Source organism: Diadema antillarum, unplaced genomic scaffold (genome assembly GCF_040938485.1).
Source record: "Diadema antillarum isolate AM-2024a unplaced genomic scaffold, OU_Dant_1.0 scf00000227, whole genome shotgun sequence".
Taxonomy (NCBI): domain Eukaryota; kingdom Metazoa; phylum Echinodermata; class Echinoidea; order Diadematoida; family Diadematidae; genus Diadema; species Diadema antillarum.
In genome coordinates this window covers 246,239-312,084 of record NW_027271116.1, presented here as the reverse complement: position 1 = coordinate 312,084, position 65,846 = coordinate 246,239, and the positions used below count along the sequence as shown (strand labels likewise).

General features: G+C 37.2%; 3 protein-coding genes across 3 annotated transcripts; 1 reads left to right on the top strand and 2 right to left on the bottom strand.

Moving 5' to 3' along the window:
• Positions 1 to 1,774: 1,774 nt before the first annotated feature.
• On the bottom strand, positions 1,775 to 9,429 carry LOC139724769 (uncharacterized). The gene is made up of 5 exons (XM_071635887.1): positions 9,285 to 9,429; positions 5,909 to 6,048; positions 4,418 to 4,912; positions 2,599 to 2,783; positions 1,775 to 1,837 (listed from the first exon to the last, which is right to left on the bottom strand). Exons 2-5 carry the CDS (start codon positions 6,018 to 6,020, stop codon positions 1,775 to 1,777), a joined length of 855 nt encoding a protein of 284 aa, XP_071491988.1. The 5' UTR covers positions 6,021 to 6,048; positions 9,285 to 9,429.
• A 20,061-nt stretch (positions 9,430 to 29,490) lies between these two features.
• LOC139724768 (52 kDa repressor of the inhibitor of the protein kinase-like) lies at positions 29,491 to 33,109 on the top strand. The gene is made up of 5 exons (XM_071635885.1): positions 29,491 to 29,547; positions 30,499 to 30,766; positions 30,895 to 31,267; positions 32,310 to 32,511; positions 32,744 to 33,109. The coding sequence occupies exons 1-5, from the start codon at positions 29,491 to 29,493 to the stop codon at positions 33,107 to 33,109; spliced, it is 1,266 nt and encodes a 421-aa protein (XP_071491986.1).
• A 5,757-nt stretch (positions 33,110 to 38,866) lies between these two features.
• Positions 38,867 to 56,290, bottom strand: LOC139724767 (uncharacterized). The gene is made up of 4 exons (XM_071635884.1): positions 56,156 to 56,290; positions 48,648 to 48,923; positions 45,267 to 45,607; positions 38,867 to 39,246 (listed from the first exon to the last, which is right to left on the bottom strand). The coding sequence occupies exons 1-4, from the start codon at positions 56,288 to 56,290 to the stop codon at positions 39,240 to 39,242; spliced, it is 759 nt and encodes a 252-aa protein (XP_071491985.1). The 3' UTR covers positions 38,867 to 39,239.
• Positions 56,291 to 65,846: the final 9,556 nt, after the last annotated feature.

Genomic DNA, 65,846 nt, shown 5'->3' with positions numbered 1-65,846 from the left:
AATTCATTAAACAGAAGATATTTTATAAAATGCAGTTCAAAATCTAAGGAAATATATCATAATCGGAATTTGTACCATACTACTAGCATTTATGCAACTCCCATAGACAATGCACGCACGCATGTGACTGTTGAATAAAAATGAAGATCAATTGTTTGAAATCATCTTAATGTTTTCTGAAATGCTTAATCTTACGATAGCTAATGAGGTATCAAAGAGGAGCATTTTCTAGATAGATTCAAATTTTCTGAAATTATGTGTTCTAGTTTGTTAAAGTTTTGTCATGAAAACTGAAACTTTTTACGTGTCCGGAAAATAGCCCCCCCCCCCCCCCCCCAATCCTACATAGACATGGGACTAGGTCTACGACTTGGTCTGCAAGTGTAACAATGTGCAATTAAACTTTAAGTAACGCCGTCATTTGAACTCTTTCAACTATCAAAAATAGATGCTGGTTTCTTGTTTACATTTTAACTACTAAACAAGAATCACATTAACACGTACCTTTCACTTCCCAGTCAGATCAGATTCTGGCTAACTGTCCCGATTGGCCAGCTCCAATTCAAGCTCATGCTCACATGTGGATTGCATACTGTATGTACGTATCGTAAATGCAGCGCGATATGCAGCACCCATGCATGCACCAGTGCCGCAACTCTGGCCACTGCTTGCTGCAAATAGCATCCACACACGTGTTTGCTATGTGACTGCATAAAAGGGAGACAGATTTACTATCAAGTACGCACACTCCGGAGCAGCAGAGGCCCGTTGCCAGCTTTTTCTGAGGCATGGATATGTATATTTTTCTGCGCATGCGTGAAGTATGTGGGCAGAAGCACTACAAAAAATAGAGTGGTATTTTTCTCATTTTGGATATTAATTTGATAAATAAATTTGATGGATAAATGGACAGTGTTCGACTGTAAGAAACATATTAATTTATCTAAGGTAGGAACATTTGAAAAATACACTGCTTGGATAGTGAGTAATATGCAATAAACATAGTGTCTCCAAGACACACTAAAATTATGGCACATGTATAAAGTAAAGATCCATGAATTTCACATGAGCCTTATTTCAAGTTGATGTATCCCTGTTTTGAATGGATGGTTCCAACATACAGCTGAAAAGACATCATGAATATTCATAAGTATTTAATAGCATGGTCTATTAACTGCATAAAACAGTATTCAGAGGGGACGAAATTTAAAGGGGACATGAAAAATGTCGACCCTTACATAGGTGTTGCCTTAAAGTACATGTCTACAAACCCCTGAATGTCTCCCATTAACAGAATTCAGTTACATACGTATCAATAAAATTGTGTATCATGTACACCAGAAAACCTGCTAAAAAATTTCCTTTCATTTTATGATCCCAATCTTCAGAATTATGTAGAAGAATGGCTCTTTCTAAAAATATAGAAAACTCAAGATTGACAAAAAATCAGTGCAATGCCATGCTGCTTTTTGTTGGTTTTGTGATGCACGGCCACATTTAGATGACCAAAATGGTTCTTAACCTGCGCAATGCTTCTGCAACGAGAGAAGGCCTCATCACAAGGCTTCTTAGCTTTTTTTTTATTCCAGTCTTGCGCAACTTTTAAGACCACATTTGCAACATCAACGTCATATACCGTTACAAAGTGACACCCATTTTTGTACCTGTATGTCATGCCCAAATGGTCACAAATTTTGTAATTTTGTGCACATTTCCTGTGGAAAACAGTGCTCAGTCATTGAATTCCTAAAAGCATGTGTAGCTGTATAATCTATCACCTATTGATTTTGAATGACTTGATGCTGATTATGGTAGAAAATTGGCCAGTGACAATTTCCTATGGAAAAAAAAGACAAAAAAGTATTTAAAAAAAAAGATTTTAAAAAAAGAGAAAAAGATAATTCCCAAAACAATGATACACATGTATACATCAGAACTGAAATGACTTTTGGGAGTGTTAATGATGTACAACTGTATAATGTACAATTGTTGAATATCTTAAAACGGATGTACACAAATCAATCATTGTATATTACAATGTGAGTGTCAGGCGTGCCAAATTTGACATGATCATGCCGCTGATGGGCGAGATCTTTTGGGAAGGGGGAATCCACCCCCCCCCCCCTTCGGTTTTATGATAGCCGAAAAAGCCCGGCCTGAGAAAGATTGTTAAGCTGTCCACAAACTTAATGAGGGACAGATGGAGGAACGGACAACCCGAAAACATTATGCCTACGGTGACACTGCATGGTGGAGGTATAAAAATCACCAAGCATATCTGAAAGAGGCTTTACCCCTGAACCCCCCCCCCAAAAAAAAAAAAAAAGAGTAGTGACATCCAAAATTTGGTCTCCTCTTAACAATAATTATTGCCAAATTTTATTACAATCTAGACATGAATATTCAATAAATGGTAAAATATGAATAGTTTACTACAAGAAGGCCCCTACCCCCACACTAGTACAGTTGTAGCCCCTCCAGGGGACAAACGGCATGACTCTGAAGCCCCCATGAATAGGTCTAAATTTGTTATCCAAACTATCATCTTCACTGTATGCATTTTCATAAAAGCAAACAATTTCAACAATTTCTCATTACCTGTCTTGCCAAATCAGACAACACCTCCTCGGACTGCTGCTGCTGCTGATGATGATGGTCTGGAGGGGGTTGTGGCTGGAACTGCGTAAAAGGGGCATCTCCGACGTATGCCTGGTGTTGTGGACCTTCTTCATGGGATGTGGATGTGGCTTGTTGTGCCTGTTGGGCTATGCCGAGTATTGGTCCTGATGGTAAAAATAGGGAAAATACACTATGATAGTCTGATGATTGTAAAATATTGATTTTTTTTCCCCAAAAGATTGTAACAATACTGAAAATCCACTTTGTGTCTGATGAAGAAGATAGTCTGATAATTGTAAAACATTGATTTTTTTCCAAGAAGATTGAGTAAATATATAAGAGCTCAAATCAACTCAAAGCAAGAATCTGTCCAGTCACTAATTTATTGTCAGTGGTCAAAATACCAGGTGAGTTACCCCAATTCAGTATAACCCATATAATTTGAATAGCTATCTATATGCCAAATACTTTTCAATGTCAATTTAACAGGGATCAAAATGTACATGTACATATTGTATACTACATTTGTACATGTACATGGTGTGATCATGCGTATTAAAACACAAAACAAAACACAATGGGAGCATTTCATATCATCTCGCCTCCTTTCACAACTTTCCTGTATGTCTAAGTTACAGAAATTCTGTAGTCATAGGCATGGTGTAGCTTCAGAATGCATAATGCTGGTATATGCTTTGAACAGATAAAATCCAGTGAGCTTTAATACTCCCAGTGAAAGACATCAGGAAATCTTAGTTGGATTGGAAAGTTGTCGTATCTCAGTGAATACTACAATGTAGGACTGCATGTAAACTACTGTATATGTGGTTATTTTCACGAATTTTGCGAGCTTCGGACTGATTGCAAAATTAAAAACACGCGAAAATATTACCCCGTCATACCTTATGTACAAATCCATGACAAAATGCATCCAACGCTGGCCAGACCAACGCAGCTGTTACACCGGCCAGTACTAGTACGTACGCATACGCTACGGTGGAAGTACAGTACAATGCTGAACATGTGCAATCTCGTGTTATACGTACATTGTATACTAGTAACTGCGACCAGCACAGCAGCCCCATACACATAGCGTAATGGGGCTGCGGACTGTAGCATTTGGGATCATGACAGGGTAGTATCGCGGACAAATATCAAATTGAAATCAAAAAATTTCTTCAATTTGGAGACTTACCAGTAAAGGTGAAGTATTGACAACAGGGTTCGTCCAGCATTTGATTCTGCCAATAGTCTCTTTCTGTTCGAAATGATGACTTAATGTGACTCGGTTCAGAGGAACCTGGGAGAGTTTGATGAGAGCCACACTGAATTGACAGCCAGCGCATGTGCACACATCACATGCGCACAAATTTACAGACGTCTGTGTGAGCATGCGCTGGCCGTCAATTCAGTGTAGCTCTCCCAGGTTCCTCTGAACTGAGTCACATTAAGTCATCAATTCGAACAGAAAGAGACTATTGGCAGGACCAAACGTTTCACGAACCCTGTTGTCAATACTTCACCTTTACTGGTAAGTCTTTGAGACATTGACATAAGCATTAAAAAAAAAAGTTGTATCAAGGGGTTCCATGTGACAATGCGTCTCAAATCTGACAAAAGTCAAAAAGGTTATTTTTAAAGTACCAAGGTATTAAGCATGAATAATGGCATGCTGGGTCAACTTCAGGCCTGTTAGTTTCCTTCTACATTCATTGTATCAAAATTCTTCCTAGTAAAACTTGGAAGCTTTCACCTACTCATAAGGGGCATATCTTTGCTCTCTCTGTTACCAACTTACCAACACAGTTGTTGCAGTTGTTGTAGAGGTTGACTGCTTCTTGTGTGTGCAGGTCTCCTGGAGGCAGAGGTTCAACCTTGACAGTTACCTCAGTGGGGAACTCTACAGGTTCAGATGGAGGTTCCACTTTGAACTCTACCAGTTGATACTCTACCAGTCCAGTGGAAATGGCTTCACCGTCAGCTTGGTTACTATGAAGTTGCTCTCTTTGTGTGACAACAAATGTTCTGTCATCAGACACTGTGCTTGTAGTAGACTGATGTATGTTGGCTACATTCTGATCATCACCATCACATGGTGGGGTGGGGCTCTCTTGGGTGTCACTGGATCCATGTCTTGTCATCAGGTGCTGTCTCAAATCTTCACAGCTTTCAAACACTTCCCCACAATCTTCACACAAAGGTAGCTTGGAAGTCCTGACACAGACTTCTCTTCCCATCTTGAGTCTTGGAATGGAGGAAGGTGGAAACAGGTGGGTATCACATTCTTCTGCAACTGGGTGTTGAGAGACAAACATGGAATGTATGGAATGAAAAGTTACTGGCACGATTCATGAAGATGTACAACGCACATCATAAAACCAATTCATTCTATTGGAATTACATGTATTTCTGGGAAACGGATAAATGACCTGTCCTCATCAACATGCTTTAACTAGATCAGTAATGTAACTTAAAAAAACTATTTACATGTACCACTGCCATGCCCATGAATGTAATTCATTGTAAGACTTTTACTGAATATCTGATCTGCTACAACGAAAGCATCCAATAGTTGAGGGAAGTCAATTTTCTGAAAATGAATAGATATCATTCCCTCTTTCTTCCATTTTCATTTCATATAAAACATGACTCATAAAAGTACTCAGTTGCGGAGATATTGATGATTTTATGAGACCACGTTGAGTGGTCAGGGAAACCAGCATTTTGAGAAAACCACCTTCAAAGAATTCTCTCTGAGGCAATTGTGATCAAGGGGAGGTAAGACAGTTTTCACCTCTTGACAATACAAGGTCTGCTCATAGCAACCTTCGCAATGTTCATTCAAGCTTAGCTCCAGCAGTGTATGCTCAACCAATCAGTTAAGAGGATGCCACGCATTGACCAATAAAATCACTCCCTTGTTGCCAGGGGCAGAGTCTATCTGCAGCACTAAATCCAGATTTTCGGATATGTTTCTGTTCCATTGAGGGCAGAAAATAATGGCCCAGAAAAATGCTAATTTCTTGCTTTTCCTCTGCACATTTGGCTTTGAAACTGTGGCACATGGTAGACAAAACATAAGGCCATAACATTATGCCAAAACAGATATGTGATTATTTGACCAATTTTTATGATTTGACTTCCATCTCAGTTTTTCCTGCTCAGCCGTCAGCTAGCCTACTTTTGGATCCTTTGTCACGGCGGGGTCACATTATCATACCAGCATGGCAAAGCCAATCAAAGTTTGACAGAAACTGCTTCAGTATGTCAGAAAAGAAAAAAATACTACCTGCTTCATTGTTGATGTCTTCCACACAGTCCTTCTTCCACTGTGATGCATATTCTGCTTCAGTTTTGTCCTCATCTTCTTCGACCTCCATCTTAATCCATGAGACATCCATGCTGATCTGTTGTGTGATGGCAAAGAAGCTGCAGGTGAAAGGAAGGGATAAACTATTGAATCAAGTATCAAAGACTTAATTATTACATCCTTATAGGTTGCAGGATGCAGGTGGGCAGTAGTGTTGATCCACTTCTAAGTTATGACTACACTCTGACCTCTCTTATTCGGACATGCTCATCTGGATAAGGGTTTGGCTGGGTATGGGAGACTCACTGTATACTATGTACATGCAGACCTGCCTACCCAATGTTAGCCACATACATGTCCACTGTACATGTACACTGTATGGTACGTAACCTATTGCAGGTTGCATACTGAACTCTCTTTGAGATCAGAGCAAAATTATAAACAGATTTTGTCGGGGGGGGGGGGGGGGTTTCACACCAAAATGAAACAATGTGTTGTCAAATTCACCTAGTAATATGAGGAATGTATCCAGCAGGTCTAGGAAAGAAACAGAATACAGAATAAATGGACAAAAACAAAGCATCCATTCTCACTGATCCATGAAATAGGCCTGTGCATCATTTGTGTTATAAAATGGGCCCATAAATTAATGAAATACAACCATTTTCCCCATCATACATCCGATACACCTAATGTTACAACACTGTACAAGACTTGAGCCATGCATTCGGATTTTACCAGATGCATGGCCATGCATTCGGATTTTACCGGACGCATTGCTCAGTGTAGATCAGTAAAAATCAATGCATGGCAATTGACCAATCAGATCACACAGATTCTAAAGCCCATATCATAATACAGCATGAAAGTTAGAAAACCAAGATCCAGATGTATGTGTTGCTTCATAAGCTCTTCTCTGTTCGCAGTTGAACAACTGGAACTCATCGCCAGACACATTGGTTAGATCCTCAAGTATCAACAAGTTCAAAACTCTCCTTGAGAAACACTGGTGATACAGCCATCCCACTAAGTACAGTCCATATCAGAGGGATAGTGAAACTGGAGGGTCAGTAAGCAACACTTCACATCTAGACATCCAAGTAAACTCCAAGTACAGTAAGATGACTTATGATGTACATGTACCCTGCTGCAATGACTACAAGATTCAATCATCGTGCTATTTAGTATTAGTACAGTATCATGGCAGGGCTGCCAACATTTGAAACTAGTTGAGAGTGAGACTCCCATAGGCCAATGCTATGATTTAGGAGGCAAAATGAGTGAGATCAATAGAAATGCATGCAAATGAAATAAAGTTTTAGAGTGAGAAAGGACCAAAATGAGTGAGTCTCACTCTCGATGAGTGAGAGTTGGCAGCCCTGTCATGGTGTTGTTTTGCAAACGAAGATTTAAGGAAGTCTGCGTCTGCTGCAGGCTTGAAAGGAACTGTGTGATCATGCTATTCTACTTTTAGTACCCGTACTGATATAAATCTCATTTGTATCTAATAGTACAAACTGTATACAAGTAAATTGTGTATAGTACTTCTCTATAGTACAATATTTATTCAACAGATAAAATATATTTGCCCAGATGCTGTGCATCAAACATGATAAAGAATGACATTGATCTAGATCTAGTTTAGAAGTGTAGAATGTGTAGAAGACATTTATCATCACCTGACTAAAAAGCTCTGTGATCGGAAATTACGAATGGTATCTGAGGAGTACTTTGTTGAAAGACTTAAAAGGTTTTATGACATACAAATGCATGTTGATTTGTGTTAATTCATGATAGTGTCTACCCTCAATATCACTTTTGCGGTGAAACGAATATTTGGAAACATTCCATGTATTTCTAAATTATTTTTCTCCTATTTTTCTTCAGATTACTTGGATACGCCCACAAAAAAAAACAAAAAAAAAACCTTCCAAATCAAGATTCTGGTTGTGACCTCATCTGTCAATCATTATTGCTACATCAAAACACTGAAATACAAATGTATGTTCAACAAAAAACATTGCACCTTCCCCATGACTTAGCATAGCTTGCATGTTTCTGTGACATTAATGTGATTAACAATTTAAGACATGGCAAGGGGAATGCAAGTTATGCGCAATCTCGGGGGGTGCATTCCGGTATGTCTTTGGTTAATCATATTACATTGTACTTACATGTAAGCAATGACCGACAGATGAGGTCACAACCAGAATCTTGGTTTATTTTGGAAGACCTGTGTTTTTGTGGGGGTTTTTTTTGTGTGTGTGTGTGTGTGCATGTGTGTGTCTGTTTGTTTGTTTTTATGGCCATATCCAAGTAATTTGAAGAAAAATAGAAGAAAAATTATTAAAAAATTTTTGGATTGTTTTTGGATTCGTTTCACCTCAAAAATAATGTCGATATATACATGTAGTTGAGGATATCATAAATCAACACAAATCAACATGCGTTTGTATGTCACAAAACATTTAAGAGTGAAAAAAAGGTATAAAATGTTTACAGCTTTTAAAAAAATACCATTTGAAAAACAATATCTTGAACAGTGGACTACTTGTCGTCTTGTGCTTTGGGGCAAGTAGACCTCCTTACGCGTACGTCCATACATAGTCTAGATTCTATACAGCAATCACTACGGGTACGGTGTGGGAATGCATGCATCCATCCAGGCATCCTTGCGCATTCAAATTTTAATAACAACTACAATTGTAGGCAACAGTAAGGCCTTGCGCCGCAGGGTAGCCAGTCTACTCTGGCTATAACCCCGTCGCGGGGCGCTGTAACACAGTAACAGTACGTATTTGTCCGTATGGGGTCGCTGCTGCGGTTACTCTGGCTACTACTCCAACTAGTTCTACGTGTACTCGTATACTGTACTAGGTCAACTCAGTGTGGAGTGGTACATGTATTAAAAAATTTAGTGGGGCCACTGTAGGCACTGATATTGTTTTAATTATGGGGGACCAAAAAAAAGTGTCTTTCCAACTGGTGACAGATGTAGGATGCAGCTTTGCCCTGCGGCTACAGTTAACATGGCTTCACACAGGCATTCATGAAGTCGATAGAAAACAAACCTACTTTACACGGCTAAGTGCTACAATCGAGGCGTAAAAGTTAATTCATTTGGTGCGCAAAACCAAACACCAATGTTCGTTCAATACGCTCAAAATGCGTGCACGGGACTAAGTAGTTTCACCTGATCGCAAATACTTAATACCAAGTTGTAAATCTATACGCTTGAATGAGAACACTGACTGCATTTAACTTTGGAATTGAAATAGTGGATATCATAAATCAACACAAATCAACATGCGTTTGTTTCCCTTTTTCTTTCTTTTTCTACTACCATTTTACTTACATTTCACGGAAGATGTCGTTCCTCTTCTGTCACAAGCGCTCGATGGCGTGAGTGAGTCAAATGAACAAAGATCCCACGCACACTGTACACACTACGCTACGTGCGTAGGATCTTTGAATGCACGGTATCGATATCGTACGGACGTGCGCACGTGATACGAGTACGATACAGGCCCCATAATAATACGAGGCCTTGATTTGTGTAGAATTCATTTCGACCGAGGCGAGCTAGTTTCGAGGGCCCTAGGGGCGACGGCGGCGGTGGGGGTGGGGGGGGGGGGGGGGGGGGGGACTTCTAATGGGGGCATGGTGCCATTTGCATATTGTACTTTGTAAGTAGGCCCCTATTTTATCACACTAGGCGTTTCACATCAGCCCGAATGTTTCGAAATAGCGCGCTATTTTCTGACTTGCGAAATTAACCCGATCACGGATTATAGAGCGCTATTTCATTTTAGGCGTTTAAATTCACATCAGCCTGATAAAAATCCAAGCTCGAGATATTTTTTAATTTCCCAAGTCAGAAAATAGCGCGCTATTTCGAAACATCGGGCTGATGTGAAAACGCATAATGTGAATATAAATTAGCGCGCTAATTAATCGAGAAAATTTTTCGAGTCCAACTCGGGAAATTTCCGAAATAGCAGGATAATTAATGCGAACTATATAGCGCGCTGTTATAATGTTCGAGCTGATGTGAATAGGAAATCAAATAGCGCGCTTGCGATTGCGAAAAAATATCTCGAGCTTGGATTTTTATCGGGCTGATGTGAAAACGCCCAATGGTAAAGGCACACGGGTGCGGGAATAGAAATTGCTCAAATATTGCTGAAATTAATATCAAAATTACTCGAATGTACGTGATTGTACGCTAAACTGACATATTGATTTATAAAGAACTATACTTGGAAGATGATACCATTATTAGTTTCATTTTGCGGAAATAAGGAGAAAAGTGACAAAACCGGCTTTCCATGAGGGTGAAATTTCAAACACTTTCACAAAAAACAGCTCAGATTTACACTTTTGCACACATTTTCGGACGGAATTGACTTTTGTTTTATATGCTTTATCATTAGGTGAAATTTCATTGCATTTATAAACGAGCAGCACATACCCTTTATGTTGGCGTTAAAAATGAATCTTCAGATTGCTCAAAAGACGGCGGCTTCAAGCATCGAACATCAAGGGCACAAATGCACCTGTTGAATTCGTTTGTCCATCCATAGAAAACTGACAGCTGATTGAATAATTATAGTCAGTTGTATAAACTCCATCTCTCGAACCTCCTTGGTTTTAGACTTCTCGAATCTCCGTCTTGTTCTTTTCCCGGCTTGCTGGCAGTGACGATCATGGGATCAAAGCAGTGAAGCATGCTTAAAAAGTCTTTGTGTGGCTTTTGAGATGTACAGGTGCATAAATTAATTAACGATACGATGAATGTCCTTGCATGTCCATGCTCCAAGGCACATGAATGCTTTATCAATAATTCAAGATGGATTGCCCTTGGCATCACTGCTATTCAAAGGGCATGAAGTGCATGCACATAAAAAAGTATGTTTTTTACACTTCATTTCAGGATGGATAAAGACTAGCTGTGATATAAGCCATGTTCAGACGTATTTCTGGTCGGAGTAAAATTTTATGGCGCAGCAATTAAAGTTCAAATTTATACTTATCTTACCACGACCCTGTGTCCATACGACAGTCGTGGGAAGAAACTCCGACCAATAATTTACCACGGCCTTCGCGGGATCACCGTGTGGAGGGTCGGTGTAACTTTCGGAAGTGGCAGCGCCGCGCATGTCAACCAAACGATTGTTTTTACCAGCGACATAATTATGTCATCTCCATTCTTGTTGATGGAAATTTCTGAGCAATAGATTATTTGTCGCGATCGACTAGGTTAGAATTGCATTACACGCGCACGTGTACTCGCAAAATGTCAACATTTCGATTTAACTCGGAAGTTTATACATATAGGTCGTAGGGTGTAAGTTCAGAGATACTCCGAGGGCTTGTCCGCACGGGCAATCTACTCCGACAGGTTGAACGTGGTAGCGAGATACTCCTGAGAAACTCAGGAGTATCTTGGTCGGAGGAAGCTTGGTCGTGGTAAAGTTCCTCCGACCGAAGGAAGTTACCACAACCTTGTTCAGACGGGCACTACTCCGACCTTTCCTCCGAAGTTACTCCGACCGAGCTTCCTCCGATCATTCCTCCGAAGTTACTCCGACCAAAACTGAAGCAAATCGAATGAGGTTTTCTGTAAGCTGATGTGGGCAATGAGTTGAAGAGTTTGTTCGCAAAAACCGATAGGTTCATTTTTGAAGATTTTGAAGTACGGTCTCTGTCATAAAGTACAAAATAATACCTTTTAAATGATGTATTGATCACTAAAAGGTACATTTTTGAAGTTATCGTCAAAAGAAGCAAACAATTTCTTATTAATTCTCTCTATTTTTCTTGACCCTTAATCGCAAATATCTCCATATGGCAAATATGAACTTATCGGTTTTTGCGAACAAACTCTTCACTTATAGTTTCGTATCCTGAAATTGTATTTGGATTGATTCACTACATGCATTTTAACGTTATCATTGCGGAGGGTCCCGTTGTAATTTTTCTTTTTTGAGGGGGGGAGGACATAGTACGGTATAGTGATCACATAACTGATGATCGTTGTGTATAAAGGTCATGTGACCAGTTACTCGACTGTCCTCTAATAGTAATTAGGTCCAACAAGGAAAATATTCTAGCGTGTATTCTTCTCCCCCCCCCCTCTCTCTCTCTCTTTCTCTGTCCCATGTTATGAAGTTGTTTCATCTTTGGCCACGCCCCTTTTAATTATTCACTTTTTTGTTGTTATTCCTAAATTTCTACAGGCTTCCATATGGCAAAATGACAACACATTCACCATTTACTGGGTTGAAAGAAATGTAAATGTGTGACACCTTGTTTTATTCCCAGGTTTGCTGGAAAAGTAGCAGATAATATATATTTTTGGAAAAGAGTCAGTGACTCCCTTAAATAAAATGTATTCTAGAGCAATTCACTCTAATTCTCTCAAAAAATATGAAAAGGGGGCCTCTTGAAGTATAAGAAAGACAAACCCTATAATGCACCCCTTACCCAAAACTAGTTTGTGTGAAAAGTAGCTTCCTATCAACTTCCCAAAAGTTTGATTTGTGATTTTTTTAGAGTATATATGGTACAGGTATTTTGTTGGCAGTTATCCTGAGGGCCTTACATACACTATTCAAGTAACTATTGCATTACGTTTTATTCAAATCGTAATGTATATCATTTTTGAAGGTCATTTCCTATGGAGAATTTTACTAAAAAAATATAGATTTTAGGAAGGTAAAGTTGTTGCAGAGAAACTTGCTATTATTACCTGTTCTTTAACCCTCATTGATTATTCTACCAGGAATTATTTTCAAAAGTAGCAGATAATATATATTTTTGGAAAAGAGTCAGTGACTCCCTTAAATAAAATGTATTCTAGAGCAATTCACTCTAATTCTCTCAAAAAATATGAAAAGGGGGCCTCTTGAAGTATAAGAAAGACAAACCCTATAATGCACCCCTTATACCCAAAACTAGTTTGTGTGAAAAGTAGCTTCCTATCAACTTCCCAAAAGTTTGATTTGTGATTTTTTAGAGTATATATGGTACAGGTATTTTGTTGGCAGTTATCCTGAGGGCCTTACATACACTATTCAAGTAACTATTGCATTACGTTTTATTCAAATCGTAATGTATATCAATTTTTTGAAGGTCATTTCCTATGGAGAATTTTACTAAAAAGATATAGATTTTAGGAAGGTAAAGTTGTTGCAGAGAAACTTGCTATTATTACCTGTTCTTTAACCCTCATTGATTATTCTACCAGGAATTATTTTCAAAAGTAGCAGATAATATATATTTTTGGAAAAGAGTCAGTGACTCCCTTAAATAAAATGTATTCTAGAGCAATTCACTCTAATTCTCTCAAAAAATATGAAAAGGGGGCCTCTTGAAGTATAAGAAAGACAAACCCTATAATGCACCCCTTACCCAAAACTAGTTTGTGTGAAAAGTAGCTTCCTATCAACTTCCCAAAAGTTTGATTTGTGATTTTTTAGAGTATGGTACAGGTATTTTGTTGGCAGTTATCCTGAGGGCCTTACATACACTATTCAAGTAACTATTGCATTACGTTTTATTCAAATCGTAATGTATACCAATTTTTTGAAGGTCATTTCCTATGGAGAATTTTACTAAAAAAAAAATATAGATTTTAGGAAGGTAAAGTTGTTGCAGAGAAACTTGCTATTATTACCTGTTCTTTAACCCTCATTGATTATTCTACCAGGAATTATTTTCAAAAGAAGCTCTTACGCAAATATCGTTAAAAACATCATCTTTTTCCAGTCAGCAATTAGTATTCTCGGAAAGGTTTACTTTTCAAATTTGTCTTTGTTTCTCTTTGTTCAATTTACATGTTAGGTAAACTTGTGTGACAAAATAAAAGCATTTTGAAAGTAATTGGTGAAGTTATATTTCATGTTAACCAAAAAACTTATATTTGTAGGGTCAATCATGTGAGGAAATCTACTTGTGGGGATCATGGACCTTAAGATAGAGGGGTAAATCGAGGTTAAACTTGTCATTTTTTCAAGTCTCAAAAATTAAAAATTGGCGCCCTCTACATATGTTTGTAGCTGAAAATTCTTGAAACATGCATGCATTACTCTATGTCCACTATTAATTTCACTGAATTGCTTTTTTCCCCTAATGTCAAGTCTACTATAGGTGTGTGTGAGCAAGCAGAAATTAATAGATATTATAAGTATGAGACTAAGCTCTGTCTGAAGGGACATTTGAGTACTATAGCTGATTACATAACATTTCAATGAAGAGAAAACATTGGAAAGCATTCTGAAGTAAGGATCGACTGCTAGTGCTTAATATATTTTTCCTCATGATTTGATTCTTAACTGGGTAGCCTTAGTTTTGATTGTCAAGGTATTGTGAAGTAGATATCAATCGTCTATTGCGCACTTGAGTCAGAAGAGAGGTTCTTGACTAGTTCTCAAGTATCACAAATTATGTTCTTAGAATTCATGCATTAGCAGTGATATTATTTTGAGAAAATTGATATGTGGGGCTCACGGAACATTAGCGTATAGAGGAGCAAATATGGGTTTGACATGTCATTGTCCTATTCTCAAACAAAACCCACAACATATTCTTGCATTCATGTCAAAACCTCCATACACACACATAGCAGTTTCACCATGTCTACTTGGAAAGCCATTTGCTGTTTATTACAATTAACAGGCATATTCTTTATTGCCATAAATTCATTATGCATTCATAATCATCTTTTTCATTGTCATCATTACTATCTCCATATATCATCAATTGCGACACAAGCACAGTAGTGAGATTAACGATTGTACAAAAATAATGTAAGCTTCGTGATACAATTTCTGATACTGCCACAAACTCAACGACAACTTAAGAAGTGAAATTTTTAAGGGATGGTACAGTTTAGGTTGAGACTGGACTTCCATTTTCCATTTGTGTGTGTGTGGGGGGGGGGGTGTGCGTGATAGTGAGAAATTTCTGATGAAATATGAAGGGACATGCAATCTTTTATAAGAGAAATACAAATTTTTATTTGATAGAATTTGGCGCAGGTGTTGATGAAATATCCAAAACCAGAAAAGGTCCTCATAAAAGGTGTTATCCACCTTCCATTACGACCACTTTATTTCACTTCTTTCGTTTTATGTCTCAGCCATATTAAAACAATTTTCTTTAAATAAATATTTTATTCCTTTTAGAATAGTATGCTCTTTAATGTTTTATGAGTGTTTTGTAATTTTCTGGCAAAAAAAAATGCATTCCCTATCTCAACAACAATTGTACCATCTCTTTCTAGGTATGATATGACATAATTAGGTCTTTGTCCCGTAAGTGGCCAATGATATACATATATATATATATATATATATATATATATATATATATATATATAATATATGTAACATGTATTGAGTAGGTTGTTCACGTGTTGGCAAGATAAGATAAAAATCAAAACTGGAACAAAATTCATGCTTTATTCACCAAATGCTTATTTCTGCACACAATTTTTTTTGAGCGATTTGCTCTTTCTCAGGTGAAGAAAATTTATGTGTAAAAATAAATCATTGGGGGATACAGCATGAACTTTGTTCCACTTTTGTTTTTTATCATATATATACACTGTATATATATGCTATATATATATAAATGTGGATCTTAGTTTGGTACTTAGCCCTATAGAAACTGAATAAAGTTTGAAAGCAAATGAAATTAATGAAAATTATGAAAAACATTAAAAAAATTAATATGAACAGTACAAAACAACAGAACACAAAGTGATTGACGCATTTTGTAAGTAGGAAAATTGAGTCTTTATAAACAAAAATTACACACGTACTTGTTCTCTGATTCATTTCTCATTGAGGAAACATCGTTCTTTATTACTACACAATAATCATGCTCTTATACTCTTGCTTATCTTAAAAGCATGGACATTTCTCAAGTATGCCTAAAATTTGTAATACATTTGAGTAAGTTATTTACAAGAATATATATTTGATTAGAATCCATTATACCGTACCATCAGATTCAGCACAAAGATATCACCACCTTCTATTTTTTTTTTCGTTTCAAGTTGCATTTCCTAGATCAGTGCCCCTATAATAATAATAATAATAATGTACATTATCGCGCTTATTACAGTAGTTTCTAAGCGCTTAACATTTAGATATTAAATCAATACATGTATAAGGATTATGAAAAGCATAATAAATTATATAACATTACGTTACATAATATTACATTAAATTACGTTATATTACATTACATTGCATGACATTATAATAAGTAATTGAACGAAATAGATTGGATGACATGGAATCAGTGAATCAAACTACAGTCCATTAAATAGATATGTTTTGAGTCTGATTTTGAAGGTGTCAACAGAAGGAGAATCACGGATTATCACTAGGAGATCGTTCCAAAGCCCTATATACTCCCCCCCCCCATTTTCATGGCTCAAAATACCCCCATACAGTTAGGGTTGAAATTAAATTAGAGGTGGCATGTTCATTTCAACATACTTTGAACGGTAAAATGGACAAGGCCCTTCTTTTTCATTATTGTATTTTATCGTGAACACACTCAAAATGCCAAACATGGGGATGGGTAAATAGAAATTGCACAAACATTACCTAAACAAAATTTGAAATTGCTCAACTGGAAATGTTGCGGCATTAATCTTATATGTAAAGTGCATAAAAAACTTCACTTGAACATTATATCATATCAGTTTCCAGAAGCGGATCTAGAGGGGGGGGGGGGGGGTTGCAACTCCCCCCCCCCCCCTCAAAAAAAAAAATCTGGAGACCATTTTTTTTATCTTATCTTTTTTTTCAAACTTGTAATTTTATTTTTTTCTATTTATATATTTATTTTATTTCGTATTATTATTATTTCTTTTTTGTGGGGGGGGGGGGGGAAGGGAGGGGGGTGGACGAACAAATGTCACGGAGTCCCTTGCCCCCCCCCCCCCCCCATCAACTTTTTGGAGGACACGGGCCACCGCCGAAGTGACAAGCTAGGCCAGCGTTGCCATGTGATAATTCTCATCCCAAAAATCCCCAAATTTAAAAAAAAGGGAATTTTTGAAGTCTTTGGGGATGAAAAATAAATATCTGGGAATAAAAATAATATTGAGTTTTATGTAAAACGAATTTGGGGATTTTCTGTCAAAATTTGACAACTTTGGGGATTTTTGAAATGTCGTTTGGGTGGGGATTTTGTGAAGATTTAACCTGGCAACGCTGAGCTGGGCTGCTCACTTCCTGGATTTACTTGTTCAAGTTGCTCACTTTTTTATCAGTCTGAGTGCTAGTGACAAGCAGTATGGAACCTGCAAATAGGGCAAAGAGGTTGCGGCAATCCAGTCTCGCATCTTTCTTTACTGGAAGGTATGTTTGAATCATGCAAAACAGTTGGCATACAGGGTAAATTACCAGACATGGGGGTGTTACGGACGTGTTGTAATACTACAATTTGAGTAAATAAAACACATCCGGCCCAGCAGGCCCGGGGCACTGCGCGCCCACGCTTCGCGGGGAAAGGGTGCTCAGTCGCCCGACTGGTCAGTTTACAATTTGAGTAGCTGTGTATTGTACGGTGTGTGTGCAAATTCTCTGCCAGAGCGCAGGCGTGTTTTAGGATTGATGAATCGCTGAGTAATCGAAGGCTAAGCCAATGGCAAAATAACAAAGTATACAACTCTAATACTTATGCTTTGATTTTTTCTTCTATAGCTGTATAACAGAGTAGTTTCATATCTCCTGTAGATAGCATTTCCGAGTAACTATACTTCATAATACCCATGTTTTAATGATAACCCGGGGGAGGGGGGGGGGGGGGGGGTTAGTAAGTACAAAATGCCATTTAGAAAATGGGTAGTGGGTATGTGCCGCTGAGTTGCATCGCCTTTTTTCGCTCGAAGCCGTTCCAGTACATCACACTTTTTTGTCTTGTAGATGAAAAAATACGAAAAAAAAAAAACCAACGTTCCAAAGCATGTTGTTTTTCCTTGTCAATGAAAAAAAAAAAAAAATGTTCCAAAGCATTGTGTTTTCCTTCCAATCTGACATTCCGGTCGTTCCAATGACCCCTATTTTTCATAGCATCCCCTTGCCGATGGCGATGCCCCCTATTTTTTTTTTTTTTTTTTTTTTTTTTTGCCAGCAGCACTTGCCTACCACTTTTTGGGCCAGGTATTCCTCCCCGCCCCCCCCCCCCCTGCCAGGTATGACACCTACTGTACGGTATTAATTTTGACTAGTTTAAGTTAAAATTGAATCAATTATACTTGGGCATATTTAGGAAAGTGATCAAACTGCCATTAACATTTTTTTTTTTTAAATGTGACTAGGAAAATTTTAATGGCCCGTTCGGCCAGTAGAATAGAATATCAATTATGTTTGCATTTCCCAGAGCTCCATATGAACTTTTTTGGCAGTTGCCCTTTTGGGCCACAAAAATTACCGGTAAGTAATTTTATTTGCTGTAACAATGATTAAAAACTATATTTTCTCATTAAAAAAACACAATATTTAACAAATATTGTAGTTTGCAGGATTAGTTCGTCATTTACAGGATTGGTCATGATTAATGAACAGGTTTAGTAAATAGTAGTATTGAAGTTACTGTTTTCACATCATTTATACAGGTCTGAGAATGATGATCACAAAGTAGTCCAGTCAAAATACGACAAAAAGTGGGTTAACCCACAACTGATTGCAACAGAAACGATTCCACTTGCATTTGACCCGGATGAGCTATTAAAATAACATATTAAAAGTTCCCTAAAATTCGAGTGGTGGATCAGTGCCTAATTTGCATAAATTCAAAATGGCCGCCATACAACCTATTCATAATGCCTATATCTCAGGATATCCCACAGAAAGTAAATTCCGGTGTCTAAACCTATGTTTTTTAGGTCAAGGAATACAAATATGTTATCTTTAGCAACTTCCAAGCATCCCTTTATATAGTTTTTGCATATATTTGCATATAATTACATACAAAATGGCCGCCATATTGCCTGTGCAAGCCCGTATCTTCGTATATCAGTAATGTAGTACACTCAGGAATAAGTCGCTTTATATCCAGACATAAAACCCGCAGAAAATAGATTCTGGTGTCTAAACCTTTGTTTTGTTTTGCTTTTAGGTCAATTAATTCAATTATCATATAAGCAGTAACTTTCAAGCTTCCCATTATACATTTTCTGCATATATTTGCATTTAATTAAATGCAAAATGACCGCTACAATGCCTCTACAGGCTTATATCTCTATCTGTAAAAGGTACCCAGTGTTGGTGTCTGTTGTCTTAATTTTACTGCTGAGAATCACTGATGTCGAATACGTTCCACTCAGGAATAATTACCTATATTTCACTAAAGAATTGCATATTTGTACATATTACATCTATTCAAATTAAGAGTAGCTTATATCCATAAGCTACTCTACAAAAGTTTCATGAGTTTGGACATTAGATGACGATCTTGTCATATCAGGGTACCATGTCACTCACTCACTTTCTGAATAAAAGACCCAGGGGTCCAGCCCTCATCCGAGTATCTCAAGTTCCCCTTCCTTGCATGTTTACAGACTATTACTTGGGAGAAAGGAAATTGGAAGACTTTGGGAACCTATAGGGCCATGTCTGGAAGCCTTTAGGGACCTCCAGGGCCCAGGAAGGCATGATGTCCATACAAAGGGTTTGTTTGCAAAAACCGATAAGTCCATTTTTGAAGATTTTGAAGTACGATTTCTGTCATAATGTACAAAATAATACCTTTTAAATGATATATTGGTCACTACATATAAAGGTATATTTTTGAAGTTATGGTCAAAAGAAGCAAAATTGTTCTTATTATTCTCTATATTTTTCTTGACCTTTAATCGCAAATATCTCAATTTGGCAAATATGGACTTATCGGTTTTTGCAAACAAACTCTTCATATATGCATGACACTATAGCGATAAATGCACCTTCAGTTCTGTACTAAGTTTGTTGTAAATTTGACCATGTGTTTTCAAAAGGAGGATCAAAAATCAAAAGTGGCATCCAATAATTTGGTCCCAGCCCAAAGGCGACCGCACCTAGATCAGATTTGAGGTGCCTTTGGGCATCTTGTGGCCGGGGGATGGTTCCCATTTTACCAATATTCTACCAGCCAAGTTTGATAACAAATTGAACAGTTTTTTTTTTAAGATGAAAGAGTGAAAATTTGTCCCTATTTGGCACTAGCCCCAAGGGAGTCACCCCTGCATCTACCATAAATAATCTTGAAAGTATGCTAATACACTCACTGATGTATTTACTCAATGCTCTTCTGGTTTGATAAAAGCAGCAACTCGAAAAAGAGAGGGGGACATTAGTGCCCACACGAAAAAAAAAAAACAACAAAAAACTATGTACCATATATAAAATGACGAAGTAGGCTGGTAATGCATTTCAGTCCAACAGTGCTATTTATTCAGAGCAAATTTTGGACGAATACATTTGTCTTCCTGAAGATCGACAATGGCAATTCTGAAGAAAAACAAATGTATTCGTCGAAAATTTGGTCTGACTAAATAGCACTGTTGGACTGAAATGCATTACCACCTTATACTTCGTCATCTTTTCTGTACTGGTACCAACACGCGGACTACAAGTATATATATAATATATATATAATGTATATATATCATAATGTGTAATATTTCGAAAATTGAAATAGAAATTGAAATTGAAAATTGAAATTGAAAAGAAGATAAAACTGCGAAACTTAAAACTATGCAGTCTCCAAGATATTCATCTTTGTACTTTTTACCTGATAGCTCTGTTTAACTGGTTCTACTTTTGTGTGTATGTGTGTGTGTGTGTGTGTGTGTGTGTGTGTGTGTGTGATATTTTTTTTAATGTTAGATTCCTTAATTTGGGGGTTCTGGGACCTTTTGGACATGGTGTCTATTTGAATAACTTGATAGTCTGTCATCCTTGGGATGCTACTTGCCTAGTTTGTTGAAAATCTGTCATAAAATTACATGGGGTCTTAAAAGAGAATCTGAAAATGGTTTTTGAAAATGCATGCATTACTGTCGACGGACGCCAGAAGATAAATGATGACTATTTACAATATTAGCTTGAACCTTTTTTACTGTCTTGAACGTTTGGCTAAGATGAATTTAAAATCTAATGAATCAAAGTCATTGGATTTCAAGAAAACTTTCTTCCGTTTCAAGTACATCATTTTCATTTTCTGGCTAGCGGTAATACAGATACTTAAGGTATGTAATGTGATCTCTGAAAATATAGATCAATGATAAAAGTGTAAAACATGTAAACTCGCTTACACTCAAGGTGTTCTATGCGTTTACCACAAACTCTGGACTAGGATAGTGTGAAATTGCAGTTGATTAATTCAAAGTAAATAGGATCCCGGCTTCATTTCATACTGATGAAAGAAGAGTACAAACGGAGTAAGTCTCACGTTTGTTGTAAACTGTGTTGATGTCTTTCAAGAATGCTATTTATTTCTAGTCACCAATTAGAACAGCATCATCTGACTCCACATATTTTAGAAATACAACATTACAAGTGTCTGATCTATAATGGCCTGCATCTGTCACTTATATGGGTTGTGTGCAGTCAAATCTGTTTGCCCTGCAATTATACACTACCAGTTGCTAACAGCCTGTCTTGCAGTTGCATCAGACTTCCTTCAGGAGTTCTTTTAATAAAGGTGCAGATACAACACGAAAAATGGTAAAAGTAACACTTATCAGAATTTATAAGCGTATTATGAGCTTGAAGCCAATGAGACGGATGCTGTTTGTATTGATCGACTGATGAATCCAGAGTACTAGGAATAGAAAATTTAATGTTAAGGCATTTCCTTTTCCTTTTCTTTTTTTTTTGTATCCGGCTGTTTTCTGTAAGTCATTGGGTGAAACCGCGCAAAAATATGACAAAATCCACTTCCATACAAATTATCACGGTCATATGTTGCCCATTGATAAACGTGCCTTAGCCAAAAGTTTTGCAACAAAAGATACAAGTATCGACTAAACATGGATGCAAATCATCGCCGGTAAGGAAAAAGATGTTTAAAAAAAATCTGCTGAATGATTTAAGACCAATTTTTTGTGTACCGTAAGCACACTTTGAAAGCTATATGAGATTATATGACGAGAACATCCTCTAAACAAATGTCTAAACTCATGAAACTTTTGTAGAGTAGCTTATGATCTTGATGACTTTCCCCCTCCTCCCCTTTGGCCCAAAAAAAAAAAGAAAGAAAGAAAGAAAGAAAAGTATTGCAACATAGACACAAGTATAAGCAGTAAACATGAGGGCAAATTACACGATTATAATACATTGAATATCATGAAATCATAAACATCTTTTTAACGATTCCTGCTACATAATTTGAAACTTGTTGTTGTGTACCTATTGAGCACACTTTGGAAGCCAAGTTGAGATTACAGTTAAATAAAGGTATGTTCTATTCGATGCTACTCACAGTTGTTTTCTGCTCTGAGGCTTTATCTCAAGAAAATGTGAGTTTAATGAATACAATACTTTTAATCAATGCAAGAATATAAAACTGGGTATAAAAAAGGCTGTGAATGGAATTCTAACAATTTTGCCCTTGAAATCTTGGATGTAGAAATACAATTAACGTTCTGTAGCTCGTATTCGTATATCTGAAATTATATTCACGATAAGAATTATGGCGGCCAATTTGCATTTAATTAAATGCAAATATATGCAGAAAATATATAAAGGGAAGTTTGAAAGTTACTGCTTATATCATAGTTGTATTCCCTAACCTAAAAAAACAAAGGTTTAGAATACTTATGCTTTGATTTTTTCTTCTATAGCTGTATAACAGAGTAGTTTCATATCTCCTGTAGATAGCATTTCCGAGTAACTATACTTCATAATACCCATGTTTTAATGATAACCCGGGGAGGGGGGGGGGGGGGGGTTAGTAAGTACAAAATGCCATTTAGAAAATGGGTAGTGGGTATGTGCCGCTGAGTTGCATCGCCTTTTTTCGCTCGAAGCCGTTCCAGTACATCACACTTTTTGTCTTGTAGATGAAAAAATACGAAAAAAAAAAACCAACGTTCCAAAGCATGTTGTTTTTCCTTGTCAATGAAAAAAAAAAAAAAAATGTTCCAAAGCATTGTGTTTTCCTTCCAATCTGACATTCCGGTCGTTCCAATGACCCCTATTTTTCATAGCATCCCCTTGCCGATGGCGATGCCCCCTATTTTTTTTTTTTTTTTTTTTTTTTTTTGCCAGCAGCACTTGCCTACCACTTTTTGGGCCAGGTATTCCTCCCCGCCCCCCCCCCCCCTGCCAGGTATGACACCTACTGTACGGTATTAATTTTGACTAGTTTAAGTTAAAATTGAATCAATTATACTTGGGCATATTTAGGAAAGTGATCAAACTGCCATTAACATTTTTTTTTTTTAAATGTGACTAGGAAAATTTTAATGGCCCGTTCGGCCAGTAGAATAGAATATCAATTATGTTTGCATTTCCCAGAGCTCCATATGAACTTTTTTGGCAGTTGCCCTTTTGGGCCACAAAAATTACCGGTAAGTAATTTTATTTGCTGTAACAATGATTAAAAACTATATTTTCTCATTAAAAAAACACAATATTTAACAAATATTGTAGTTTGCAGGATTAGTTCGTCATTTACAGGATTGGTCATGATTAATGAACAGGTTTAGTAAATAGTAGTATTGAAGTTACTGTTTTCACATCATTTATACAGGTCTGAGAATGATGATCACAAAGTAGTCCAGTCAAAATACGACAAAAAGTGGGTTAACCCACAACTGATTGCAACAGAAACGATTCCACTTGCATTTGACCCGGATGAGCTATTAAAATAACATATTAAAAGTTCCCTAAAATTCGAGTGGTGGATCAGTGCCTAATTTGCATAAATTCAAAATGGCCGCCATACAACCTATTCATAATGCCTATATCTCAGGATATCCACAGAAAGTAAATTCCGGTGTCTAAACCTATGTTTTTTAGGTCAAGGAATACAAATATGTTATCTTTAGCAACTTCCAAGCATCCCTTTATATAGTTTTTGCATATATTTGCATATAATTACATACAAAATGGCCGCCATATTGCCTGTGCAAGCCCGTATCTTCGTATATCAGTAATGTAGTACACTCAGGAATAAGTCGCTTTATATCCAGACATAAAACCCGCAGAAAATAGATTCTGGTGTCTAAACCTTTGTTTTGTTTTGCTTTTAGGTCAATTAATTCAATTATCATATAAGCAGTAACTTTCAAGCTTCCCATTATACATTTTCTGCATATATTTGCATTTAATTAAATGCAAAATGACCGCTACAATGCCTCTACAGGCTTATATCTCTATCTGTAAAAGGTACCCAGTGTTGGTGTCTGTTGTCTTAATTTTACTGCTGAGAATCACTGATGTCGAATACGTTCCACTCAGGAATAATTACCTATATTTCACTAAAGAATTGCATATTTGTACATATTACATCTATTCAAATTAAGAGTAGCTTATATCCATAAGCTACTCTACAAAAGTTTCATGAGTTTGGACATTAGATGACGATCTTGTCATATCAGGGTACCATGTCACTCACTCACTTTCTGAATAAAAGACCCAGGGGTCCAGCCCTCATCCGAGTATCTCAAGTTCCCCTTCCTTGCATGTTTACAGACTATTACTTGGGAGAAAGGAAATTGGAAGACTTTGGGAACCTATAGGGCCATGTCTGGAAGCCTTTAGGGACCTCCAGGGCCCAGGAAGGCATGATGTCCATACAAAGGGTTTGTTTGCAAAAACCGATAAGTCCATTTTTGAAGATTTTGAAGTACGATTTCTGTCATAATGTACAAAATAATACCTTTTAAATGATATATTGGTCACTACATATAAAGGTATATTTTTGAAGTTATGGTCAAAAGAAGCAAAATTGTTCTTATTATTCTCTATATTTTTCTTGACCTTTAATCGCAAATATCTCAATTTGGCAAATATGGACTTATCGGTTTTTGCAAACAAACTCTTCATATATGCATGACACTATAGCGATAAATGCACCTTCAGTTCTGTACTAAGTTTGTTGTAAATTTGACCATGTGTTTTCAAAAGGAGGATCAAAAATCAAAAGTGGCATCCAATAATTTGGTCCCAGCCCAAAGGCGACCGCACCTAGATCAGATTTGAGGTGCCTTTGGGCATCTTGTGGCCGGGGGATGGTTCCCATTTTACCAATATTCTACCAGCCAAGTTTGATAACAAATTGAACAGTTTTTTTTTTAAGATGAAAGAGTGAAAATTTGTCCCTATTTGGCACTAGCCCCAAGGGAGTCACCCCTGCATCTACCATAAATAATCTTGAAAGTATGCTAATACACTCACTGATGTATTTACTCAATGCTCTTCTGGTTTGATAAAAGCAGCAACTCGAAAAAGAGAGGGGGACATTAGTGCCCACACGAAAAAAAAAAAACAACAAAAAACTATGTACCATATATAAAATGACGAAGTAGGCTGGTAATGCATTTCAGTCCAACAGTGCTATTTATTCAGAGCAAATTTTGGACGAATACATTTGTCTTCCTGAAGATCGACAATGGCAATTCTGAAGAAAAACAAATGTATTCGTCGAAAATTTGGTCTGACTAAATAGCACTGTTGGACTGAAATGCATTACCACCTTATACTTCGTCATCTTTTCTGTACTGGTACCAACACGCGGACTACAAGTATATATATAATATATATATAATGTATATATATCATAATGTGTAATATTTCGAAAATTGAAATAGAAATTGAAATTGAAAATTGAAATTGAAAAGAAGATAAAACTGCGAAACTTAAAACTATGCAGTCTCCAAGATATTCATCTTTGTACTTTTTACCTGATAGCTCTGTTTAACTGGTTCTACTTTTGTGTGTATGTGTGTGTGTGTGTGTGTGTGTGTGTGTGTGTGTGTGATATTTTTTTTAATGTTAGATTCCTTAATTTGGGGGTTCTGGGACCTTTTGGACATGGTGTCTATTTGAATAACTTGATAGTCTGTCATCCTTGGGATGCTACTTGCCTAGTTTGTTGAAAATCTGTCATAAAATTACATGGGGTCTTAAAAGAGAATCTGAAAATGGTTTTTGAAAATGCATGCATTACTGTCGACGGACGCCAGAAGATAAATGATGACTATTTACAATATTAGCTTGAACCTTTTTTACTGTCTTGAACGTTTGGCTAAGATGAATTTAAAATCTAATGAATCAAAGTCATTGGATTTCAAGAAAACTTTCTTCCGTTTCAAGTACATCATTTTCATTTTCTGGCTAGCGGTAATACAGATACTTAAGGTATGTAATGTGATCTCTGAAAATATAGATCAATGATAAAAGTGTAAAACATGTAAACTCGCTTACACTCAAGGTGTTCTATGCGTTTACCACAAACTCTGGACTAGGATAGTGTGAAATTGCAGTTGATTAATTCAAAGTAAATAGGATCCCGGCTTCATTTCATACTGATGAAAGAAGAGTACAAACGGAGTAAGTCTCACGTTTGTTGTAAACTGTGTTGATGTCTTTCAAGAATGCTATTTATTTCTAGTCACCAATTAGAACAGCATCATCTGACTCCACATATTTTAGAAATACAACATTACAAGTGTCTGATCTATAATGGCCTGCATCTGTCACTTATATGGGTTGTGTGCAGTCAAATCTGTTTGCCCTGCAATTATACACTACCAGTTGCTAACAGCCTGTCTTGCAGTTGCATCAGACTTCCTTCAGGAGTTCTTTTAATAAAGGTGCAGATACAACACGAAAAATGGTAAAAGTAACACTTATCAGAATTTATAAGCGTATTATGAGCTTGAAGCCAATGAGACGGATGCTGTTTGTATTGATCGACTGATGAATCCAGAGTACTAGGAATAGAAAATTTAATGTTAAGGCATTTCCTTTTCCTTTTCTTTTTTTTTTGTATCCGGCTGTTTTCTGTAAGTCATTGGGTGAAACCGCGCAAAAATATGACAAAATCCACTTCCATACAAATTATCACGGTCATATGTTGCCCATTGATAAACGTGCCTTAGCCAAAAGTTTTGCAACAAAAGATACAAGTATCGACTAAACATGGATGCAAATCATCGCCGGTAAGGAAAAAGATGTTTAAAAAAAATCTGCTGAATGATTTAAGACCAATTTTTTGTGTACCGTAAGCACACTTTGAAAGCTATATGAGATTATATGACGAGAACATCCTCTAAACAAATGTCTAAACTCATGAAACTTTTGTAGAGTAGCTTATGATCTTGATGACTTTCCCCCTCCTCCCCTTTGGCCCAAAAAAAAAAAGAAAGAAAGAAAGAAAGAAAAGTATTGCAACATAGACACAAGTATAAGCAGTAAACATGAGGGCAAATTACACGATTATAATACATTGAATATCATGAAATCATAAACATCTTTTTAACGATTCCTGCTACATAATTTGAAACTTGTTGTTGTGTACCTATTGAGCACACTTTGGAAGCCAAGTTGAGATTACAGTTAAATAAAGGTATGTTCTATTCGATGCTACTCACAGTTGTTTTCTGCTCTGAGGCTTTATCTCAAGAAAATGTGAGTTTAATGAATACAATACTTTTAATCAATGCAAGAATATAAAACTGGGTATAAAAAAGGCTGTGAATGGAATTCTAACAATTTTGCCCTTGAAATCTTGGATGTAGAAATACAATTAACGTTCTGTAGCTCGTATTCGTATATCTGAAATTATATTCACGATAAGAATTATGGCGGCCAATTTGCATTTAATTAAATGCAAATATATGCAGAAAATATATAAAGGGAAGTTTGAAAGTTACTGCTTATATCATAGTTGTATTCCCTAACCTAAAAAAACAAAGGTTTAGACACCAGAATCTATTTTCTACAGGTTTTATGTCCAGATGTATAGCGACGTATTCCTGGGTGTACTACATTAATGATATACGAAGATGCGGGCTTGCACAGGCAATATGGCGGCCATTTTGTATGTAATTATATGCAAATATATGCAAAAACTATATACAGGGATGCTTGAAAATTGCTAAAGATAACATATTTGTATTCCTTGACCTAAAAAACATAGGTTTAGACACCGGAATTTACTTTCTGTGGGTTATATATCCCGAGATATAGGCATAAATAGGTTGTATGGCGGCCATTTTGAATTTATGCAAATTAGACACTGATCCACCACTCGAATTTTAGGGAACTTTTAATATGTTATTTTATTAGCTCTTTCGGGTCAAATGCAAGTGGAATCGTTTCTGTTGCAATTAGTTGTGGGTCATTTCATATTTTGACTGGACTAAAGTGGCTTCTGATCAGGGTGATACAAACACCAGTGGTGTGCTGTTCGCGCTGAATTGTTTTTGCAATTTCGGCTTCTCATACGTAGGCTAGTGTTAGCCACCGAACTAAAACTATGTTTTAGTTCGGTGGTGTTAGCGCATCAAATGCAGCAGTGATTGTGTGTTAAGTGTATGTGCGCGCGCAATGTAGTAGTGTGATTTTCGGCCTTCCATAACGGTAATGGGCTAGAAAGATGGCGCACGAACCAACGGTTTGCTCGTTCGTGAGTCTAGCCAAAATGCAGAAAAAGTGTAAGATTATCTCACGATAGTCACAGAATTCCGGGTGGAAGTTCTTCCTCTGATGGTTCTGCGTAAGTTTACGATTATTTCGTTGTTTATAATTGTTGATAAAAGAGAATTTAAATGCCTTTTGTGTGTCCGGATATCATGAACGGTCTAGCGTAAGTGACGCTAGTGTAGGTTATGTACGGTACATATTGATATAACGTAGGATTGACATCTTCGCATTGTGTATTGTACCGGTACGTTAACGTTGCGTGTAGAGTTACTGTAGTTGTAGCGTCGTAGACTCGCATTGGCTCTTTGTGTTATCACTTGGCCGTGAGGTGATATGTTGTGTAGAGCAGTATTCAGAACTTGGTTTATATGGTGGTAATACATTCAGATAATTCACAACTCCTCTAAGACAGAATTGACAGTTAAGCAACTCGGTTTGTTGAGTAACATTTCCAGGTGAAGATTCAAAAGTAAATAAATTTATGAGGTTGGATTCGATATTAGTAATGATAAAGACTAGGCCTAGTGATAATTTTGTTGTTTAGGCAGTTCCAGTCTAAATAATGCATTTGGACGTTAATACAAGTGTATGAATAAAAGACTGTCTTTTGTGTTTCGAGGTTCGTACTTTACGTACCATTCATAAGTATGTGGTTTGATGTATGGTAGCGTACAGGCTGAAATATTACATTTTCATGTGATATGAAGTGTACGTTATTAAGGCATCTTAAGCAGCTCTGGCTTAAGGGAAAGTATAATTTGCCTTCCTTAAATGTACGAAGGCAAGCGTAGTGCCACACATGTAGGTATATAATGTGTGATGTAAGTTATTTTGCATTTTCCAAACAATCCTTTGCAACTTACTGTATTATTTCACAGCTGGGACAGGATCGCAATCGGAATGCGTCCAGAAGGGTTAGACCTGTCTAAGCTTCTAGGCTTGGAAGATCACAAGTCTGTAAGTTTGGTATAGGGTCTTTACATGTATATTACAGCCTTTAAACAATATTTTTCTTGTTGATAGTGCAACAGAAAATGGATATTGCAACAGTGTACAAGGTGTACAATTAATATTGCTATAGTGTAACAGTGGATGGATAATGACATTCCAAAGCTGCCATTTCATGATGTGTAGTGAATGCATGCATGGATACAAAATGTGTATGTATAATGATGCAGTACAAGACGGTGTACTATTGTTTGTTCAGAAGAAGCAAACCTTTTTGTGTGTTAATGGAGAATTGTATCCATATATACATTCAATTTATTGTGATCCAAGAAATGTATGTTTGATATATTCATACAGTGTATCATTCATTGTTTCACTCACAGTTTTACCGTTTCACATACATGCACACACGCACTTGGGCTTGCGCATAGACAGCAAGGAGGAGAATTGATTAAAGACAAGAGTACGTGCAACGTTCGACTTGACTGTCTTCGATTTTATTCTTGTTGTGCATGTGTATACGGTTAGCTGACTGGATAGGATCTAGTGGTACCTAGAAATCCGAGGCCAGCATAAGTGGTGACAGTGTCCTTTGCAGTGATGAAAGTCCTAGTTCTGCTGGTGGTGGGGTTGGGTCTACTTCAGGTGGAGTCTGTAGTAATAGTCCTGATGCCAATCTAGAGTTTGAGGAGTCTGCCATGGATGTTGATGTCATTGATGTCGGTTTGCTTTACTCCAGATGAGAAATCAAAACTCTCGCACACACAAAAAAAGTTTCAGCTCCTTACAAACCATTTCAAGCCTGACAAGAGCAGCATGCTGGCATTCCAAGAAGTTAGAAAGGGCGGCAACAATTGGAAAGTTAGCTTCCAGATTTCCTGGCTTGAAGAGTACCTATGGCTGGTATATTCAAAATCACAAAAGGGTGGTTTCTACAAATACTGTACCTTGTATGCAAAGAGCAACAAGAATACTTTTGGAGTTCTAGTGAAAGTCCCATTCACCAAGTTTGCTCGTGCCAAGGGCAAAGATGGCATCCTCACCAACCATGCTGCCAACATGTACCACAAGCAGGCTACTGACACAGCAAAGGCTTTCATCAGCACTTACCAGAATCCTGAGTCTAGAATTGACATCAAACTCAGTTGTGAGGCTCAGCAACTATCTGAAACCAATCGTCACATCCTGGTCCAGATCATGGAAACAATTCTACTACTGGCAAGACAGGGTTTGTCCTTGAGAGGACATAGAGATGACAGCACAGCCAACCCCCTAATTAACAGAGGGAAACAGAGAGAGGCTTGCACTCCATGGTGACACCAGGTCTTTATCCACTGCTGACAACTGCAACTGAAGAAAGTGGAGAAGATGAGAACTATGAAGACTGGGACTGGGACAGAGAAACCCTGATAAAAGCAGAGGGCCTGAGATGTTCCCTTACCAGTGGAACTCATATCAGCGCACTGGTGATTCTCAAAAATGGACTGCAACCGGTAAAGGCACTAAATGTCAAACTTCAGAAGAGAGACAGTGACATATTCAAGGCGTATGGTCACATTGACTTTGTCACCAAGGAAGTCCAAAGCATGCGCATGAACATCGATGAAGTGTGGGATGAATGGTTCATTGAGTCTTGTGTAATTGCAGAGGACGTTGGGAGTAGCATCGAAACTCCAAGAACGACCAAGGTGCAGAGAAATCGAGCTAATGTTCCTGCTGATACACCAAGGTGAATACTATACCAGTATGTCATTGATATTTTCTATCATTCTTAATTCTGTGCATTCTTGACAATGTGCAATACTAAGGAACAATCCCTACTGACTTTAATGACTCACTATCAGTAATCTAGCCAAGAAGATGGGAGGCTAATGTTCGGAGGGATCATCTTTTGCTAAAAATAACCATCTTTGTTTTCTATAATTCTATTGTTTGTACAGCTTGTCATTACTTTCTAGTTAATAAAGGATATATAACAAGTAGCTCCATGTCAGTCACTAAAGAAATGGTGAATCTACCCCTTCCTCAGTATGCGGAATTCTTACCATTCTCCTTGGGCAGCGATAGTTTCTACCAGTTTTTGAGTAACACGGAATTACAGTGCACTCCCGTTACAACGAACACGGTTATAAAATAACGAAATTTCGTTATAACGAAGTAAATCTTCTGGTCCCAAAATTATCACCATTAAAGTCTATGGTACAAAATTCGCTTATAACGAACACGGTTATAGCGAAATTTCCGTTATAACGAAGTCTTTTCCGAGCGCCACAGACAAAGAAAAACAAAAGAAATGTGCTCCGTTATAACGAAATGCGAATTGCTTTCGAAAATACGTAGCGGAACAAGCATTATTTTATAGCGTCTCTGCATGGGTGAACGTTTCACACCACTGTGTGTTCGCTCCTTGTGTCACGCACAGTTTCTGAGGGGAATTTGCGTTTATTATTGCAATACAGTTATCCCATCACATTTTACATAGCTTTCCAGTGTATGATGAGCATTCAGCAAACAGAATATGACATATATACGTGGTTTCCTTGTTTTCGTTATATATTGTATTTGTTCGGTTATAACGAAATTTCGTTATAACGAAAGAAAACTGCCGGTCCCGAGCATTTCGTTATAACGGGAGTGCACTGTAGTATTTCTTTATTATTAAAGTTATCTTCAACAATCTCCAGTACAGTTTCAAATGCAATTATATGTTCTGTAAAGATAGTATATTCCAATGATGACAATATATTGTCATTTGTTCTCTTTGGTTATAGCACATATTTCAAGAGAGCGATAGCTGTGCCCTTTCTGGATAGCTTCAGCCAAGGTCTGACAGAAAGATTCTCCCCAGAAAACCGATGCATGAGGTCCATTATGGGACTTCTTCCGAGCGTACTCCTGACTAACGCAGAGGCTCTTGACGAACAGATGCAGGAGCTGATGTTCTGGGAAGCAGATCTTCCTTCACCAGAAAACGTAAAGTACCATTTTCTCCCAGTTTTCTTATTCTTATGACCTTCAATATTGGGTGGGGGATGATTTTACGCGTCATGAAGGGGGTGGGGAGGATATATCCCCCATCCCCCCGGGATCGACACCCATGCAGAAAACAGTTGTATACTTATGTTGGCACTTGAATGTACTCAATATTAATAATTGTTTGACACCAAGAGACAGCACTGTGATATCTAATATATCTATGTTTCAGGCAGAGATCGGGAGCCGGACAAGATTTTTTCAAAACATGGACAAAGCTCAGCTTCCTGAGAACTTCGTTGACTGCCTGAGACATGCCGATGAGGACTTTTTTCCTAACATCAGGATGCTGATCATTCTGGGCTGCACGTCTCCAGTCACCAGCTGCGAGGCTGAACGTTCTTTGTCAGCACTCAGAAGAGTAAAGACATATCTTCGATCTATATGTTGTACTATGGGGGAAGAGAGGCTTGCTGGACTCACCCTCATGGCTATCCACTACCAGGCAACCCTGCAGCTAAGTTCGAACAAAGTAGTTCAGCGATTTGTGCAGAAACTTCCACGACGTCTCTTCTGCCAGTCCATCATATTCAACTGAGATTTGCCAGTGAGTATCAGTGACAAGCTGTTCATAATAAAAGTATTAGGCTGACAGTGCTTATTCCAAGGTCCCCAATTCTTTGTATCTGTGTTGTCAACTGGCCTTACATTGCAGGAAAATGCAACTAAATTTTACAAATTTTCATGGGGGGGATTAATTTGGTAATGACCTCTTTACCAAAAATAGTGGTGTTTTAGATGCAAGAAAACGCCATTTTCACACACGGATTTTCAAAAATTCTCCCTACTGTGGGAGGGGGAACACCCCCCGCTCAGGCTCGGTCGCTACGCTCCCTCGCATACCGCCCCCAACCCCCCTTTATAAAAAGCTAGATCCACCCCTGGTTTCATTTGTCATAATGAATTCCAATCGTAACAGAACAAAACAATATAGAAATACCTGTATTTTTCATTCAGTTCCAATGTCCATTTTTGTGAACATACATTTCTATATAGAATAAATGTCGGTTTAATGACTTATCAAAGGCAAAATTTCAAGCAAAGTTTACCCGACATCATGCTACAGTGCCAAAGAAATCTTCAGATTGATCAGAAAGATGGTAGTATCAAACCCTGATTATCAAAGACACAAATTCACCTGTTTTATTCTTTCATTGGATAGAAACTGTCTTGGCAGTTTGAACTAGAAATATCATTTATTGTGAAATACATCCCCACCCACAACTGAGAGAATTAGCTCATTCAGGATTATCATTTTTTTTCTTTATAATGGAAAAAATTTTTACCATGGCAATGCACTGTTCAACAGTGAATAAATGTATTGCTCACTGTTAGTCAAATGTCCCACATATCAAGTCAAGTGCTCAAAACCTGAGTGAGCAAGGAAAATAAACTGATGAATTCTTTGGTTTTCATTAAAGTTATGTTACTATGGCAACACAATGTTGGACATTAAGACAAAAATGAAGTTTGCACAACTGTATATATCGTAGCCATCACAAATTTCAAGTTATTAGGTTATCATTTTCATTCAAATGCGATTATACAATAACTGTTACCATGGCAACAAATTTTCAACACTGACAAAAGATAATTTTTGCACATCTAGGTAATGTAGAGGTAACATGTGCCAAATTTGAAGCCAAAATGCTCAAAAAGGAGAGAGATAGAATAAAGATGTTTGTATGATTTTCATTCAAAATACACTGCTACCATGGCAACACACTGTTCAACAATGATGACATATCAAGTTTGCGTATCTCTAATACTAAAGTGGTTGCATGTGCCATATTTCAAGCCAAATGCTCAAAGACTGAGGGAGTTACCTGAATCCACAATATGTGCATGATTTTCATTCAAAATATGCTGATACCATGAAAGCACAGTGATCAACAATAACCGAAGGTTAAGTATGCACAGCTACATACCATAGTGGTCAGGTGTGCCAACTTTCAAGCTAAATACTCAAAGAGTAAGACTGAGGGAGTTATCTGAATCGACAATATCTTTATAATATATGCTGTTTGGTGAAAAATATGTTGTTACCATGGCAACGCATTATTCAACAATACTGAAATATTACGTTTGCACATCTATATGCTATAGTGGTCACCTGTGCTAAATTTCAAGCTGAACGCTCAAAGGCTGAGGGACTTAACGAAATCCACAATATTTTTTTAACGATTTTCATCCAAAATACGCTGTTACCATGGCAACACATTCATCTACAATGATGAAAGATTACATATGCACATCTACGTACTATAGTGGTCACATGTGCAAAATTTCAAGCTAAATACTCAAAGACTGAGGGAGTTTAGTTGAATCCGCAATATTTTTGTATGCTTTTTAGTAAAAAAAAAAATGTTACCATGTCAATGCATTGTCCAACACTGACGATAGATTAAGTTTGCACAATATACTGCAGAGGTCACGTGTGCCAAATTTAAACAGACCAACCGCCTAACAGCCCGACCGCCCGAACAAAGGACCGACCAACCAGCCACCCGACCTCAGAGTGATTTCTATATACCCCCATACACACTATGTGTGGGTGTTGGTATGATATAATTAGACTTTGTGCTAACTTTTGGTTCCCCCTTTAACAACATTATCTTCTGTTTTTCTCTTTGTTTCTATTTTTTTCAGAACCTTTGTCTATGCGCATGACTACATTATATACGTGCACTTATTCATACTCTTTGCCTTTTCAGTGATAAATGTATCACAACGAAACTAAATCTATTATACCACATGTATTCTTATATTTCAAGATAAATATAAGTGTGTAAAATATATGCTTGCATAGCTGTAAGAACCTTGTACAAAATCATTGTATTCTCATTAAAAAAAAAATTCATGTTATTGTATCTTACCCTATGGAATATCATGTTCTCATATTCACATGTGAGTTGTTAATAAACTCAACTCAACTTTCTCACTTGCATACTGACTTTAGCAGTGACTACACTGTATAAAATATTTTAAAAACTGCAATTTTTTAGCAAATAGCACATGTTTAAACATTGTGTCTATATGAGCATACAAATCGAGAAACAACAGTAACATTTGGCCAAACACACAATACAGCAATGGATTCAGAAAACACATGAGGATAAAGATATTTTGTTGACTGTGCTTTATCATATGGAGACAGGAGATAACCAGCTCTACTTGTCTACTTGGGCATTGTCAAGAAAGACTCTTGATATTGGGTTCTAACATACTGAGATCACCTGCACCCAGAAATGATTCATCCCAAGCTCCTTGACAAAATGTATCATGTACTGGGGTCCATAGCATTTAGAGGTTGTACCTTTTTGTATCTCTCCTGAAAGATATGACTCTGTTAAGTTCCAGGAAAATATGCTACTGCATCAAGCAAATCGGTTTCGTCTTTGCAGACGAAATTGATTTGCATCTCTGAGATGCACAATGTAATACACCTAGTTTAACAAGTCGCCATCCCTGTCTTCACAACACAGGCCCAGTTTGAAGAAAGTGATCCACATTATGGCCTTGGGTCTTTGTTAAGACCCATGTGACGTGCCTTATCATAAAATTGCTTTAGGTCCAGGTCAAGTGGCCCTCTCATTTTAACCATCTTCGCGTACACGCCATTCATCTGCAAATTGATATAAAGATAAAATGAATTTGACATACATTTAAAAGCAATATCATGACCATAACAGCCATAGGCAATGCAGATACTCACATTAATGGTAAGCAATCATAGACCGTTACAACCACTGTAAAAATGCTAATTAATTTATACTTGAAGGTGAAAGGAATAGTCAGGTACAGGTTGACCATCTATAAGCATGCATTACCAAGAATAAAAAAGCATTGGTGATTTCAATGTCATTTGACCAATACTATTAGGACATTAGTATAAATGTACATGCATATGAATCTGCTTTGAGAACTCTCTAACTGTTGATGAAGAAACACAGAAGTGATTCTTCAATTTTCAAAGAGACAACTTGATGTGTGAAATCATGACATGATATCACACATTTGGCTAGTCTTTTGTACCAAACAAAACAGAAAACACAGTCAGAATGGGTTGCTACCATCCATCTTTATATGGGTTTTGTTTGCATGATTTATGAACTATGACAGCTGCAGACTGCCGTGCACACTGATACTTTGTGATCCATGAAGGTTGCATGGAGCATGCATGGAGGAACTGCTTGGCAACCGCTTGACTATTGGCAAGTGATTGATTGTTTATTATGCACAAAACGGTTACTTATTGAAAGCAACTGCTCAAGGAATACCCACAACAACTTTAGAGCTGTTAGAGATAATAGAGACTGACTGCCAACAGATTTAGGACACACACACACACACACAAATCTGACAGGTTTCACCATACAGTGATTTTGATACTGCAGCAAAAACCTCCAGTTGACAATCTATATTGCTTTAACAAGTTCATGTATATTGCTTTTAATAGCAAACAGATCAATGAATTTGCCTTCATCTTAAAAAGGATAGTGTAATAGTTTCATTTCCCACAACAACTTTAGAGCTGTTAAGCTGGTATCTCACTGAGCGGCGAACGTTTGCGAACGTAGCGAATTTGAGATTCGCCAACTTTTCTGACGAATGTTTGCGAAAAATCAAAGTTCGCTTCTGCCATTAGCGACAGTTAGCGACTTTTAGCGATGTTTAGCGACAATTAGCAACACTTTAGCGAATGTTTGCGAAAGTGTTTGCGAACACAGGTGGCGATTATTAGCGAATGTTAGCAAATGTCAGCGACAATTTTGCAAACGTTAGCGACAATTTTGCAAATGTTAGCGACAGTTTTGCAAATATTAGCAACTGTTTGCAAATCCTTTGCGACAATTTTGCGAATGTTCTTGGACCTAGAAAAGAACCAGGCGATTGTGTATAGTAAGACCCATAAAACGACATAAAACCTTCCACTGAATTCAGATCTCTTGTGACAACCGTTCAAGATGGATTTCCAGGATATGGAAATAAATTTCTGCCAAGAAGAGGCTCAAGGTGTTGCTATCCTTGAAGAGCTGCTTTGTCAGGCTGCTACTACAGCTATTCTCTCTAAAAAAGAAAGAGTGAAAATGTTCACTCTTGAAGAAGTGAATAACAGAAAAGAGTTAGTTTCAAGTGAAATTAGAGTGATTTTGGACTGAAAATGTTCATTTTCACTCATTTTGGAGTGACTTCAGGGATCACTCCAAGATTTTCGAGTGATCCTGAGGTCACTCCAAAATGAGTGAAAATAGATATTTTCACTCAAAATTCACTCCAATTTCACTCAAAACTCACTCTTTTCTGTAATTCACTCCTTCAAGAGTGAACATTTTCACTCTTTCTTTTTTAGAGAGTTGTGCAGCATAAGAGAAATAAAATAAAGAAAAACAAGAAAGGAAGAAGAAAAGAAAGAGAGTCAGAGAGTGCTTGTTGCAGAGGACAGACTTAAGTCAATATGAAAAGCTTTTGAAGCAATTACAATCATGATGGAGATGTCAAGAGCTTCAAGAACTTTCTTAGAGAGGAACCTTGTCTGTTTCAGAAGCTTTTATATAGGAACCATGTGGTTACTTGTTCGCTAGCAGTGGCGAATCCTATAAAAACGTTAGCGACACCGTATTACGACCGTTTGCGAATTCTTACGAATGTTTTGCGAATGTTTGCGAATGTTTGCAACTGTTAGCGAAAATACAAATTCGCAAAGGTTCGCAAAGAAATTTTGAACATGTTCAAAATTTCTTTGCGACAAGAAAAACTGTTTGCGACAATAAAAACCGTTTGCGAACTTTCTTGCGAATGTTAACGAACCTTTTGCAACCGTTTACGAACCCTGGCGAATTCCCAAATTCGCTACGTTCGCAAACGTTCGCCGCTCAGTGAGATACCCCCTTTAGAGATAATAGAGACTGACTGCCAACAGATTTAGGACACACACACACACACACACAAATCTGACAGGTTTCACCATACAGTGATTTTGATACTGCAGCAAAAACCTCCAGTTGACAATCTATATTGCTTTAACAAGTTCATGTATATTGCTTTTAATAGCAAACAGATCAATGAATTTGCCTTCATCTTATTAAAAAGGATAGTGTAATAGTTTCATTTCCATGTTACTTTGAGGTATAATGCTATTCATAAGACATACATAATAATCTAATGATTTTAATGTAAATAATCTTTGACACTGTCAGACAGAATATGACACCACAGTGGGAGGGGAACGACAATAAGGAAAATACTTTACTTACAAAGTAGTTATGATCTTATATGGATTGTATGGCATAGCTTTATGCAGTAAGCAATAGGAATATTTGACTTGCAACCACAAAACAACATCATACATCACAATGAGAAGTGTTATTGTAGACGGCTGAAACAAGCTGGGTGCATCTGACTTGTGTATAATTTCAACCATGTTTTAGAATGTTAAGCACAGGCATATGAAAATTTTGGAAATATATGAATCACACTTTTTGTCATATTCTGATGGTCCTTCACTGTTTGCCTTCAAGTATCGTACAGAACATAAAGTCAAATATGTCTGCTTACCAACGACCTGAAAGTCTGCTTCCTTTTCCCACCAAGATTCGCAATAACAGATTGCTGGATTAGTTTAATCATGAGATTTTCCAGTTCAAAGTCTAGAAGATATCTGGACTTTATCTTCTGAAACATAAAGACATGACATTTGTTAGCACTAACATAATTTGAACTTATGAAATGTGACCATTGTTTGATTTTCATATTTTACACAGAAAGAAAAGCATCATGGCAGATGCATATGAATTCCACCAATAAAAAGAAAAACTAATTTCAGTCACCCCCACTGTGAAAATCAACGAGGTTTTAACAAAATATCAAATACAAGGTATATGAGGACATAAAAAAGACAAGACAATCACAAGTACTCAGTATATTGTTGCAGGCTAACTTTCCCCCGACATTCACATGCACACATCATACATAAAAATCACAAACAATTGCAACATGTTACAACATGATAATGATGATCCACTAGTTTGACATCTTACTTTTTTTGCATTGATTTTTGCCAATCACATTAACTAGTAAAAGGGCCTTTCTCATGCTCACCGGAGTATTGCAGGCATTGGCATAAATTCTGAGGGGATAAAGGGATGCATCCCAACCCATCCCCTATTCTTGGAGGAAGGAAGGATCGATGACTGTACACCCCCCCCCCCTTGAAATTAAAACGAGAGAACAGAATGAGAAGTAATGCAAAATAATTGTCATAATGTCAGCATAAATTTTTGATGTTCACATGCCCACAAATGAATGCAAAAGTTACCAGTGTTCTGTCTTTTATCATTTCTAATTTTTTCAAGAAGTTCGTTGCTTCGCGAGCTCGCAAATAGAAATATTAGCATGAAGTATGGTTTAGATATTGAAAATGAGGAACACCTTGTAACAATACCTGCTTCATGGTATGACTTTGTATCATCTGCAAACTACCAACAGGAAAAAATGCTTCAATTAACCACACCCCCCCCCCCCCCCATTTCAAATGAACAATACTGTAATATTTCATGACAAAAGTGCACAATTTCTATGAATTTCAAGTCTGAAAATGCAAATTTTCCTTCAGGAATCCCCCTCCCAACCCCCTCCCCCCCCCCCAACATTTCCCTGCAAGTCATTTTTTTTTTCACTTTTGTGATTTTTCTTACTCTCTGGACAGAAATAAGATAAAATATTTCACTAGAAGTATGCACCACATCTCTGAATTTTGGGTCTCCAAATGCAAAATATCCCTATATGGCATATTCCCCCCCCCCCCCAGTTTAGTTTTCTGAATATGTGACCCTGCATCACAAAACCAACAAAAAGTCGCCAGACAACGTTTTTGGTTAAGGGCAGATTTTGAAAGAGCAGGCTGTAAGCTTTGATTTGATGTATAATTTAATTCATATTGACTGGGACCTCCTAACCTCATTGAAATATTGGAAAGAAAGCACACACTTGGGAAAGTGTAAACTGAGAAAAGAGGCTCTGAAGTACAGGGTCTATTCAAGCGCTTAATCTTTACCTAGATGTTCTAGCTGTGCGATGAATGGGACAAAAAACAACAACAACAACCATGTAAACCACTGTAGAGACAACAATTAATGGATTATCAGTAACCTGATACTGAGCATGCTCTATTAACACATTCTGTCTATGATTAATGCCAACTTTCAAAGCAGTAGCATTATAATTTCTAAAGTTATTAGAGTTGAAAGTGAAGAGTGTGCAAGGGATTTTCAAGAATTGAAAAGGGACTGCTAAGAAATACCTGATCACACTTCTCTAAATAAAAGGGGTTGTAGAAAAATGACTGAAAATATACATTCCCATTCCTATTATGATCCCAAACTGAATCATTAATGCAGAAAAGGACAGCTTTTTCAGATATGAAAAACCCATGATTGACTTGGTTGACCAATATTACCTTTTAAAGTCGTCACATAAAATCAAACGGTGCTACTTTTTGTTGGTTATGTGATGCATGATCGCAACTTTCTTTACATATTTCATGGGGGGAAAAAATGATATTTCAATAAATGGTGTACCTGGGGGTGTTTTATCAATAATGTAGTAAAATCTGTGGTTTTGATTGGTTGAGACGCTCTTGTCACTGACTGTTATACTATGGTAATTGTCAGTGATCGACAACTTTCATGAAATGGTGCCCTAAACTCTGAACTGCCAAGTCTGAGAATGCCAATGTCTCCCTTGTGTAGAAAGGGGCTGCACCTCCCCTCCCCCATCTTCCCAAATATTAGCTAATTCATATTTTTCCCCATAAACAAAACATTTAATAAAAAAGGCACCTTTTCTTTAAATTTCAAATCTGAAAATGCAAAATCTTCCTTGTGTGTGTGTGTGTGTGTATGTGTGTGTGGAGGGGGGGGGGGGGACTATCTCTCCTCCCTCACCTTCTACCTGCACATTTATGAATGTTTCTTTAAGGATACTTTTTGTAATATAAACAGAATCAATATTTCACCTAAAGTGTGCACTAAATCTGTTATTTGCAGCTCTGAAAAAGCAAAATCTCCTTCCTGTTGGAGGTTCCCTCTCCTACACTACATGCCCCCCTCCCCCTTAACCCAGTCGCTCCGCTCCTTCGCACATTATCTCCCAAGTTTTGCCCCCCCCCCCCCATCATAAAAAGCACATCTATACCCGTGAGGATAATTATTGTAATTTACTTAGGTCCTAATTCAGGAAAATTCAGAAAACTTATAGAAGGAACTACATTGTAGCTATTACATGTAGGCCTTTACGAATTACAGTTGAACCTCTCGTATCCGGACAAGTCGGGACCGGGGCTCATCCGGATAAGGGATTTGGCCGGATACGGGAGACTCAATGCTTTATACATGTACATATACATACACATGTACTGATGTAGCCCACTGTAGTACTACATGTAGTAATGTGTATACTGCAACCTTTTCATTGTTACACTCATAACAGACCCCAAAATAGAGGTTCGTGTTTGCAAGAATGAAATCATTAGGTGATCCGAGACTCCTCTCGGATCACCTTCTGTATCTGTACTGATTCTTTGTTCTTCTTCTTCTTCTTTTTCTTCTTCTTTATTTCTCCGCAAAAGTTGTGTAGGGATTAGCTCTGAAAGTGCATTGCCTGTGAATGTCAAACTTATACCATATATGTATCGTGTCCCAAGGACGACAATCGAACTAAAATCAAAGTGATCAGTCGACCTTGACGTCACTATGACGTCATTACATGAAAACACATTCTCATTCATATCTCATTAATGGAATAGAATTTCTCAATGAAATTTGCGTCACATATATTTCAAGTCAAGTGCATTCTACTCATATTCTCAAAATTCATATTTACGCTTAAGACGCGCGCGTACGCGCGTGTTTAAATATTTGTATGCTCCAATCGAGCTCAAATTTTTTTGCATACGTTTCAGACCAATTGGAGCATTTTTTGAAAAATTTAAAAAATTGGACGGACGCGTACGCGCGCGCACATATACGCATGCACAGCTCATATGCAATAGATATTTCCCGTTTTTTTGCTTGAATCGGATGTCTGAAATGTCAAGGAATATTTCTACCAAGTCTCAAGTCAATCCGACTCAATATGACGTCATACGGGCCCGTCAAAGTTGAAATTCCGCGCGCGCGTCAATGGCGATATACAGTGCAACAATGCCAAAAAACCGCCAATTTTAAATCCGATTTTACTCGTCAGGATGGACGGTGACCCCCCATTTTCTTTACATATTCTGAAAGCTGATGAGTTGTACATGTCATTTCATGGGTTGGTGATATTGAAAAAATGATTAAAAGATATCAAATTTCTTAATAAAATAAAAAAAGTAAATTTTCAAAATGACGTCATCAAATTTCAAGTTCACTCGAGCGTATCTCACTTATCCTTAGCCAATTTTCACCGAAATTTCAATATGTTGTAGCTTATTAAATGGTCTTTCATAAATAAGATTACACATGTTTGATTGGATGACGGCATCACCTCGTAAAAATGGATTGAAAGTAACCTCGTCAAATTTGACCAGTTTACGTGTTATCTCTATGGGAGTGGAGTTTTTTTGGAAATGAAAATTGACATGACTATCTTTATTGAGCATTAGCTCACTTACGCTTCAGTTAATTTCTCCCAGATTTCAATATCTTGTAGCTGAGACTTTGGGCTATCGTAAGTGTGCCCTCCGTTTTTTCATACAACGTTGGCATCACATCGAAAAACTTGGTTGAAATTAAAGCTTATCTTCGATGTATTGAGATATTTCTTTCTTTCTGCAACTTTCTTTGTAATAACTCAAGAAAAACAGCAGCTATCACCCCCATATTTTGCACATGTTTAGTTCATGTCACGTACATTATTTCATAAAATAACAAGTACTTGATCGGACACCATCTTGGGTATGTAAATTAGGGTCAAAGGTCATAAATGTTTCATCCTGTATCTTGGTGAATACAACTTCTATCTCTCCCATATTTTGCACACGCAAAGACCATGTTACAAGAATCATTTCACAAAATAACTACTTTTTGCTCAGATGCCATCTTGTCTGTGCAAAGTGGGGTCAAAGGTCATATAGTACTTCTTTCTGTATCTTCGTTATGACGTGTTATCTCTATGGGAGTGCAGTTTTATCTGCAAATAACAATTGACATGACTATCTTTTTCGAGCACTGGCTCATTTATGCTCTAGTGAATTTCTCCCAGATTTTAATATGTAGTAGCTGAGACTTTGGGCTATCGTAATGTACCCTTCGTTTTTTCATACAATGTCAGAATCACGTTAAAAACTTGGTTGAATTCAAAGCTTATCTTCTTTGTATTGAGATATTTCTTTCTGCATATTTCCTTGCAATAACTGAAGAAAAACAGAACCTATCACCCCCAAATTTTGCACATGTTTAGTTCATGTCACGTACATTATTTACTAAAATAACAACTTCTTGATCGGACACCATCTTGAGTATGTGAATTAGGGTCAAAGGTCATAAATGTTTCATCCTGTATCTTAGTGAATACATGTCCTATCTCTCCCATATTTTGCACACGCAAAGGCCATGTTACAAGAATGATTTTACAAAATAACAACTTTTTGCTCAGATGCCATCTTGAGTGTGCAAAGTGGGGTCAAAGGTCAAATATACTTCATTCTCTATCTTCATTAGTGTATACGGAATTCGTTACCAAAGATGGCAAGGCTGACTCCCTTTTCTAAATGAGAATCCAACCATCACACGGCCAATGTCTCCTCAACACACATGAAACCGGTATGGTCATGCCTATTGGGATCAGGAGGCAAATCATTGATTTTCGAATAGATCGGATCACCTAATTTGTCAGTGTTGACAAATTCTAAGTCTAGTTTTCTTTTATAAATTCTTGGGATGATTTACGTAAATAATTATTAAGAAATGTATCAAGTAGATCTTGAAAATAAACTATACTCGGCAAAGTCGACTGTAGTTCGCCATTGTTAGATTGAGTTGGGAATCCCCCTTTCCTCCCGTAATTATAAAAAAAAAAAAAAAATCACGGCGAGATTGCGTCCGTATAATAGAGAGATTCGGATAAAGGGAGGCCGGATAAGAGAGGTTCAAATGTATACAGAAATGAATATCGACATTACAATTTCAATCATTTCATTTCAGTTCATTGGGTATGTACACATTGTACATGTGTGTGTATTTTTGGGCATGTAAAGTTCGTGTCAGTATGTGATGACTATTTCCATCCCCCGCCCCCAGGCAGACTTATGCCAATGATTGCCAGGGGAGATTGTTATATAATGATAAACAGTGATATCAATGAGAGTTGAAATTTGAAGGCTGATTTGAGGACAAAATGATAAGAAAGATAATCTTTAACTGCAGTGAGAAAATGTGGCATTCATAATGCCCATGTAGTTGACCATCTCTTCCCAGTTACAGCGTCATTCTACAGTTCATAACTTTGCATCGTTAGATAAATGACATAATCTCTATACAGAGGACACTGGTGGAAAAAGACCGGTGTATTTTATTAGGCAACTGGGAAATGATGTACTCTGTCAAACTGATCTTGGTTTGTTGGGTCAAAGGTTACCCATCCAGATTTCAACACAACAAGAGTTATGTAGGCAGTGATATAAACAAGGTATGTACAGCTGTACATATGGTCACCTTCTTTGTAGATGTACTCTGAACTTCGGCTTCGCTTTTAGATGATCCATATCACTGGCTGCACTTGCATCACACTGTACACTTGTTCCCTCAGTAGGTGGGATGATAGGGAGTGAATCAGTGTCTGCTGGATTGTCTGGATTGTCTGCTGGTATCGCACTGACACTTTGATCGGTCTCTGGATTATCCTCCAAAGTCATTAGATTGGCCACATCTAATGATGCCTGTATGTTGCATGTCACCTTTTGTCGTGCCTTATAATAACTCTGTTGGACGGGTACTCCATGGCACATGAAATTAGCCAGTCGCTCCCTCTTCCGTGGTGACAGGTCTTCATGTGCCTGACAGATTCAGCAAATAAACAGATGTGAAAAGACTAATACTAGTTAGCAATATAGAGAATATGATGGAGGAACATTTAAACATGCAGGTAATGTGATACAAATCTGCCACTACATATTATACATCAGCAGGGTTACTGGATCACCCAGGTAAGAAGTCAAAGGATTTAAGATTTCATATTTTAAAATCTATACCTCTGTCTACGTGATAAATCTTATGAACGAAAACTTAATGTAAAATGTAAATGATTGACTATTTAACTGTTCATTTTCCATGGTGGAAACCCCTGTGTGCCACATTATTCTGAGACATGAAAGCTGGTATCTCACTGAGCGACGAACGTTTGCAAACGTAGCGAATTTGAGATTTGCCAACATTCATGCCGTCAATCCCTCGTTTGAGGCGAGACCCCACTTCCACGAAGCTGATGGGGTGCTATACCTCGCTAAAGAAGTTGGGAGTCACAGTATTTGTCCATTGCAAATTAACTTTCTGCTCAGGCGTGACAAACCTGGAGGCCAAGCCAGGGTTTAATGACTCCAGCAGCTAAGGTATTACGTAAGAGCATGATAAGGATATCTGCCTGCCTGTGGCAGACCATTCAAAGTGAACTCAATTTTCTCTATCCTTTCTAAAGTTTTCAATCTTATATTCTATTGAGAAATTCTATGGTCATCCATTTTACATTTCGAACGAAAAAAATTGACCCATAAATAACGAAAATACAGGAATAAGAAGGAAAGCATTGTAGAAGTTTGTCGACACACACACACACCATGGAGCTACATAGCACATGCCAAAACCAAAACAATCTCCTCTCAATTGTGACGTTATAAAATGGTTAGATCACTCATTTGCATATCCATATCCACTGCACAAGAACTGTCCGGCAGAAATTAGCAAAAATTTATAATGTCATAACTTCCTTATTTTTCATCTGATTTCATTCAAATTTTTACCACTGAATTCAGAAGATTTTACTCATTATGAGACTAACTTTTTGACCGGATTTGATTTTCTCTTGAAAGCATGTATTTACCACATGCTATATAAAGAGTCAATGACACCTTATTTTCAAAAGTCCGAAACTGTGTCAGCGGAGATTACCTCTTCAAAACTTTTCCCCATTCTGTTGTCTTGTTCCCTCTCTCCTTACATGTAGCCGGGTATCCACAAAGTTTTGGCCCTCCCAAACATGGAACATTTAAAGTATATCAACTGTTCCTAAGGACACACGTTTGGCATGTTTTTATGTTTTTTTTCAAAAAGTCCCTAATATATTGTTTGGCAGGGGGTAGGCTCCTCCCACACCCTCCTTCATTCTGTCTCTTCACTCCCTCATGAAAATATCCTCTAAGTTTTGCGCCATCTTAATCCTGAAAATGGTATTTGACTTGCCAATAATCTCCCCCCCCAAAAAAAAAAAATCATAAATAATATGCTTCATGTGACTATTTTCAAGATCTCCCTACCATGGGAGGAGGTTAATGTTGGTCCAACTACTGTATACGCTATAATTTTCGCGTACATAAATTTTCGCGAATTGCCGCTGTCACACATTTTCGCGAGTGGTTAAATTCGCGATTGGGGGACCAGAGAAAATATGAAGTGGCAAAGAAAGTGTGAATTTTCAACTCACTAGCATATAAGAATGATACTAGTTATACACTGCATGAAAAAGACTTGCCAAACTCTGCGAACTAGTAAGTTAGAATTCAACATTTTTGAAGTGGTTAAGTCCATCGCGCTAGATTTCTGATGAGTGGTCTCCTTGCGATAATGGATTGGCTCTCTACAGTATTCGTAAGTAGACGTGGACGTGCGTAAACAAGCTTAGCCAGTATGGTCTGTTCGGTAAGCCGTGACATGGTATTCTAGTACTGAAATGTTCGTATCATCAAGGCAAGGGATTCATTTTGGAAGGTAATATTTTCGCGTGTTGTTAATTTCGCGAATAGCTCCCGACTCGCAAAATTCGCGAAAATAAAACCCCTGCGAAATATATAGCGTATACAGTACTCTTCTTGGTACGTTGTATGGCACTTGTACCCCTTTCAGTAACTCGTGTATTTCTGGCCAGCTCCTGGCCCAAGCTAATTTGGCCCGTTCCAAGCAGTAAAAATTGCGTTCAGTAACTAGCAGAGCCGCGCTACTTTTACGATGACTATTCACGAAACTCGGCCATGTACAGGATAACTGTCATGGTAACTGAACACGCTATTATACAGAGCGGAAGTGCTCCGTATACAGATGCACGGCCAGGGAATCGTGACCTTTGACAGTGCAAGGAATTTTGGCCAGGGCCAGGCGCTGCCATCGTTCATAAATGCTTTGGTCGGCGCCTGGCGCGGGCCTGGCGCTAGCCTGGTGCTGATAAAAGCAGCGCCAAAATAGTCCGCTCCTGGCACAGGCCACTTTGGCCTGACCCATTCATAAACTCAAAATTTTACGACTTAGCTCGGGCCTGGCGCTAGCCAGGGAGTTACTGAAAGGGGTATTACTCTTTCAAAGTTAAGATATCCTCAAAATTTTGCCCCATCCCATCCTTACTTCTGAAGATGGATCGATTCCTCTGCTGTCACTTGAGATCTTGATGTATACAAGCAAGTGAGAATGTTTGGTGGCAAGACTTCCATTTTAGACTGGAAAGCTGTGTATTTCTGTTGTTGAGTCAAATTAATACTGTTATCAAGTCAGTCCATCCACAGATTGTAATCATAGTGCGTGTTGTGATATGGATGCGACTGCATCTCGCTTTTCTAAAGGCTTTCTCGTTTCAGTTGCTTGCATGTTTTCTACTACAGTTTTACCCCTGACTTTAGCAAGTACAAAGAAAATAGATGACATGATAAAGGCCAAAAGGTGTAGGATGTACATAGTCCGTAACCATTAGACCCTCAGTGTTTCCTGTGGGACCATCCCCTTTATTAAAAAAAACCCAACAACAACAAAATCCAGGTTACACTGATGCTCTGCTATGATATGAATAACATATAACTTAAAGTGTTATAAACCAACGTATAGTTGAGCATGACTTACCATGGTCACAACTGTCTTCCTAATGTTAGTTGGCAGCATCTTCTCTGATGCTAAGCCCAACATTTTTCCTCTTCTTCCGAGGGTCTGTCCTAACTTGGTCATTTTCGTTCCTGTGTTGCTAAGGAAGAAAGGGCTGTCTTTTCCCTCACTCTCAAACGAGTATCCAGGGGTTAGGGGTCTTCCTTTTTCCCTGTAGATGGTCATCCATCTCCAGAGCGCTGAATCAATCACAAGATTGACATCACCAAATTTTCGCCTTGTCTTGTGCTCCCTAATCTGGGAGATAAAAAACAGAATCAGTTGCTTCGATAGGGAGAAAATCCTACATGTTTAATAGTATCTTCCTGAATTACCTGTGATTCATGTTATTCATTTTGCATATGGCCATTTTTACAATCAGTGGTGTAAAACACGGTTTTGGCACTAATTGGTGTATAACTTTCTTATACACTGACAGATATGCATTATTTTTTCTTATAAACTTACCACCCACAGTGTCTACCTTGGGTACCTTAATGAACTTTCCTCTCTTTTTCTTTCAGATGTGGCATGCACTTACATGCTTGAAATCCAACACTTTTGGTGTATGCACTCTGACATGGTTTTTTTGTCAGACCTAGCATATTAAATTGTTTATTCCTTTTCATTATTTTTGTTGTTGTGGTGATAGACAGGTATCCAACATTAAGAACTATTATGTTTACCAGGTTTTGCTTTGTCTTCTTTAAAGACTGAAATTGTCCAAACTTTATATTTCGGAGGTGACATTTTCCGTTAACAATTAACCCCTCTTTTGAGTTAGCTCTTGCTCACAATTATAAAATTCAACTTTGCTAATTTCCATCAAAACAGAATAGTAATCAATCTGACTTAACTTCGATCCAAAGATTATTTGATTCAAATAGCTTATTATTTTTTGGTGAGTGTTTATAAATTTATGCAACTTTTACGTTAACTTTCCTGTCACCTCCGAGACAACAGATTTATGTATTTGATTTTTTTATTCTTGACATCAGTTATACATTACATTTACAAAAATGTAACATATCCCCTCACATTATCTCTGAAGGAAGGTAGTAGAAATATAGCCTGTTGTTTTCATTTCGGAGCAATTTACAATTTTCCGTTAACACTTGTCACCTCCGAAACAATCGTCACCTCCGAAACAACAAGCGTACTGTATTATATTTGATAATTTCTCGAAGACAAAGCAATTTTGTTTGATTCTGTCCAATTGACAGGAATCTCTTTTGGATGAAAATAGTAATATGGCAACAGGAAGTGAGAATTTTCTAGAGATTAATAAAAAATCTAATAAAAACTAAGAATTACTGTTTCGGAGGTGACAAAACACTGTTAACAAGAGTTTTTGCTCATTTCTATTGAAGAGAAACCATATCATGTACACCAATGGTTTCATTTATTTTAGTAACATAAGTCTCAAAGTGGAGAAATCAACTAACACACTCTCACTCTTATTTTTATTACTATACTGTACGTTTTAGGGCAAATTTACATTTTTTCACTTTTTTAACAAAGAGAATGCACAAAATACACCCATCTGTTGTATATATAATATTGTAATCAAGATCAATTCTCCTGCTTTAGTTAAGTAAACATATATGCTTTCATCTTAGAAGCTTATTTCCAATTTAAGCAATTTAGTTGTGAAGATTTACCAATCACAGCTTTCCATGTAGGTTGCTTTTTCTTGTGTTTCGGAGGTGACATTGTTTGTTAACGCCATATTGTTATGTGATAGTGAAAGGCAAGACTTCAGTTCCTTTTCACTATCTATTAACATTTTCAAATACATTTAATATCTACAAAATCATCACAATAGAAGTGACTTTTGTAGATATACCTAGCTCACCAGAATTCCCTTGATACCAAAGTGATACATGTGGCAGTTCATGCATGCCCTAGTCCACAATCTTAAAAAAAAAATCATAAAATAATCAAACTCCACAAAAAGGCCACATGCCTATAGCTGGTGCACAACTTGTTCTTGAATTCTTAGTTGTTGTTTTTCCATGTACAACGTGGTAATCATAAACAAAATTATGTGATTTTTTTTTTAAAATATGACAATAATTATTACATTTTCCAAGTTGAACCAACTGTTTATGACATTGTATTTTGAAGATTATTGAAGTTATGTGACAACTAAAGTGAACAGAGGAACAAGTCCCCAGGACTGGAAAGGGAAAGATCAAAAAAAAAAAAAGATTTGTAGTTCTATCTCAATATAATTTTGATGACGTGTTTACCTTGTTTTGTTATTATGTTTTATCTTAGAATTTGGCTTTAAGTACTGGAATTTCAAGGAAAAGAAAATGGTTTCTTAAAGGACAAGTCCACCTTCATATACATGTGGATTGAGTGAATGCAACAACATTAGTAGAACACATCATTGAAAGTTTGGGAAATTGGACAATCCATTCAAAAGTTATGGTTTTTTTAAGTATCTATGCAATCACTGCTGGATGAGACGACTACAACAGTGTATGATGTCACATGCATACAACGATATAAAGAAAATATAAGTGAATTTCACAAAACTTTACTTTTTGAAAAAAGTGCACATTTCTTCAACTTGCTGCTGATGTATGTTAGGGCAATATTATTCACCCTGCCTTCCAAAAGAGAAAAGTCAAGTGTTCTTTTGTTATGCAAGAAAAGTGAAAATATGTTTAATTTTCTTGATACTTTCTCTATATCCTTGTACACGTGTGACATCACAAGCTATAGAAGTCTTCTCATTCAGCTTTGACTGAGCAGAAACTTCAAAAATTCATAACTCTGGAACAGATTGCCTTATTTTCCTCAAACTCTCACTGATGTGTTTTACTAATATTGCTGTATTTACTCAACCCTCGTGTCTATTGAGGTGAACTTGTCCTTTTTCGGTCCCTTATAGGGTTATTTGAGACCAGTTTGTGTCCGGGACCTTCTGAGAAGTTGATGGGTAAAATTACTTAACAAAAGAAAAAAAATCCCCATAAGTTCACACACAAGCATTATGCTGCTCTCTTCAGCTGGGAAACACAAACTGTTGTCTGAACCAAACTGTAAAAACTTGCTAAAGATTAGTATGAATTACAATCTAAAACAAAATATAAGCTGGTATCCACTATCATGAAAGAGAATAACTAAACAAAATAACAAGTAAGAACTGAAAGAAAGAGCTTATATTTGAAAATTAAAGCCATGAGGAAAGACATAAATGTTCACAATATATTAGTTAACACGGTGCCTAAGAAGTTGGGTTGTCTCTGTGTTGTGTCACCTCCAAAACAATAAAATGATTTTTTCTTATCTTATACTTTTTACTCTCAAAAGTGACTAATACATATGATTTGCTGGTAATTTTCAAGCAATTCAGAAAGATATATAAAATACATTTTAGTAATGTCAATAGTTTAAATGCATCTGGTATTATAGAAAATTTATCCCAGATGAACCAAACATCTTTCACCAGTATTATAACATTTGTATGGTGGCTATCAAGAATGATGAAGAATTCATGAACATCCTTGAATTAATATATTTTTAATACTATGTGCAAACAAAAACATTAATACAAGTCAAATAAGAATTTTTGCTGTTGGCATTCATAACCTATGTCCCCACCAAAAAATTACAATGGTACCCTCCGCAACGATAACTTTAAAGATAGTGAATCAATCTAAAATACAATTTGAGGGATTGAAAATATAACTCATTGCCCACACCTTACAGAAAACCCCATTCAATTTGCTTCAGAGGTCAAAGAGAAATGAGAATTTTTGTAGAGCATGTCAGGAATCCCTTCCCTCCAAGTTCTGTATATTGTGTTTACACATTAATATGCAGTTCCAAGAGCATCCAAGTGCTAAACTTGGAAGAATCAGACTCCTGACATCCTTTATAACAATCCACATTTCTTTGAGACCACTTAACCAAATTGACTGGGGCTTTCTGCAAAATAGAGCTAAGATGTTATAATTTAAGACCCCAAAGTAGATTTTAGCTGATTTAATGATGTTGGGTGCTATCAATGCCAAAGTCTAATTGTAAATTTTTTTTTTTTTTTTTTTGGGGGGGGGGGGGGACATACACTATATGAATACTTGAACACAATGTTAACATTGAATGTCACCTCCGAAACAAAGTTATTCTTCCCTGGTGTTGTGGAATAAAATGTTCTGAGAGCAAAGAAACATTACTAAAATGATCTTACACCCTCATTTCAATTTAAGGTAGAAAATGGAATGCCATGTTTCTTCAGGTTACAATATCTAGCTTATGTCCGTCATATTCTTACTGTAAATGAATATTTCAACACAATGTTGACATTGAATGTCACCTCCGAAACGAAGTGATTCTTCCCTGGTGTTGTGGAATAAAACGTTCTGAGAGCAAAGAAACATTACTAAAATGATCTCACACCCTCATCTCAATTTAAGGTAGAAAATGGAATGCCATGTTTCTTCAGATTACAATATTTAGCTTAAAACCTTCGTCCAAATGGAAGGCAAACTACCGGTACCCATGCTAATTAATGAAGTGTAAAAAAAAACACTTGTTCTGTGTGGTTTATCTGCTTGAAACAGGAGTTAATTTCTTGTTCTCGAGTTATATTTATTAAAAACATTGATAAAAAGAAGAAGTTTTGTGTTATTGTCACTTATTCTCAAAAAAAACTGAGTGTTAATATTAATGTCACCTCCGAAACATTCTATTATGTTAACTGTCACCTCCGAAACATCCATGTGTGAAAAATCCAAGATTTAAAGAAATGATTGGAATTTCATTTAACCTACATAGGAAGGTAGCCCTTCTTAAAGACTTGTTATAGTATACAATTTGTAGAGTTTGACCTGGCTTGCCCTCCAATAAATAGTTAACCCTAATCAGGCTGGGGGGGGGGGCGGAATCCGCCCCCCCCCCCGACGTTTCGCGCAATATCTTCGCAACGCGATAAGCTCGCGCCGCGATGTTTCATGACTTTTTTCTTTCAAGTATCGCGCAAATTTTGAGACCAAAATTGTTGCGCCCGCGCGTACTGTTTTGACGCGACGCCCGTTCGAAAAAAATTTGTCAACCCCAAAATTGCTCCAAAACATGATTTTGTGTACAAATCCAATGCAAATTGTGTTTTTTCAATTAATTCACATAAAAATTCATATCTTCACTTAGAATGGCCGAAATTAATTTATTTTAGCATAATAATGCTTCGAAAAATGGCTGTGACAAATTTTGGCCAAAAAACAAACAAAAACAAAAGGTCAAAAAACAGAAATACATAAGAAATTCACAAAAATAATAAAATACATAAGAAATTGATTTCAATACAGATTTTTTTTTATCCTATGTCTCAGAAGAATGATACAAGAAACATTTTAAAAAAGCAATTAGCTTTTGTGATTTAGAGCCCAAAACTGATTTTATGCATAAATTACAATAATTAATTAATATAAAATATAAGAAAAATTTTTCGGAGAAAGCAACCATACATTTTGATAGAATACGTCGCGGACGTCGCCTGTGCCGATTTTCGTCGCGATCGCGCATTCCATAGGCGAGATCTGAAGGGGGGGCGGAATCCCCCCCCCCCCCCCCCACCCAGATATAGCATAGCCAAAAAAGCCCAGCCTGATTAGGGTTAAAATCTTAAAAATTGCATGTCAATTGGTATTTTTACCCAAAATTTATAAATCTCATGTATTTTTTTTTAAATCACTTTATATTCAACCCCCAAATAGTTTTGATTCACAAACTATATATTGTTGTTAACCATGTAAACTTTGCATGGTGAAGTTTGACTACAGAGTTTTGTCATTATGGTGCAATTCATGAAAACAAAATTTTGCTTGAATTTACTTCAGGTGCCAGGGTTTTCCTTAAATTACACCAATAACTCTTCAGCTTTAAGGTCTGAAATGTTATTTTTTCAAAAATTTGAATACTTTCCAACAGGAATCAAACAGAATAATGAAAAAATATTTTGTTTGAAATTTTGACCCTCTGAGTACAAAAGTTACACCACTGATCGTAAAAAAGGCCATATTAATAGGAAAGGTTTTTTTTTTCAAACTTTCAAAAAATATTGTATCATCTTACCTTGAAATTCAATAACACCCTATTTACTGGAGAATTATGATTTTGTGGGTTTTTTTAATCTATTTATGTACAAAAAATCAACATATTTCATACTGTTACATAAAGGTCCAGTAAAGAAAAATTTCTTTCCAAATGCACCGCTTAAAAATATGTTATGCTTGTGTGTACAGAAGGTCCAGATATATTCTATACTAAATGCACACAAAAACAATATATGAATATTCAATGAATACAAATACCATTTGAAAACTTCATCCTTCCTTAGAATATGTTTTCCCAAAGCCCAGTAGTAGCACTTAAGAACCCAAAAAGAGTTTAACACAGAAAAGACAGGCAATCATGCTACAGTATGTACACACTAAGCCTAAGCACTTTGCTAAGAATAGTATCATGTGACTGAGCTGAACTAGCTGAGAGGTAATGAAAACACTGTTACACATAAGATACATTGAACTTTGAAAACTTACTTCTCCCCCCCCCCCCCACCACCATATGGAATGCCCACAGTTATCTTAAAATACATCAGTTTGATTTAAAAGGAAATATAATATCAGAAAAAGAAAGTAATTTCTGCAACCTGACCTATTCTTTACTGGAACCTGGTAAGGTAAACTCAAGGGTGTCTGCATCCATGGGCAAAATTCATGTTTATCTGTTTTTTTGCTGATCAACAAAATGACTTTGATTGAAGATTAGAATTTCTTCTATGGCTATGTGTCCTTTTTCTGTATCAAAACTGTGTGTATGTCTACTCTTCCTTTCTCAACAGTGCATGCTTTATTTACACTGTATCTCTTGTCTGATTGATATTCTACATTGGTTGAGGAGGCATGCTGCATTACCACATAAAAAGGAATACTGCTTGCCTGCTATCACACAGGCAAATTACCAACTTGTCGATTCTTTCTCAATAGGAATCTTGTCCAGGGGCGCTGAAGGCCAGTTCTCAGAGAATCAAGGAAGGAACTTATTGAGATATTGCACACACAAAACACTATATCTTTTGACAGGTAGCAAGAATGCAGAATGCACTGATGCCATTCAAATGATATCAAATCATAATCCTTCCCTTTTGACAATTATAGAGATTTTCCTCGTGCAAATACATGTAAATCAAACATATCGCCAACTCCCCCCTCCCCCTCCCCCCCCCCCCCCAAAAAAAAAAAATCTTGATCTAGGTATGGTTGCCCTATCCTTTAATATGCAAATGTGCAAATTGGAGAGGACCATTACTAAATTGTTCATCTAATCTAGTCCTTTAAACTGAATAAATTGGCAAAGAAGGCATGTTTTTTTTTCTATTCAATGTCACTCTGAATTGTGGAGCTTTATTTTGTCATTCTGCAAACATTCAGAATCACTCTACAATGAAAATACCCATGCTGAAAAATATAATCTACCTTCAGCACATGCTTCCCTTTCACGACCTCTGAGGTGGCATCGTTGAAGTGTCCAATGGTGATGGTGGAGATGACTCCACTCCTCTGGGCATTTGCAAACAGGATCCTGAGGATCAGGAAATCCCAAAGTACCATACGATGATGTCTTGAGTCCTCACATTTTGGCCTTCTTGCAGATTACCTGTAAAGAATCACAAATGAACAATTATTGATACATGGGAATGTAACGACTGATCCTGACATGCACCATTGGAATATGTTTTAATAATAAAATTCATAACATTTTCTCATGACTTAAAACAGAATCAAAAGCTGAAGAATGTATGCTTTAATGTCGTTTGAAGTCAACAAATGATTATGAAGTACACAACACATACTGGCTTGGGGATGAAAGGATAAAGAACAACATACTGTATAGAGCCACTAAATCTTGTTTATTTCTTTCACACACATCTCTTTTGCATCTTTGCTATATATGAGCCCTGACAACTGGAAACTGATATATCTAAATAACTGAAGAATATGGTCATTTAGCACAATGTACTGAAATAACAAATAACAAATCAGACATACAGTATTGATTATTATATAGCTTTTCCCATCCAATTTCATCAGATTTGCATTCCATTTAACAATGCAGTCATTCAAGTTCGAGTGAATTTGAATGATCACCGAGATCGAAATTCAAAAAGGTAATTAGTTCATTCAATTCAATTTCACCAGCATGTGATTTCATGACTCTCACTCAAGGGTGTAAAAAGGTATTGAAATTAAAAATGCAAGTGCAACATATTTAAATTCACATCAGTACCGTCACAGAGAGGGTTAAGGAATTCAAATTCACTGTAAGGCAAACAATTACAAAGTACGGGGCAACTTAGGCAGTCTTTGTCATTGTTGCTTTTATTCTTTTGTAGTTACTCAGCTGTTTGAATATGAAAGCATAAAGGTTTAATTTGTTTACCTTTGAGCGGGTGATTTAAAAAATGTTCAAGATATCACTTTTGATGCATATGTGTAGGTCAGTTGTATCACAAAACATCCCATAATGTGAAATTTTTGCAATCAAGGATAAAATATAATTAAAGGAGATACTGTAACAGCATTTTCTCATCAAACCATAACTGTTTATGGTGTAATGGTCTGGAAGCATTTTTATTATTAATATTGTTCACATTTTGTATCATATTTATCAATACTTAGCATCGCTTTCATTGATTGAAATCTTCACAGTGTTTGTTTCTATCCATCACTCATATTTTAGAATTATTTTAAAGCACTAATGCTGGGGTTTTGTGGCATCTGCAAATGGTAAATTATGCCTTTAATGTACCTTGAAATGTGATTTTTGACTTGTACTCTAGCTAATAGCTTGTATTACCCCTTTAGAAGTTGTGCATGTTGATTGAATTTGAATGTTCAAAGTGCGAAGTTATGTTCCTGTAATTGGAATTAGAAACTGGAATTTGGCACAAACTTGAACGTCCATCCAGCTGGAGCAAAATCAATCTTTTTAATAAACGTCACTTTGAATTGTGGAGTTTTATTCTGTCATTCTGCAAATATTCAGAAACACATCCAATACAATTTAGATAATTAAACGAGACTTTGAAATGAAAATGAAATTGTACCTTCCAGTTGTATGACAGCGACAAAAAGGCCCCTTGAAGTTGTGAATGCTAACTTTGAGTCGTCAAACTGAATGAAGTCTCTAATAGTCCTGAAGCCAGCAAAGGGTCAGCCTAGCTGAAAATATTACCAATTTTTATGTATTGTATATTAGTACATATGCCCCTGAGTATGGAAATGCACGTCTGGCTGGTCATCGGTGGTGGGTGTGGCCAGGAGGGTCATAAAAAGGACCCCCAAAAATTAGGCTAGCCTAGCTGAAAAAGTAACCTCTTGAAACCTGCGGAACATTGTCAGGCATAACCCAAGATTCAATAAAACACCATTGCCAGACATTTTGGGTGGTGGGGCGTAGACGCCAGACACAAAATATTGGCATGCCAGAATTAGGCTAGCCTAGCTGAAAAAGTAACTTCATGAAAACCACTGGAACTTGTTCATTACACTTACAGGATAAATGAATGACCATTACCAGACGTTTTAAGTGGTGGGGGGTAGCCGCCAGATGCCCTCAAAGACCCTACTTTTTCCAGCTAGGCTAGCCTAGCTGAAAAAGTAACCTAATGAAACCTACTTGAACTTGTTGGTTACACTTACAGAATAAATGCATGGCCATTGCCAGACGTTTTAAGTGTTGGGGGGTAGCCACCAGACGCCCTTACCAACTTTTTACAGCTAGGCTAGCCTAGCTAGCTGAAAAAGTAACCTAATGAAACCCACCTCAACTTGTTCTTTACATTTACAGAATAAATGCATGACCGTTGCCAGGCGCTGTAGGTGGTGGGGTCCAGACGCTTTTAAAGACCCAATTTTACCAGTTAGGCTAGCCTAGCTAGAAAAGTAACCTCCTGAAACCTATTTGAACTTGTTCTTTACACTAAAAGGATGAATGGATGATTGTTGCCAAACGTTTTACGTCTTGGGGCTCAGCCGCCAGACGCCCTCAAAGACCCAATTTTTCCAGCTAGGGTAGCCTACCTGAAAAGTATAATAACCTCCAGTGAAACCCACATGAACTTGTTTTTTAACTCAACAGTCGCATGAATGACCTTTGTTAGACTTTTCGAGTAGTGGGGTGAAATTAGCTGTCAGACAGTCCGTGTGCACGCAAGCACAAATAGTATAGGCCTATACATAGTAAACTACACCTGCCATTTCCACTTCGAGCAAAAATGCTGAATCACGGTTTATGTTATGATTCATGGTGCAGTAAAGATATTGTCGATCCATATCGCCCTTGACTGTGTGCTGCTGTTTTGGGTTTGCTTTTTTCTTTGTCTTTTTCCTGAGTGTGCACAGTGTGAACAGGTCACGTTTTTGGCGGCCTGCGAATGTGTACCGGTATCAACTGTATAACCGCAATCGTTATACACACACACACACGCACGCACACGCTCACACTCACACGCACGCACACACACACACACACACACACATATACAGACAACAACACCACAACCACAACGTACCAAAACCACAACCATCACAATCACCAATAATGGTACGAAACGACGATGGACCCTTCCATCACCAAGTAAAGTGGTTATGTCATCTTCCCTAGGGATATTGCCACTCTCTATGATTAATGGGGGGGGGGGGTTAGGGCAAGTGTTGAGACGAAATATGGCAGAAATATGAGAATATACAGTGCTATGGTTTTGGTAAAAGAAATAGGGTATCTGTATTTGTTCTCAGTGATAACCAAAAAACTTATTTAGAAAGAATAATAGACAGCAAAAAAGATTTGCCCAATCATACAAGTGGGGACTTTTCTCAAACATGTTGTCATTTGATATGCAGTGTAAAACAAACAAGGAAAAGTAGAAATTACGCGGTGCGTAACATATGTCCCCGCCGGAAGTAGCATTTTGTAACAAAATGTGCAATATAGGTAAAAAATCAAGGTCAAAGGTCAAAGAAGTCAAAGGTCAAAATTCTGTGTAGAAGTTTTGAAGCCCTCACCTAGTGCCATCACATAAAGCAAATGGAATCGAAATTGGGTTAGAAATGGCGAAGGAGTAGCATTTTGTAGCCAATGTACAAAATAGGTCAAAAATCAAGGTCAAAGGTCAAAGAAGACAAAGGTCAAAATTCTGTGTAGAAGTTTTGAAGCCCTCACCTAGTGCTATCACATAAAGCAAACGGAATCGAAATCGGGTTAGAAATGGCGAAGGAGTAGCATTCTGTAGCAAAATGCACAATATAGGTCAAAAATCAAGGTCAAAGGTCAAAGAAGTCAAAGGTCAAAATTCTGTGTAGACGTTTTGAAGCCCTCAACTAGTGCCATCATATAAAGCAAACGGAATCGAAATCGGGTTAAAAATGGCGAAGGAGTAGCATTTCGTAGCAAAATGTACAATATAGGTCAAAAATCAAGGTCAAAGGTCAAAGAAGTCAAAGGTCAAAATTCTGTGTGGAAGTTTTGAAGCCCTCACCTAGTGCCATCACATAAAGCAAACGGAATCGAAATCGGGTTAGAAATGGCGAAGGAGTAGCATTTTGTAGCAAAATGTACAATATAGGTCAAAAAATCAAGGTCAAAGGTCAAAGAAGTCAAAGGTCAAAATTCTGTGTAGAAGTTTTGAAGCCCTCACCTAGTGCCATCACATAAAGCAAACGGAATCGAAATCGGGTTAGAAATGGCGAAGGAGTAGCATTTTGTAGCAAAATGTACAATATAGGTCAAAGGTCAAGGTCAAAGGTCACGACTGAAATTCTGTGTAGAAGTTTCAAAGCTCCCATGTAGTGTTATCATATAAAGCAAACAGAATCAAAATTGGCTCATAAATGACAGAGAAGTAGCAAATTGAAGATTTTGATCACACACGGACGCACACACGGACACACGGACGGACGGACGGACGGACACACGGACGGACGGACGGACGGACGGACGGACGGACACACGGACACACACACGTACGGAGCCCGTTTCATAGTCCCCTGCTCGAACTCGTTCGGCGGGGACAAACAAACACAAAGGGCTGGGTACAGGACCTGGATGGAAATTGGTGGGATGTTATAACACACTGACGTGAAAAAAAAAAGACAAAAACTACTTTCTTTCTGTGCGATGGGGAGAAATACTCATCAATTGCAGTTTGGAAATGTTTGAAAATCACAACTTTTGATGAAATTGTGTCCTACAGTATCTCTTAAGGCTTTTTTATAATCAAGTTTCTTTCCTCTATGACTATGATAAAGCAAACCCCTAATGGTTAAAACAAAAGACAATCAAAACTTGGCAAATGAACTGTTTGGACATTGGCAAAAGGGAATACATTAACAGTTTTTGCAAACACTTGGTACATTTGTCTACAACTCCATCAAGTTCATAAAAAACAAAATTCTACTGCAACAGGAAATCCATTTGGTAAGCACTCAGTGTACATAGCTTAAAATGCCAACTTTTTAAAGAAAATGCTCCAGCTCTTATTTACTTTAAAATGGAAAGTAAAGCTCAACACCTTTGGCCCATGACTTTATAGGACCGTATCATCTTGCAATTGAGGAGATGGGTAAAGAAAAATTATTAACGAAATAAAACTTCTAGGAACATGCTTCACATGAACTCACCGTTTTCTTCTCTTAAGAAAGAAACGAAATCTGAAAATTGTTCAAGAGTGCTTTTGAACATAGTACATTACAAAAGTAGAAAAATTCAGCGTTTGTAAGAAACATAACTCACAACAGCAAGGCATTAATGTCGTGTCTAGTATTGTACTTTTTTGGTTTGGAGGGTTTTAGATGCTAATATTTCAAGACAAGTTTATGCTCTAGCACTTAAATGAACTTAAATGCAGAGTAATGATCAACCTCTCTTGCCAATAAACTCAACATTTGCTCTTCTTCACTAAAACATATGACAGAAACATATGAGAAACATGTCTAAGAATTCGTCACATACATATGAATAAGCTCACAGCAACAACAAAAATAATTATGTATCTATAAACTAATACTGCATGTAATAGTTTCGAGGGATGAAGATGCAAAAATATCATAAGACAAAAGCCCCAGCCTGCTGTGTTACTACCAGCAATTAAACATCATTTAACTTCTTTCGCAAATGAGCTCATGTGTATCACCTTGTTGTTGAGAAGACGAAGATGAGTAATGATAAAATGACCAAACTATCAACTTTCCTTAACATGCTTTACATGAAATAATTATTGCCTCCTCGTAACAAAATTAAAAGAAAAGAACACCTGAGATTGTTCAAAATTGCTTCCTGATAACTATGAAAGCAAAGGAAACTTAAGTGTTTGCGACCACTATGACACGTGTCTACAGATCCGTCATGCTCATAAGAAACGTAACTCACAGGAATATAATTTTATACAGTAAGTACTTGGTTTGGAGAACATTTAGATGCCAACTTTTCAAGAATAATGCTCCAGCACTGACATTAACTGATCAAAAAAAAAAAAGGAATGTTCAGCTTCTTTATTTAATTAGCTCATAGGTAACTCCTTGTAGTTGAAGAAACGAGTACACATAAAAATACACACTGTATAGACTTCCCGTAACATGTATCACACGATCTCCACATTTGCTTCTTACTCTTAACTTAAAAGAAGGAAATATATATATAAATTTGTTTTAAATGACCTATAAACAATATGAAGAAAAATAAATTCTGTGTCTGCAAAGGCTTGACACGTGTCTAATACTCGGTCACGCTTATATGAAACGTAGCTCACAGGAACAAGGAATTCACGTGTGTTTAAAATAATACTGCAAGTACAGTGCACTCCCGTTATAACGAACATGGTTATAACGAAATTCCGGTTACAACGAAGTAATATTTAGTGCCACAACATTATCAACTCTATGTATTTTTATTGTTTATTCATTCGGTTATAACGAAATTTCGATATAACGAAAGAAAACTGCCGGTCCCGAGGACTTCGTTATAATGGGAGTCCACTGTACTTGGTTGGAGGGATTAAAATGCAAATGTTTTAAAGCAAGTGCTTCAGTGACCAAATGTTCAACTTCTTTAGCCAATGAGCTCATACATGGACGCACTATAGGACCTAGTATTACCCTGAAGCCGAAAAGACGGTGACGAATAAAGATAAAATAGCAAAATACAGAGTAGAAACTTCCAACTCATAACATGCTTTATACAAACAAAGAAAAAATGGTTCACTTTTGCACAATTTAAGGGTGCAAAGTGACGTCACACTGGTGTCTCCAAATGGGTTTTATTTAGCACCCTCAAGAAATTGGTGCAAAAGTTGCACCCTGCACAAGGGTACAATCTTGCACTCTGTGGGTGAACCATTGCACCTCCAGAGAGGGTGCAAAGTTGAACCCTTTATTAAGGGTGCGAAGTTCTTCCCTTGGTTGCATCTTTCCATCCTCACGAAGTGGTGCTAGGTTGCACCTCTTCTCGAGGATGCATCTTTCCACCCACACTAAGTGGTGCTAAGTTGCACCTTTCTTGAGGGTGCAATCTTGCACCCTTTACCTTTCGGTTCAACTTAGCACCTTTTGTTCCCTTTACATTTTGGTGCAACTTTACACTCTTTCATGAGGATGCAAAGAAGCACCCAAACTTCCAAGATTGTGCCTTGTCCTGAGGGTGCAATCTTGGAACTCTGGGTGCTGCTTTGTACCCACAAGAAAGGGTGAAAGTTGCACCCTCGGGAGCAACTTTGCCCCCGTAAAAAAAAAGCAAAACCTTGTACCTACAGTTGTATAGGTGCAACTTTATGCCAGAATAATGCAAGAATGTACCCTCTCTTGAGGGTGCAATCTTGTGCCTTACAGGTATAATGTTGCACCTATGCGGTGCTTATTTGCTCCATGACTGCTGCAAAATTGCTCCTTTAAAGGAGCAAGTCAGTGTCACTGCCTGCTCCTTTAGAGGGGCAATATTGCCCAGTCATTTCAAGGTGCAACTAAGCATCACATTAGCGGGTACGATTTAGTTACTTAACTACAGTACTTTAAACCTTGAATAGTGCAAACTGATGTATAACCTATTTGCTCAGTGTATCAAACTTATGTTGTTGTTGCACTCTGCAAAGTAAATAGGCTTAGTGCAATTTGGATCTTGTGAAACATGAACGGGTGTGTGGAATTCGTGAGTTGTGAAAGTGTTGATGTAAAAGTTAACTTAGTTGTGTTTGAATAATATAATGAAACCAAAAATTTACCCAATTACCTTAATCCAATAAGGTGAGCACTATCACTATCAAACAAACCTTCTAGGCAAGAGTATACATCTGCATGAAGGAAGAGGTAAAAGTATAATATGCAGCTGTCTGGATTTGTTTTATTCAAAATGATCTTGAATGCACACTTATTCACATAATCCATAAGAATAAGATATGCTTCTTACCAGTACTCGAAGCCTCTAAAACAAGAGCATGCTTCTTACATTTCGAAAGTACAGTGCACTCCCGTTACAACGAACACGGTTATAATGAAATTTCGTTGTAAAGAAGTAAAACTTCTGGTCCCAAAATTATCGCCATTAAAGTCTATGGTACAAAATTCGCTTATAATGAACACGGTTAGAGCGAAATTTTTGATATAACGAATTTTTTTCTGAGTACCACTGACCAAGAAAAACAAAAGAAATGTGCTCCGTTATAACGAAATGCGGATTGCTTTCGAAAATACGTAGCGAAAAAAGGCATTTACAGCATCTCTGCATGGGCGAACGCGTCACATCACTGTGTCTTCGCTTGGTGTGTCACCCACAGTTTCCGAGGGGAACTTGCGTTATTGTAATACAATAATCTGAAATTGATTAACTATTTGTTTTATTGTTCACATAGCTTTCCAGTGTATGACGAGTATTCAACAAACAGAATGTCATATATGCTTGGCTTCCTTGTTTCGTTATATATTGTATTTGTTCGGTTATAATGAAATTTCGTTATAACGAAAGAAAACTGCCGGTCCCGAGCATTTCGTTATAACGGGAGTGCACTGTACAATTGTACCATATCTTAAAAAAAAAAAAGGAAGAGGATTTAAGAAGTTGTTTGTATGCATTTTTATAACGAATCCATATTTCTATCTAAAATCTAAAACGTGTCTTATAATAAAGGAGAATTTGTTTTATGATGACGATGTCAATTGTCTTAAAGTCCTTATCATGACATGTCTTGGAGTTCACACTTATTTAAAACAAAGAGATTCTTGGCACATAGATTAAAACTATGGTTTAAAGAGTTAACTGAGATACGCATACTGTATACGGGCATTTCAATGAAAACATTTAAATACAAGGTACTGCATATAATATGAAAATCAAACTTGATACCAGCCCTTATCAGCAACCAATAAAGACTATGGAGCATTGAAGTTATGTGTTCAGATACTGTTTTTGGTGATACACACAATCCGACTGATTTGGGATTAATTCGAGTCCCTCGAGCTGAGATTATGCAACTGCAATGAGCAAACCGTCATTATGAATAACAAAGTGACTGAGAATAATGCATGCAGCAGTTTCTGTTTTATTGTTCTAAACACATTACATGTATTCAGAAAATTGTTTCGTTTTCCAATCCTGTGCAGTCACACAGGGATTTACAGATCGTCTTTGGCTATAATGCCATGGTCGCGTGCAAAATGAATACAGTTTATCTAACTTAACCTATAGTTACTAAATACGGGACTACTGTATATTCAATTTAATACATATTAATCAGATGATAGAATCTGTCAAAGAGTAAATTGCGGATATCATATACCATTGTCAAATCCACTTTCTGTTCCATACATAGTATCAATGGAATGTTATGAACCACTTTAAGCATTACCAAATCATGAGGTGAAGGAATATCATATTTCCCTGAAACGGGTGCATTTGTATGAGCGGGAAGAGTTTGGCATCATACATAGCAAGTGTCATGACTACAAAACTAATACATGTATCATACAAGGTTTTAGGACACTTTCAATCATGCCCCCCCCCCCCCCAAAAAAAAAAAAAAAAAAAAAAATCCCACAACAACTAGTGAACTGTTGTATACCCTAGGTCCATTAACCTACATGATCTTTGACATTTGAATACATGGCCTGCATTTTTTTCAAC

Excerpts from the sequence above, each read along its gene's own strand:
- LOC139724769 (XM_071635887.1), bottom strand. The coding sequence starts at position 6,020 with ATGGATGTCTCATGGATTAAGATGGAGGTCGAAGAAGATGAGGACAAA. Across the intron at positions 4,913-5,908 it reads AGACATCAACAATGAAGCAG|TTGCAGAAGAATGTGATACC; the intron begins GTAGTATTTTTT and ends CTCAACACCCAG. Across the intron at positions 1,838-2,598 it reads TGTCTGATTTGGCAAGACAG|GAAATTGTCACTGGCCAATT; the intron begins GTAATGAGAAAT and ends TTTTTTCCATAG.
- LOC139724768 (XM_071635885.1), top strand. The coding sequence starts at position 29,491 with ATGCGTCCAGAAGGGTTAGACCTGTCTAAGCTTCTAGGCTTGGAAGAT. Across the intron at positions 30,767-30,894 it reads TCTACTACTGGCAAGACAGG|AAAGTGGAGAAGATGAGAAC; the intron begins GTTTGTCCTTGA and ends CTGCAACTGAAG. Across the intron at positions 31,268-32,309 it reads GTTCCTGCTGATACACCAAG|CACATATTTCAAGAGAGCGA; the intron begins GTGAATACTATA and ends CTTTGGTTATAG.
- LOC139724767 (XM_071635884.1), bottom strand. The coding sequence starts at position 56,290 with ATGGTACTTTGGGATTTCCTGATCCTCAGGATCCTGTTTGCAAATGCC. Across the intron at positions 48,924-56,155 it reads AAGGGAAGCATGTGCTGAAG|ATTAGGGAGCACAAGACAAG; the intron begins GTAGATTATATT and ends TTTATCTCCCAG. Across the intron at positions 45,608-48,647 it reads GGAAGACAGTTGTGACCATG|GCACATGAAGACCTGTCACC; the intron begins GTAAGTCATGCT and ends TGAATCTGTCAG.